A 60,948-nucleotide genomic window follows, 5' to 3' on the forward strand; every position below is an offset into this window, starting at 1 on the left:
CATAGAATTATTAGGCTACTGGATTTAATATAGCATAGACTTTGTTCATCCTATATTAGCCTATATTAAAATGTAATGTGCTGCGGGGAAGCATTGGGGAAGTCAGTTTAAGTTGTCCTGTAACAGTTTGCCTCGTATTATAATCAAGAGTATGCAGCCACTATACGCACATAATAGTCTAGGTTACGGGCGGATGCGAGCAACCCCATGCAAAAGAAGGCCTTAAGTTAACGGACTGAAGGCCTGTTTACATGTCAAACATGCATTCAATCTAAGAAACGAAAACACAAATATCATGTATTGTGTCGTAAACAGTTAATGACTTCGTGGCCACTATGCGCAACTGCATCGCGCAGTGAGCTGAAGGATAGGAGGACCGACACTTATTAACACAAAGCTTTGTAAAGCACTAACAACCACCCCTCAAAGTTCATTGACATTGTCCATAAGTCCAAACAATAAGTATAAAAATCCGACAATCCAAAACGATAACGTGATCTCCCAGAAACGAAAAACAAGTTTGTTGAGTAGCCTAGTCCTTCCAACAATCTCAGCTTTTGCGTTTGTTAGTGTTACGGGTCTGCAGGGCTCCTCCTAGTGGCTTGCTTGTCTCCTGTCTATTGCGTTTCCTTACAGGTGAGCCAAGCACAGGTGTGGCATGGATTGGCGCACGTGAAGTCAGTGATTGAATACTTCCTGGATGGCCTTTAAGATCTGCGTAGACCTGGATGTGGAGGCCGCCGCTTCTCCTCCTCTCCCGCACCTTTTTGGCGTTTACTTTCTTTATGCACGACACCTCATCTAGCACACTGCATACACTTTCTTTTCCCAATCCAACACTTATACTGACTTTACTTAACCTACGTTGTAAATACTTTATCTTAAAAAAATACATGTATTCTTTTGGCAAATTCCGCGTGGTCTTCCCTCTCTGGTTACATAGCCTAGTAGGCCGGTTGTAACAGATTGGGCGCTCGTCCGGGAAATGATCTGACGGTAAATATACTTTTCCCATTTAATGCTAATCCCTAGACATGTAAAACCTATGCGTTGGTAATTGTTAAATGCTTTAAATATAATTGCTTCATTTTGTTTTGCGTCTGATTTTGGAAAGCGCTGTATGCGGATGCTGCTTAGATCCGATACAGTTCATTGAACTAACGCATAGTTTCGAGTAATTGGGAAGACGCATGTGGATTAGTTAAAGTGTATTGGGGTCGGAAAGTTTGTTAGTTTCGTTGTTGGTGCGTGAGACGAGGAGAACATTTTTGTAACTAGTGCCTTGGCTATTTTGAAGTGAGCCAGGTTTAAGAATCAGCGGTGGGAAATTGTTTGGTAAGTGTTGGCCTGCGCTGCGTTGTTAAGATTTGAGTTAATTGATAACATGTTTGATAACATAATTATCGGAGCTTTGATAGTGCCCGTTAAGCGTTAATGGCTTGTTTGTTATTTTGATTTATTGTTTTTGTGCTATCCTGGGCAGAGGGCACCGTCGTGGAAGCCTACTTTAACGGCATTTTGTCGGGGGAGTATAGGCGCCGCTGATATTGTGTAGTAAAGATCTCTGTCCTTGGGCTACGCATGAAGAGGATCGCTGGCTATTTTGCAGGGCAGCTCCTTTTGTCTCGTCTTGATGCGCGGTGTTGTGGCCACACTTGAATTGAAAAATGTGAGTACGTTGTTTCCTTTGTAAGCAAGTGTTATAAATTGCAGAACTCGTTAGATTTGTATGGCTAGTTTGGACGATTTTTTCGTAGCTCCATCTGTGGAGGGTTTGAGCTGTTTAACGAAGGAGCAGCTGTTTCAAGTTTGCGCACATTATAGTTTTGAGTTGGGTTTATCTAAAAAAGCGAAATTGGCCCAGATGAAATCGTCAGTTCAGACGGAATTGGTTATTAGGAATATTCTTCCATCCCCGGCATCTCTACTTATGGAGGATTTAGTGTTGGGAGAATCAACTTCGACACCTGTTTTGAAAGAATTTTCGAAAATGTCTTTGACTTTTGAGCAACAGAAAGTGCTGATAGAAATGCAGCAGAAAGAAAGAGAAACGCAGCGAGAAGCTGAACAGAAAGAGAGAGAAGCTCAACGTGAGGCAGAGCAGAAAGAAAGAGAAGCCGAGCGGAAAGAACGAGAAGCTGAAAGACAAACGCAGCGAGAGGCTGAACAGAAAGAGAGAGAAGCTCAACGTGAGGCAGAGCAGAAAGAAAAAGAAGCCGAGCGGAAAGAACAAGAAGCTGAAAGAGAAGCTGAGCATCAAGTAGAACTGGAAAAAATACGAACTGAACATGAGTTGGCTTTAGAACGGCTAAAACTGATCGCGGAAGGTAAGCTAATTGATGCTGCTCCTAGGCCTGCGCGTCCCCCTGATATTTCAAACATGGTTAAGTTGCTGCCAAAGTTTAACGAGAGAGACCCAGATATTTTCTTTTCTTTATTTGAGAGTGTGGCTGACGACCGTGGCTGGTCTGATTCGGAGAGAACATTGTTACTCCAAAGTGTTCTGGTAGGTAAATCACAAGAAGCGTTTATTGCTTTGCCTGTTGCAGATAGAAAAAGCTATGTGAAAGTCAAAGATGCGGTGCTGAAGGTTTATGAATTAGTTCCTGAAGCTTATCGTTTGCGGTTTCGCAGCTGGAGAAAGAGAGATCAACAGACATACACGGAGGTAGTAAGAGAGCTAAACAGTCACTTTAATCGGTGGTGCTCTGCAGTGGGCGTCGCTACTTTGGAAGAGTTGTCTGATTTGATTGTTTTAGAACAGTTTAAGAACATCCTCCCTGAGCGTATCGCTACTTATATTTCTGAGCGTAAGTTGCGAACCGCAGTGGAAGCTGCAGTCGTAGCTGATGATTTTGCTTTGACACATAAACATAGTTCTAAAGAACAAAATACAGGTAAGGTTTATAGAGAACAGCGTTTTGGACGTTTCAATAGAGAGTTGGGGTCTTCGTCGTCAGGTTCATTTGGGTCAGGTTCATTTGGGTCATCTCGAAATAGAGTGGATTCACATGCTAATCAGCCACCCAAGGGTGCTGTGAGTTTCCGTAGAGATTTTGGATCTTCTGCTTCTACATCTGCTAGTCATGGGAAGAAAGATGCTAATGTTTGTCACTATTGTCTAGACAAGGGTCACTGGAAGAAAGACTGCCCTGTTTTAAAAGGTAAAAATCAGAGAAGTAGTAATGATGTGAGGGGTGTCACACTTGCTGTATCTGAGTCCTTTGTACCTTCTGGAGTTGTGGTGTCTGAGATGGAGGCTCAACCTGTGGGCGTTGTGACTTCATCTCAGCTATCAGGCCTGAGCTCTGCTGGGTCTAGTGAGATCAAGGGTGGTGCTGATTCAGTTGAAGCGGGTGGTAATGGCTACTTTCCTTTTATTACAGATGGCTTAGTTTCATTGGTGGGTAGTTCTGTCCAGATCCCAGTTAAAATACTCAGAGACACAGGGGCGTCTGAGTCTTTTATCTTGGATTCCATATTGCCTTTCTCTACTAACTCCAGCACAGGGAGTAATGTGTTAGTTCGGGGGATTGGGTTGCAAGTGGTCTCTGTTCCATTGCACAGGATTAATTTGCAGTCTGATCTGGTGCAGGGGGAAGTAACAATAGCAGTCCGCCCTTCATTGCCTGTAGGGGGTGTCCATCTCCTTTTGGGCAACAATTTAGCCGGAGAGCGGGTCTGGCGTGATATACCGCCCCCTGTAGTTGTTAATAATTCTCCTTTTATTCCAGCTGACTGTGATGTTAGTAGTCAGAATCTGTCTGTTTTTACAGCTTGTGCAGTAACGCGGGCTATGAGTCATGCCTCTGATGTTTCTCCGAGTGAGGTAAAGTCTGTTGTTTTGCCTAGTTTACCTCCACCTCTCTCTCATAGTGAGTTTGTGGCAGCTCAAAATGAGGATGAGACTTTAAAAGATCTGTTTGTTGGAGCTTTATCACCTGAGGAGTTGCGCAGTGCAGCGAGGGGTTACTTTGTTCAGGAGGGGTTATTAGTTCGGAAGTGGTCTTCTCACACTGATGAAGGGGTTGAGGACCCAGTGTTTCAAGTGGTAGTACCAGTTAAATTTAGGGAATTAGTTTTACAGACAGCTCATGGGGATGTAGCTGGGCACTTGGGGGTAAGAAAGACCTACGACCGTCTTATGAAGTACTTCTATTGGCCTAGGTTGAAGAAGGATGTGGCATGCTTCATCAAGACGTGTCATGTATGCCAGTTAACAGGGAAGCCTAATCAAGTGTTAAAGCCAGCTCCACTTCACCCTATTCCCGCTATAGGTAAACCATTTGAACATTTGTTGATTGATTGTTTGGGACCATTGCCTCCCTCGAAGTCAGGTTGTGTGTACCTTCTGACAGTGATGTGTCAGTCTACTCGATACCCTGCTGCTTATGCGTTGCGCACTATCTCTACTAGAGCTGTGGTAAAGGCACTTTCTCAGTTAATTTCCATCTTTGGTGTGCCTTACACCATACAGAGTGATAGAGGCTCTAACTTTACATCACGCATGTTCAAAGAGGTGCTTGAGCAGTTGCATGTGAAACACCAGCGTAGCAGCGCTTATCACGCCCAGAGCCAAGGTGCTCTGGAGCGTTTTCATCAGACATTAAAGTCGCTTCTCCGGGGTTATTGTGTTGAGCTAAATAGAGATTGGGAGGAAGGACTTCCATGGCTGATGTTGGCTGCACGTGAAGTAACCCAAGAGAGCACAGGTTTTTCGCCTAATGATTTGGTCTTTGGCCATAGAGTGCGGGGGCCTCTTGCAGTTCTGCAGGGGGAACTGAAAAGTCCTGAGTCTCCTGGTAATTTGTTGGACTATGTTGAGGGTTTCCGTCGTAGGTTGTTTCTAGCCTGTGAGATGGCGACTGACAACCTGTCTAGAGCACAACAGAAGATGAAAAAGTTGTATGATCGTCGGGCTGAACCAAGGGTGTTCAGTCCGGGTGATCAGGTGCTGGCATTGTTGCCGATAGCCAATTCCCCTTTCCTAGCAAAATACACAGGTCCCTATTTGGTTATTCGGCAGGTGTCAGACCTGAATTATCTGCTTTCTACACCAGACCGTAGGCGTTCCACTCAGCTGTGTCATATAAATCTTTTGAAGCCTTATTACAGCAGGTCTTCAGTCTCTGGGGCAGCAGAGTCTGATGACCTGGTTATGCCTGTTTCTTTAGCCGCAGCTGTCGAGACTCCTAGTGCCTCTCCCTACATGGTGGCAGCAAGTAGTGAGGTGGATGTCGTAAGGCCTGACGACTGTGTGCTGCAGCCTCGTTTGAGGAACTCTTGAGAAACTGGCAGAGTTGCATACGTTGCTTGGGCATTTGTCAGCTGAGCGGGCGTCAGAAGTAACATCTTTGTTGTCTGCTTTTCCCTCCTTATTTTCAGATACACCCTCGTGCACACATTTGATAGAGCATGACATTGATGTTGGTGATGCGGAGCCGATAAGACAACGCTTCTATCGGGTAGCACCAGACAAAGAGCGACATCTAGAGGCAGAGGTGAAGTACTTGTTAGATAATGGGCTAGCAAAGCCATCTTATTCAAGTTGGGCTTCACCCTGTATTTTGGTCAGTAAACCTGATGGAACATTTAGATTCTGCACGGATTACCGTAAATTGAATAACATCACCAAAGCAGATTCTTTTCCACTTCCGCGGGTTGAGGATTGTGTTGATAGAGTAGGAGCAGCCAAGTTTGTGAGTAAATTTGACTTGCTCAAAGGCTATTACCAAGTCCCTTTATCATCTCGGGCTCAGGAGGTTTCAGCCTTTATAACTCCATCCGGCTTGTACTCCTACTCTGTTATGAGTTTCGGGTTATGCAACGCACCAGCGTCTTTTCAACGGCTCATGAACCGCGTTGTTTCCGGTTTGCAGGGGTGCGCTGTGTACCTGGACGATGTGGTGGTGTACAGTAATGAGTGGTCAGAACATCTGGACCGTATTCAGGCTCTCTTTACTAGGCTTGTGGACGCTCGCCTAACAATAAATCTAGCCAAGTGTGAGTTTGCCCAGGCTACAGTTGTGTATTTGGGGAAGGTTGTAGGGCAGGGCCAAGTGAAGCCTGTCCATGCTAAGGTGGTGGCTGTTGATAATTACCCGGTTCCAGCTACCAAACCCGAGTTGCGACGCTTCTTGGGGATGGTAGGGTATTATCGAAGCTTTTGTCACAACTTTTCCACTGTGGTAGCTCCTTTGACTGACCTATTAAAAGCTAAGGTTAAGTTTGAATGGACAGTGGCCTCCCAGGCTGCTTTTGATAATGTTAGGATGTTGTTGACCTCTGCCCCAGTTCTGATGGCACCCCGTTTAGACCAGCCTTTTCAGATGCAGGTGGATGCTAGCCATGTTGGCGCTGGTGCTGTGCTCCTGCAGAGTGATGCGCAGGGGGTGGATAGGCCGATATGTTTCTTCTCTAAAAAGTTTAATTGTCATCAGTTGAATTATTCAACTATAGAGAAGGAAACATTGGCATTAGTATGGGGTCTGCAACATTTTGAGGTGTATCTAGCTGGGGGCGCTGTTCCCATCACTGTTTATTCGGATCATAATCCGCTTACATTTCTCCACTCGTTAAAGAGTCCTAGTCAGCGTCTTATGCGCTGGGCTTTATTTTTACAGCCATACAATTTGCGCAAACAGCACATTCGGGGCGTGGACAATGTCATGGCTGACGCTTTGTCCCGCGCCCCGGCTGGGTTGGAGTGAGTTTGTTTGTGTTTGTCCTGTCCTGTCCTGTTTTTTGCTCCTCCTGTTGCTCCATTCTCTTTTTCTGCCTGGTCTCCTTAAATGTAGCTATCCAGGTACCGGGATTTGCTGGAGCCTTGGGTATGGGAAGGGCATGTTGGAGCTGCTGGAGGGAAAAGGGGGTTGGGCCTGTGGACAAAGAGTTCTTCCATCCAGCTCATGTATGTGGGCTGTTAACACCATGGACCAAAGTTAAGTGCTCACATAGCTTACAGAAATTCATTTTTAAATTCTAAATTGTTTATTGGGTTATTGTTATTGGGTGTGGGGTTTTGAAGGCTTTACCAGAGTCCTTTTAGAGGCCTCTGTCTTAAGGGGGGAGGTGTTACGGGTCTGCAGGGCTCCTCCTAGTGGCTTGCTTGTCTCCTGTCTATTGCGTTTCCTTACAGGTGAGCCAAGCACAGGTGTGGCATGGATTGGCGCACGTGAAGTCAGTGATTGAATACTTCCTGGATGGCCTTTAAGATCTGCGTAGACCTGGATGTGGAGGCCGCCGCTTCTCCTCCTCTCCCGCACCTTTTTGGCGTTTACTTTCTTTATGCACGACACCTCATCTAGCACACTGCATACACTTTCTTTTCCCAATCCAACACTTATACTGACTTTACTTAACCTACGTTGTAAATACTTTATCTTAAATAAATACATGTATTCTTTTGGCAAATTCCGCGTGGTCTTCCCTCTCTGGTTACATAGCCTAGTAGGCCGGTTGTAACATTAGATAAAAGGCATTCTGTCCTGCTGTATTCCAATGAGAAAAAATCATCCACAAGGTAGGCTAAGGGTCACGGTAATGCAGCATGCAGGAATCTATATACGCACAAAACGAATGAATGGATTATATCGGCCAAAACGAATGAATGGGTTGGGAGAGTCGTCTGGCTGTGTCAGCAGACTGCAGTCGGTCTCGAGGGGTTAAATAGCGCACGTACTTGAATTTTAATCTGAAGAAGACCACACGAAAATCAAATCAAATCAAAAAAGAAGGATTTCAAGTGTGCGAACCTTTTTCCATTTTTTTTATGATTTAGCCTACTCTTGTTCTGCACCTTGACCGGGGATGTGCACAAACTTTTTTACTACACTTGAATTTTAAACCAACTCTTTGCTTTCTTTTTCTGTCGGTCCGCGGTTGCTTGGTCAATTGCGCAGCAAATTATCAGATCACCGGACCTAATTTCACCCCATGTCTCGCGGACCAGCAGCAGTCTCCACGTTTCGCGGCAAATAGTTTGAGAAACGCTGCATTAAAGTGTCATTAGGTTGTAGGCTATATGTTTAGTGATTTCTTTGTGTGTTTTTCATTGTAGTGTGTGTGCATTGAGTAGTTCCTTAAAATACGGAACAAAGAGCGTCCCGTAGCCTATCTGTTCAATACGGAAGAAGACTAACTATTAGGCCTACTTCTTATAACGAAACGCGAAGAAAAAATACGAGGACTGACCATCTCGTTTCTCCGCGTTTCCCCCAATACCATGGCGACAAAGAGAAATAAATATGATTTGACATTTAAGCTGATTGCTGACAAATTTGCCACACAATTCGGGAGAAGCAGCGGACAGGAGCGCCACCACAAGCAAGCACTTCTAGCCCAAATTAACATGGCAACGTTGCCTATGACTAAAGTGTCTAAGTAGGCCTAGGCTAGTCCTAATAATATTACATTTGATTGGTAGCATGTTTGTAGCGCGCCAGTTTACCCATCCCCTACATTAAAACAGCTTAGAATCAACCAAAGAATCAGCTGTGTCGGCGTTAGGCTGTAGGCGATTTTCTATAACCATTTTCATTAATTTCAACAATGGTTCATTGAAACGTCGTTTGAATAATTTCGCCAGTCATCACCTTCATTGTAATGATTAAATGAGATTAAGGAGTCGACTATTGACGGATATGCGGTCTTCATCATTGTGAAATGCGGGATGAAACTTTCTGCCACCTGGTGGTTGTTTGGGTACATTGCCTTAGGCTCGAAAAAAATCGGCTTGACGGCCTGCGGGATCTCTTCGGGAGTCCCGCGGGAGAAGGTGCATTCTCAACCCGTACCCACTGTAGGGCAATATAAACTGGGTTCCTCAACATAGAAGACCATGGTAACATTTCCTATTTACATTATATTCATGAGTTGGAAACCCATAATTGCAAAGGCACTCTCTCTATGAAGAACTATGCAGCTCGCCACCCCACCCCACCTCACTCAGTAAAATGTGAAGGGGACTGTGGCAGCTTTGAGTGGACAGATCCCTGGCCTCTTCCCCTATCTGCTCTGCCCATGTGCCTACTGGTCCTTGATCAATACTTTTCTACACTAACATTTCTACACTAAATTCCAACGTCGGACCTTCTTTGATGCAAAATCGCTTATCAAATCTTGGAAGTCTAACTCTTTGGCTACCTTGCTCTCAATAGAGAGCATGGTAAGATTGCAAAGCCTTTCTTGAGACATGGTAGACCTCAAGTAGTTTTTTATGAGCTTTAGTTCACTGAATGCCCTCTCCCCTCCAGCAACAGTAACAGGCAATGTGCAAAATATACGCAAAACAATGCACACTTCTCCAAAAATGCTTTGCAGCTGGAGCCTACAAATCGTATTCAGGAGTTCAATGGGTGACAAGTTAGGGGGGAAGTTGGAAGCATACACACGATTAAGGTGTCTCACTTGATTTTCAAAATCAGAAGTTAGATCACTAGAATATTTAGTGATCAATGGTTGGCACACAGAAAATATGTTATCCTCACTAATCTCCCCAACTTTCAGAACCGCATAAAACTCATTCACAATATCTGTAATTCTCTGGAACCTATTGCCCAAATCACTGATGATGTTATCCATGGCAGTGTAAAATACAGTGTTCCGAAACACTGTTTCTGAACTATCCTGAGTTGTCTCCTCTTCACATGTCTCATCATGGAATCTCATTCTTTTCTTCTTTCGGCTGCACTCCTTGCTTAACTGAGGTGTAACATCAGCTTCTCTAGCTACCAACCTTGCTTCAGCTAGGAGAGAGTCCCATGCATTTCTCAGAGACTGCATCTCTTCTGTCAAGGATCTGATGTTGGCTGCTTCTACCTCAAGTGAGATTTTCCCTGACTGCAGAATAATATTTCTGTCGTCAATGCTTTGCAGCACTTTCAGCCAGATGGTCAAAAGAAGAATAGCATCAAATGACATGAAGTATTTTCTGAGACCATTAGCATCTGATCTTGCCTCATTGGTGAGATTGCAAGTCAGTAGTATGTTATCAAGTGCATTAATGACAGAAGGTAGGTGCTTTGCCACAGGCTTAACAGCCTCAATCCTTGCACTCCATCTGGTATCAGAGAGCTGATGCAAAGAGCAACCAGTTTTCTGTTTGTAGATTGCCCAGCGCTCTGGGCTGCTACTAACAAAGGTATAAAGCCGATTTATGCAGCCAAAAAATGTGGAAACATCAGGAGTTGACTGTGCAGCATGCACACCAACCAGATTTAGGGTGTGAGAGGCACAAGGTGAGAAGGTGGCCAGCCTGTTTTTTTTCATTATTTCTGCTTGGACCCCTTTAATTTTGCCAGACATGTTGGCCCCATTGTCATACCCCTGCCCTCTACAATCACTTATGTCAATATCATTCTGACAAAGCACACCCTCTATCATATCTGCTATTTCCCTCCCTGTCTTTTTGTAGAAGTTCTTGAATTCAAGAAGCCTCTCTTCAATTTCCCAAATGTCTTCCTCTTTGTCATATTTGACATACCGTAGCAACACAACATTTTGTTCCGTATGTGATATATCAGGTGTGGCATCAGCAATAACAGCATAATATATGGCCTCCTCCCTTTCCTCCAGAATTCTTTGGAGAACTCGCTGGCCGCATATATTAATGAACTCGTTTTGGCTTTCTGGGCTAAGGTAATGTGTTAACCTGGCTCGTTTCCCTTCTTTGTTTTTCTCTTGGTTGTCCCTGATTTTCTTAAAATGCTCTTTTAAAAGAGGATCATAGTGTGACAAAAGTTCTAGTGTGCCTAGAAAATTGCCATTATGAATGCTGTCTAGATCACTTGTGTTGCCTCTGAAAGGCAGGTTTCTTGAGGCCAGGTGTAGGGTTACATCCAAGAGTCGCTCCAGAATAGCCCTATTTTTTCTATTGCTGTTTGGAGCTCCTTATCTAACAGAGAATCTACACCTTTAGCATCTAACACTGCTCTTTGCAGATTTTTCCATTTGAGGTAGCAATCTCTGTGTGCCTCACTCCTCTCATGGGCAGGGAATTTGTTGTACATTTTACGCCACCTCACATCACACATTTTCAATCCATTTTGACTGGCCAGTGCACTATAGGAAGGCCTTTTCTGCACATTGGAGAAAAGCACACATGGTATGCAATACAGTGAGTGATTGCTTTGACTAAAGGTAAGCCAATCCCTCTCAACCTTTTCTCTCTTATTGGCCAACTTTGTGTATTTCAAGTATTCGGGGAATGGTTTTCCTCCTGAATCATAAGGCATGTTACATTTCTTTTCTCCCTTGGCCAATTTTCGCACTATATTCTCCCTATCCTGATCAGTCAAAACTGCTGGCCACAAACCAGGGTCATTCGTTGTGAGAGTTTCTTCCATTTCAAATCCCTGAACATTCTGTCCATCAGCATCTGAATTTTCATCTCCATCTTCACTCTCTGTCACCTGTGTCTCCCTTTCATTACCCTCTTCTACCTCATCCTCCACTTCCTCAGTCCTCCCTGACAAACATGAAGAGGGTCCTGGAACTGACTCTGTAGTGTAAGTGAAATACATAAGAGAGCATTTCCTATAATAAAGGCTAAGAGTTCATTTTTATTTCTTATTTTAAGCTGATTTTATTAAAAATGCAAAAGACAACGTGATTTTCAATAACATTCCCTTAACACTAGAAGCGCCGCGCCGTTCTGACCCACTTATACCTAGAAGCGCCGCGCCCCGGTCATTTGACCGCTTTGACGACCTACTAGAAGCGCCGTGCTGTTGTGAACTACTTAAAGCGCGGCGAGGCGGTCAAATGACCGCTGAGTCCTTAGACTGGGAGGCTTTTACTTACACATAATGATCGCTAGATGGCGCTTCGTGCACGAATGAAATCGTTTGGTCATAAATTCAGTTTGCACTAAGCCATGTGTCATTCGTGTCAGACCGTGTTGTTGATAATCTGTGGTTGTTTGTTTCATTATGACATACAGCACGTTTGAGTTATCTGTTCATGTATTTGTGTTGATTTGTGTTGTTTGAGGTAAAAACGTTGGAAGAGTTCTTGAACAAACCTTAAGCAAACTTGACTTTCAACTAAAATGCTCTAAAAGTGAATGTGGCTAGTTCTAATTCACTCCCCAAATTCACTTCTATTAATTTAATAGGTTCGCGCCGCCGAAAATGATCGGACCTAGTCACCTGGAACAAAGAGCCTAACAGTCTGGTTTCAATTACACAGTAGCCAGGATTTCATGCCGCATTTTACAGGCTACCGTGGCTACTTTCTAAAACAACTTTCATTCATTTAGGGAGAAGCATCTTATAGGGTCTAGGCTAGCTACCTCGGAGGGAGGGAGATAGAGAGAGCTATGCTGAGCAGGCATAGGCGTGAGAAGTAGCATAGGCCTAATTTAAAATAATGAGTGAATGATGGCCGTTTTGCGAATGTGTAGGCTATGTTTGCAATGTCTGCTGAAAAAAAGCTATAGGCCTGTTTCTACAATTTAAGCTAACTTCTATGTGAATTCGAGATTCAGCATTGAGAAACACATTTACATATAATTGATAAGCAAGGTTGTAGCTCAATGGTTAGAGCGTCGGCTTCAGGACTCAAGGGGTGTTGGTTCAATTTCCAACCTATTCATGACGGAAGTCCTTTTGAACAAGGCATCAATAAAGTAGGCTATATTCTATTCTTTTCTATTCACATAACTACACGCACGCTGGCGAATTCGAACATTCTGAAACGCGCATATGCGATGAAACATTGCACATTCTTCCACGAGTTGCCTAAACAGTCAGCCTACAGACTAGTAGGCCTATGCAGGGACAGATAGATGGGGTGGGGGTGGGGAGGCAGTTAATTGTCCTCAATGCCTCGGTGATGTCTGTAGCCTAGCCTAGACGAGTGTATGGGGGAGGGGGGATGATCGGTTTCAAATAGGCTGCAATGGATAGTGTTATGTATAGACCCCGAAGCCATTTGCTTTGAGAACGGCTGGCTGATGAAGTTGTTGGCTGGCTAGCTGGCTCAGCCAAAACCTTAATGCAGCCGCCACAGTTTTCATGACTGATAATGGCTTTAGTTGCCACTTCATGTCTACAGATGTATATATTGTATTAGATATCAACACACAATGTTATTGTATTGTTTTGGACAACGTTCTGCACGTTTCACTTCAATGTAGACTGCATGCGTTCATTGCGTTGTGAACGCGCAGCAATCTCTGGAGAGGAAACGGTGGAAGTCGCAGCAGTAGCCTAATAGCCTATCACGTTCAATGCTGTAAATCCGTCTGTTCCAGAATATTTGGTTCATATCATCAATCTTTGGTTTTGGTGTTTGTGCAACCGGGCCCTGACGATTTAACAAAAGTCTGAGTAACGTAGGAATTAGGAAATTATGTAGGCCTAAGGTGAGATCAAAATCAGGCTACTTTGTTTCCTTCTTTTCCCCATGTCATTTTCATTGGTCGTCAACTCACTTTGAGTCCTGTGTATCGTAGCAACGAGCACTGATGTGGTGTGACCAGTGGGAAAATCTCATGCAGGCCTAGTTTCTAAGCTATCGTTTATTTTTTCGCGTGTCACTATGATATAATTATTTTAGATGCAAAAAGTCTAACTGGCTTAGTCAAAGTTTGTCAGATGGCGGCAGAAAATGATTGGCTGGCGAAATTATTTTTCGTTAATGGTAGGCCTAAACATATTGTGATTCATCCGTTTATTCCAGATAGGTTGTTATTAAAAACCATTAACAAAAAATAATTGTTCATCGACGTTGAAAAACGGTCAGAAGATTAAATCGATATAAGATTCTGTATTTCGCTCCTGCCAAGATGTGAACACGGGTCTCTGGCGTTGCAGACAGGAGTGTTAACGCTGCACCACTTGCCATTGTACAAAGCTTGCGTTAGGATAGGTATTTGACTTGACGTAACTCAGTCAGTCCAGCAAATATGTAAGAAAATGCTTATACATTAGTCTGAGCTTTAAAAGATAGCCTACAAATAAGATAAGATATACAACTATGAATGTACGTAGGCATACGCGCCCTACGTACATAAATAGGCTACGACGAAAATATGTTTTACACCTGTAGGCCTGTCGCAACGTTTTCAAAACAAACTCGCATTTTACCACTGTAAATCGCCTCCATAGACTAGGCCTATGCCATGTAAATGAAAAATAGTTATTAAAATAAAGCACATATATAATAGCCTACATATTGCACATATATAAACAATATGTTTTATGGTAAAATATTATTCTCATGCCCGACTGACAGGAAATCCTTGCGACATCTGCTGTGAGAAAAGAGAATAGCAGCCTGGACAAAAATGGCCGAATGCGAGACAACATAGTGTTGTCACATAAGTGAGCGCAAAATAGCTCTAAACTATCTTGTACCGGTGTGCTTCTGATCATGTAAAAATTCTGGGTGACAAAACACGCGTATTTAGGAAAAGTCGTGAACGTAGGGTCCTGGAATTTAATCGAGTGAAAAGATTTTTTTTTTTTTTTGTAATCGGTGCGGTCAAATGACCGCAGCCCGGCAGTTCTAGGTATATCTAGGTCAAACCCACACGGCGCTTCTAGGAATACGCGTCAGTGGTCAAATGACCGGCGCTTGGCGCTTCTAGTGTTAAGGGTGCTACATGCAACACAATAGGCAAAAACATACACACTAGCTCTTTATACTGTTCCCTAGTGTAACCATCACCTATGCGCACTCTTGGAAAAAGCATAGTGCCTGTATCAGCCATCTCAAGTTCCATCTCAAACCGTTTAGCTACCTTCAGCAGCTCTGCTCTAGTTAAGCTCTCCAAACCATCCTCTGTAGGGGAGGCCACAAATTTATCAACAGCATCCATATTGAACAAACTAAGCCCCGTAGGCTACAATAAATCTACCAAAGTCTGACTACCGTAGACACTGTTGACCACAAGACAAATCCCACAGCGTATTTATCATGCAAAAGTCAAATCACAATTTCAATTTTTCCCAAAACTCAATGCATCAAGTGACTGATCATTTTAAACAACCTAACTATTCATGTGGTGTTGTGCATGAATGGCATTGTTTGCAAAACAAAACAAACGATCAGGAGCACTATTCCACACCGCTACATTAGCATGCAATTTTTTGAGGTCAGTGCTTTAAAGCCAGCGTCCACAATTTCATAAACACAATGATGTTTGCTCCATAGCTCTCTCACTTGCAAATCTGCAAGTGCAAGTAATCACAGGATGTTTTGCCAAAGTCAAGACATGCAGATATGAGGTCGTGGGGACAGAATGGATAGGTTATAATATACTGTAGTCTAATAATGACTTAACTCAATAGAAAGCTCCAGCTTACGCAGCTTCATTCTGGAAGGCAGTACAATGTTCAGTTTGTTTATCCTCCTTTCTGGAAGGCCCCGAGGAATATGAGAGAAGCAGCCACTTAGGTATTTCACATTCTTACTAGTGGATGCTGTTATGCTAGTTAGCAGTTACATCTTGCTGCCAACTAAATTTATGTCACTTTACTGTAGTTTATGTACAGTCTATGGACAAATACAACTTATTTGGAGTGTTTAATGCTCTCACTCATGGTATTTTCACCGGCAAGGGGGGAAGTTCAGACTGCTGTTGCTGGTGCCGGTGGCTGTGAACTTTGAGCACTTTAGGATATCCACTCTGACAGAATGCAAATGCCGTCGGGGAGTACAGCGGGGGAGAGAGCTTGGTCAAGTCCTGATTTGCCTGCAATTGAACCGAGATTACGCTTGAACAGCCCTGACACAGGACTCATGGCAATGCTAACACACAGATACACACACACACACAAACACACACACATACAAATGCGCGTGCACACTCACACACAAACATGCACACTCACACTCATTCAGTCAAAATAAGGTCATTAGGGAAACAGGAAGCATGACTCGCTTTGCAAAAAGGAAAAAAGACAAAAATTGCTCCCCCACGATTAGGGAACGTATTGTTCACCTCGCTCTCCCTCTCGTAAAAACTTTTAAACCATTGTCTGAGCAGGCGAGCATGTCGAAAATTGCAGAGTGTGGACAGAAAGAGAGCAAGAGGGGGGGAACAAAAGAGAGCATAAGAGAAAGAGAGAGAAGCTGCTGGCAGAGTTCTCAGGATTCTGAGTTAATTGCAGGTTCTTTTACTGTAACTACTCCAAAGCTCTTTAGTCTAATGAGAACATTGCTGGGGTTCCGTGTCGGTCAAGGCATCACGATTGGACACACGTACACCGCTCCCCCCCCCCCCCCCCCACCTCCTTCTCAGACTCTATGGCCTTTGACCTTAGTGTGACAGCCAGTGTTGTGCATGAACGAGTTCAAAAGAACGCGTTCATTGAACACGTTCATTTTTCTGTGAACGTTGAACTGAACGCAACACTTTTGTAAATAATGAATTTGAACGTGAATTCCCCATACAGAAAAATCCATGGAAAAAATATATGCACATATATGCAGCTGCATCCAGCATATGTTTAAATAGATGGCTAAAATATATTGAATACATATATAGTACCAATATGTATATATGCAAGTATATGTGGAACCAAGCACTGTAACATATATGTGGATATCTTACATGAAAGTCTATGTGCTGAATATATTCACTGAATAGATGCAAGTATATGCGGAACCCAGCACTAACATATATGTGAATATCTTACATGTAAGTCTATGTGCTGAATATATTCACTGAATAGATTTTTTAAAAGTGCATGCGCACACACAGCAATTCCCATCCCCCACCCCAACTGACTTTTCAACTCCAGCCACAAGTCACACTTCAACTGTCACTTTTCTGTCATGAAGCTTGCTGTATGTAAGCTGAACAAACTCTGCCGTCATCATCATATTCAAGGTAAGAATTACAGTACTTTAGTATGCCAATTGAAAACGGGAATCTATTAGAAATGTATTGTTTTCATAATGAAATCTTAACCAAAGTGATTATGATTTGATAGTGTTAGATTAGAATCATAATTAGTTAGCATATAGCTAGCGAGCTAACATCACTAACGTTAGCGATGTTAGCTGTTAATGTTAACGTTTACAGTAACCAACTTCATTATGAGGAATATCTGGAATGGTAGTTAATATATCTAGCAATAATTCAGTCAGAGATGTCTTTATGAATGTACAGCTTTAGTTTGAATTAAATATCAGGCGCAAGTAGCTTAGCCAACAGTACATTTAAAGTGGCTATTACCATGCAGGCTGAAGTATGAAAGTTGTTAATGTTACTTAATAGAGTTACGTTGCAAACTTCCATGGGACATGGGTAGTTAACATTATTTAAAGGTAATACATGTAGTGTTGATGCATAATATACATAGTGTTGCTATACGTTATCTCACCCCCTGATTTCAGGAACTATAGATCTCTGTGTTTGCAACTTATTAATTTTAGCCTCCTTCTGTTCCTTCTGTTTGCAGGCGGTGTGTTGTGTGGAGGACTGCTGCCCTGAGACCGCTGGGTTTATTCTGGAATATTGTCACTTCCAAAGCCCATTACAAGCCTGCAAGTGAGTTCACTCACCAGGTAGACACACACACACACACACACACATAATTGCATATAGCATTGGTATGTGTGCATATATTTGTGTTTGTAAATGTTTAGTTTAACCCTTCCTTTCATGTGTCTGTTTGTTATGACTTTGTAGTGGGCTCTATGAACTGTCCAGAGCAAAATCAGTCTGTCCTGATGGCACTACCTGCTACTATGGCTGCTGCTCTCAACCTGGTGTAAGTGTTTGTGTTTTTATCCTTTACAACATTAGGAAGATCAGACCTTATCTGACACAAGATTCCACACAGCTTATTGTACAGATTATGGTTATTTCCAAGCTGGACTATTGTACACTGTTACCTGGCCTGCTTGTGCATTAAGATTGTTACAGTTGATTCAGAACGATACTGAATGCTTTATCTGTGTAATTCTCTATGTCTCTCCTGTGTATGAGTTAGTTGTGTTGTCTCATTTAAAAATGTTAGGCTATCTGTGTGGACTGCTTCACATTTTCACCTCACCATCATAGATCTTTTCAGTAGTAAACTATTTGAGGATCTAATTGATTGTGCAATTTTTTCAGGGGGCAAGTCTTAAGAGTTGCAGACGGGGGAGCAAAAGGAGTTCCTGGACCCTTAAAGGGTTAAGGCCATAATGGGTGAGTTTGTTGTATATCTTTCTCTCCAACTCACTTTGTATTTCTATGCAATATTTTTTTGAAGTGAGATAACCTTAAGTGAATATACAGTTATGAACATTATTCATATTCATATCGGCTACAGTCATATGCATAAGTTTGGACCCCCATGCTGAAGTTGAAATCATCTTTTGGAAATTGATCTCAATGCCTTAATTTAGGAAAAGTCCAACCTTTAAAGACACCCCTATGTTAAATTCCCATAGAGACAGGCAGATTTTCCTCATGATTTTGCCTTATTGACTTGCAGTTATGTCATGGATCCTGGATACTGCTCATGGCAAATATCGATTTAATGTTGATTTCCTCTTGACCAATATGTTTGTTCTGACTGAACATGACACTGCCACATGCCATTTATCATCAAAATGTAAAAAAAGTTCCATGTTTCTAGCACATGGTCTTACAACCTTTTGGCATGTGGCAATGTCATTTTCAGTCAGAACAAACATTGGTTAAGGGAAAATCAACATTAAATAAATAATTCCAGGGGTATGAATCATTTTGTTCCCAATTGCGTGTTTATTTGATCTATTATGTGCATATATCAATACATCTTTAGACATTTTTGCACTTGATGTACACTTATTTGACCTTGTTATAAGTGAAAATCTACTTCTATTGGCGAATCCTGCAAATAAAAGTTTCTTGTTTTGTGGAAATACCACTTTTGTAAGATAAACTAAATTATCTTGCAAGATTTGTCAATAGAGCTGATTTTCACTTATAACAAAGTCAAACTAAACTTAAATGTAAAAAGGTATTGCTGTAAGTAAATAATAGAAAAAAGACTATAATGGATGAATTTATTTTATTTTACATAACGTATGTCTTTCTCTCCAACTGGCTTTGTATTTCTCTCCAATTATTGTGATTCTGTACTTTAGCATCTGTGGTTGTCACTAATATTTTGCATGTTCTATTTGTATATGTTCTGTCTTTTCCATAGGCCACCTAGAAGAGATTCAGGCACTCCCTCAAGATTGCTGGGCCATGCAATTAATGCCAAACTTGCAGAACTGTGATGTCAGTACAAAAACAAAAATGGCCATTTTTAAATAAATTCAACAAAAGAAAACAGAAGAGTTGTGTGTTTCTTCCTCTTTATAATGATACTATGGTTAATTTTAAGTAAATACTATAGTGAAAACAATTGTAAATGCAGAAAACATGAAACCATAGTAGAATATGCCCTATATTTGAACAATATATCAGAATATATGTGAGAAATATAAGTCTGAAATATATAGGTCATGTGATCACAACTTTCATCAAGGGTCATGTGATCATTCTTCTTAGTGCAATATATTTAAATATATTTAATTATATGCAGAAAATATAAGAAAGTGGCCAATTTCAAACATGTACTTATATGTTGACATATATTGATACATATATGTAAATATATGTATTTAACATATATGTAAATATATGTATTTAACATAGATGTAAATATATGTATTTAACATAGATGCCCTTATACTGGAATATATTCAAGCTGCATATATGTCAATATGTTATTTTTCTGTATGGGTAGTAGATGATCCTAAATATGTGCCTATATGATTTAAGTAATCCAGAGGAACAATGTTGTTCAATATCAATGGAAATGTACCAACACTCAGGATCACTGGCCAGTAATATTGCTCAAAAAGTTGTGTTTTTACTTTTGGTACTATTTCAGTTTAAGATAAATATTTGGAACATAAAGACATGAAGCAATTGAACAAAACTAACTTTACCAGTGTCAGGGTACATGTGATGGTGGTAAAGTTAATTGCTTAGCATTATCAGGTAGGTTTTATGTTCATGACAGGTCAATGGTTCAATGTTTACAGGATATGTACTGTATGTGAACAAAGCGTATGCAGAATTGCCCCGTCATCCTCCTCCTTGTACTCAACTTCACCCCGTGACTTTTGTTCCTCCAGGTAATCCAGGAACACTTTCACTTCATCTAGAGGATATTTGAAAAGAGTTCAAGTATCTCTGTGGTTTCACTTTCTGATTGACAAACAATATTTAATGCAAAGTGAAACTGTACAAATGTTCCAATATGTTGACTGGTGTGATACTGCTTATCTGCACAAGTGTATTTAAGCAATAAGCCCTGAGAGTCCGTCGGCACTGATTCTAGAACAGCTTTGGTGTTGTTAGGCATGACGCACAAGCGGAGTGCCTAAACCCCCCTTATCTGTTCTAAAATCAGTGCAAACAACAGATTAGAGTGGGTTATTGCTTTTCTCAAAATGTTACTAGGTCTATTCGGCAAGATTTCATGAAACAAAGGCACAGCAATGAAAAATGTAACAATGTATTCGAATAGATCATTCTTCCACCAATAATACATTTCCTCTATCTGAATGGTTGCCATGCAACATCGAGACGCGGCTATGAAATGTGGTCAAGATTTTTTACACCGGCATCTAACGTGATTCAGCCAATCATAATCAAGGACCGGAACTATTCTTTTTAGAACCTTCATCATGTCAGTAGGCCTACATCTTGTGCGTAAAGATAGGTTTGTAAAACTTGTTTAAGATTTATAAAAATGAAGACTTGAAACAGAAGTGAAGCAATTGAACAAAATTAACTTTACTAGTGTCAGTGTACATACACCCAGATCTGTTCATTGGGCCCCACGGATGTCTATCAAATGCGTCTTGCTTTCTCCCCTGTTCTGTGATTGGTCGCCAACATCTGGCGAAAATGTGGGTGTTAGTTTCCAGACTGCCTTAGCAGCGTGAAAGAAATCACCGCGCAAGGCAGTATGGGAACACCCAGGCTAAGCTACAGCAGCAACATTTCCGGAAAGGTACTGGCTCGATGAAATTCATTCTGGACTCTCTATCCGACCACATGAAGACCTGGGGCCTCATTTATAAACGATGCTTACGTACAAAAGAATGCGTACGCCTCGTTCTACGCAAGCTTTGGTATTTATAAAAAGTGAACTTGACGGTAAAATGTGCGCACCTCCACGCAAGCTCTGGGCATTTTTTCAAATACGAAAAATTAACATTTGGTTGCCAGACCACATCCCATTGACACTTTTAGCGGTTTTGGTCATTTATGCTTTTAGATGTTTGTCACATTCGTCATTCACTTTCTTTATAAAAAAATACCCCTCTTTTAGCAGGCAGGTTTCAGGTGATGAAAAAAAAAAGAGTATGCAACAACCGCACACAATCAACTAAATACCCATGTCTAAGGAAGAGGTCACTGCAGGATGATAATTTTCCTGATACTGATGACCTCAGATATTTTTAGCCTGTCTGACGCGACCACATCTCAATGAGACGTGGTCTGGCAACCAAACGTTCATTTTCTCGTATTTTAAAAAATGCCCAGATTCATTTATTGGGCGCCAGGGATGTTTATCAAATGTGTCTGTGCATAGCTCATCATCATCTTGCTTTCCCCCCTGTTCTGTGATTGGTCTCCTATCTCAGGCAAAAATTAGGGCTGTAATTTCCAGGCTGCCTTTGCAGTGTGAATGAAATCATCAGGGTAGATATTTTTATTATCTATTATAATCTTTATTTATTATTGGTTATTATTATAGAGCAAAAAAAAAAAAAAAAGCCAATGGCAAGCAGAGTTTCAAATAGGAATTTAGTCAGATGCTCAAGATCCTCAAATACTCAAGTCCAAATGATCAGTAACAAGCAAGGACACCGTTATTCACACAACAGTTTCATATAGAAGACAGGATCAATACAAGTGAGCAGAACAGACTTAAACAATATGATATGATTGCTAGTGAGGCTGTACCCAAGTATCGCCTCAGTGTATCAAACACACAGAGATAGCAGAAGAGCAAAGAGCCTAAGTACTGTAGGGTTGTCAGAAAACAAAGGAAAGTTCTCCGCGCTTCTGCAGTTGTGTGACAATCTGGTGCAACCGGGCCAGGAAAGAAGTATATGAAAAGAATACGAATGCCGGTGCAACGCAGATGTCTTCTTTTGTATTTATTTAAAAGGTGCAAAACATTGACACAATGTAGTCAATGTTTTGCACCTTTTAAATAAATACAAAAAAAGACATATGCGTTGCACCGGCATTCTTCTTCTTTTCATATACTGTAGGGTTGTGTGAGGATGGAATGCCCTAGTACTTTTTTAAACCACCTGTTGCATAAATCATCATACATACAACGACTCTAAGAAGAGCACACTGTAGAACAAAAGTCCCCTGTCTCTGTTTCTCTCTCTCCTCTGCCAAAGTGGCCTGTAGACGCTGAACTCTGTTTCAGTGTGCGCATCTCTTTTTCCTTCCACTCTTTCTTTTATTTTCCTCTTTCTCTCTATTCTACTCTGCCTCCATCTTTTTCTGTTGTTCAGCCAGGATGACCATAGCGATTTATTTTTGTGGAGAGAATGTGCAGAGTACATCTCTGTACTTACATCAAAGTACATCTAATTACTTTCATTATTGACTGAGCCTGAAAAAAGCAACACTTACTCCAATAATCAAATGACAGAACAAAAATCCTAAGGATAGCCTGCAGAGGAGTTGCTGCTTAAATCTTGTGACCATGCGTCTTCAGCTTTACATGCACCTTTCACTATAGACCAGGTTTTTGTAGGTCAGTGGTGTAAGGATTTTTAGAGGGTGTAAGATAGCATTTTTTAGATCAAGCCCAGATAAGAATACGATTTGCATTGTGCTTTGCACAACCTTACACCGGGTGCACCGTGTGGCCCTTCAAATGAGAACATTTTACTATTTTGTTTGACCAGTGTTTATCAGGCATTTGTGGACCACAAAGCACATTTTGAGGGGTGGAGAGATTTGAAAGAGGACTAGAGTGTCCAGAGAGAAGATTGAGAGATCAGAGTATAAAAAAGAGGAATTCCACCTAATTCCTCAGACAGCAATCATTCATTAGAAAGAAGTGTCATTAGAATTAATGGCATTTTAGTTCCTCATTTCATTACCTCAGTGTTAACACAAACTTGTTCCCCTTCACGCAATTCATTCAACAGACAGTAGATGGCAGTGCAGTAGCTGATTTTCTACAACAGCAGTAGTAATCACTGACTGCAGCACTTACAAACGTCCCTCTGCTCTCATGGCCTACAGCTATCACTAAAATGTAAGCACAAATGTAAGTCAGTTATTTACAGTTCTGCAGAAAATACTATGCTGTTATATAATATATCATATATACTACTGGTGTGTATGCATCTACATTTGTTGGCATACATTTGTGTAGCTAAGGTTAAATGAGAGTGTATTATTAAATGCAATTTAAGTATAGGCTTTAGGGGACATAACATTGCAGAGCTCATTATAATACCCAGCAAGTCACTGGTGCTATCTCAGAAAAATGTTGTTTACTAGTAGTGCATTACCGTTTTTTACGATTGTTTACACACTAAAATATTTTTTTTCACACAATTAGCAAAATTTTACTCCAAGGAGCAAAACACCTCCACAGATTTGCAGAACATTATACACACAATGTCTGCTTCACCCTTTTTGCAAAACATTACACACAGTGATTTGTAAAACTCTACACACATTTCCACACCTTAGACACGGATAAGGATTGTGAGGTTACTTCCTTGTCATTACAAAGCCCCGGATTGCCAATGACTACACTAATGAACGAATTGGATAATCACATCCACCAGGTGTGTAAGCACACATGTGCAAAATTGAAAACGCAGCACTCAGGTGTGCTATACAGTCTTGTTGCTTTTGCAGTTGTTGCTCTTCAGAGTCAAAGTGTATGTACTTTATGCAGTAGTTTTTGTTTGTCTACAGATTTTATTTGTTCAATTGATTTCATTGTTGGTTAATTACTGTAACTGATTATGGTTAGAAATACTGTAAGTATTGAAAGTAATACTTGAAATATTCAGTCTACAGCAGTCTTCAGTGTTGTACAGTGCAAGTGCAAGTTTATAGACCTATTTATGTACACTTTCCCTATGTCGAACTAATCATGAAGAATGTTGTGGGTTTGTCACTATTTTTTGGACATCTAAATGATCCCTGACATAACAATGTCTGGGCACAAATCTAGCACATGCTATTTCTTCATTTTTCTTTTTACAAATGCGTTTTGCATTTATCACTGCAGTGTGAAACTGGCTGCAATAGTGTCTGATCATTGAGGACTGTGTTTGTTAAATGACAACTAATAGCAATTTTACAAATATGTGTATATGTTTTGACGGAGTGTGTATGTTTTGACTGAAGTGTGTTTGTTTTGACTGAAGTGTTTCATTTTGCAAAGAATCTAGGAATTATGCAACCTGAGTGTGGCGCTTGGATACCTGTGCTTAAATTTTGTTAAAAAGAACTCGGTTTGAAAAATTGTGTGTAAGCAATTGAAAAAAACTGTAATAACCATGGTTTTGTTACATTCAGGGTTTGTAGGTAAACTTGTATACATTGTGTATTTATTTTTGAGTTATTACACCATATGGAACCCTTCAATAGAGTATAATTGCTACAGTATATGCAGTATACCAATCTAAGATCTCATTAACTATAGTCAGGTAGAACTTTGTGGAATTTGGGCATAAGTGTGACATAAGGTACCAATGCAATTTTTTTTGCATAAATTGATAGTTTAGGGGGTGTCCTTTCAGAATCTGATGGGTGCCGCTCCGGCACCCTTGAGCATTTTCTTTAAAATGACATCATCTGGCCCCAGTCGTGGCGACCCGGGTTCGATTCCCGCCCCGAGGTCCTTTCCGGATCCCACCCCAACTCTCTCTCCCACTCGCTTCCTGTCTCTCTACACTGTCCTGTCCCATTAAAGGCATAAAAGCCCAAAAAAATATACTTCAAAAAAAAAAATGACATCATCTGCCACACCCCTTTTTTATCATAGAAAGTCGTCTGAATATACATTAACATATAAACCCATCATGTATGGTATCAAATTAGATCTCTTCTCATGCAGGAATCAGCTTTGACCATCAAAAAGATGAAAAAAAAAATAGTTCAGGTACCTTCAGAGAACAAAACACCATTTGCAAAGTGACCTTTAAGGTCAGATTACGTTCCTTTTTGCCGCATAATAGCTAACTCTAAATCATGTCATATTTTGGTATTAAATTGAATAAATGATGGAACTGCCATTTAGCCTAATACAGTTATTCTTAACCACAGGGCCGCGGCCCAGACTTACGGTGATTCTTAACCAGAGGGCCGCAAGACATGTTCAGTGTTGCACCTGTTGGCCGCAAGGGCCGCGGTACTGGGTAGATTATCAAATGAAGACATCAGAGATATGTAATGCAAGAGACTTAATTCCATTCATCAGAGGTGGAAAAGTCCAGCTTCAGAAAGTAAAAGTCCTACCACATATCTGTGCCAACCACTCACTCAAACCAGCTGATTCTATTTAACACAACTCTTCAGCCAGGTCAAACAGCTAATTGATGAGATCACCTGTTAAGTGCACAGGTAGAACCAATACATGATTGGACTTTTACTTTCTGAAGCTGGAGTTTTCCACCTCTGCCATTCACCTTGTGGGTATATCCGTATCGAGGATATGTACTGCAAATGCTGCTAGCTACGTTAGCACATTGTCGTTATACCTATGCACTCACAAGAATCCTTACAAAACTGCTGGGATTCTGACACTACACATTTCACTAAAGGGGAGACTTGCCCAACGTGTTAGAATGAATGGATGGCCAGGAAGTTGGATGGATGAATGGATGGAAGTTCATCGCCAGAAAGCTACCATTAAGTGAATACAGCCATGTCTAAAAACAAATACCGTTAACGTAACGTAATGAAATTGCACTTGTGAAATGTCTACCAATAAATACAAAAACGTGCGCTTTTTGGATGTGAATGATGAATATTAAATGGGCCCCGGGCCACTTTCTACTATAACAAATTGGGCCTCAAGGTTGAAAAGGTTAAGAACCCCTGGCCTAATACATACAGGAATACAATCATTCAATAGTAATTCATTTTATTGTGAATATTATAGCAAGTCTGATGTACCCTTGTTAGTTAGCATGCTAGTTATAATTTCCCTTGAATCTGTCACTGAATTTGACAGCAATGTTGTGAGGTACTTCCCAGGTAGTTAAGCACATTAATTATGACTGTCCTTGGATCCCCCCCCAGAATTACAGAAAACAATATTTTTCATCCTATCATTTTTTTTAATGCTTTAAGAATAGACACCAAACGGGGTAAAGACATTTGTCTTCTCTCTATCCTGGTCACCCATAGCCACTTGAAAGTAACCCATGTCAGGTCCAAAGTGGGGAACAGCTGTGCCTTGCCCAGTGCATGAAGCGCCTCCTCTATCCGTGGAAGTGGGTATGCATCTTTGCACACGACCATGTTCAGCTTTCTGTAGTCACAGCAAAAGCGCACACTCCCGTCTTTTTTTCGCACAATGACCACTGGCGATGCCCAGGGGCTGCTACTCTCTTTGCCCCACTATGTCCTGTACATGTCGCTTGAACTTTTGATCGGGTGGGTGTCACCAGTTTATATGTTATGTCATGTGTCACTGTACTGTAGTTGTGTAGCCATAGTCATTGTCGTGGCTTGAGAAGACATCCCCATAGCTTTTCAACAGTGCACTAAGCTTTACATGCTGTGCCGAGTTAAGCTCTCCTGCAGCTACCTGTACTGGAAGAGGCATACATTGGTGTCCATCTTCGGTAGCCTGAACACTGTTCAACATGCAATACCCCATCCATTTCATCAAACCCCACCACCTCTTTTGGACAGATCCTCTGTGACTTGGACACCAGAGCTACCCTGGCCCTGGATATTAGTTTTATGGCCTTCTCACAGGTATTCATAACCCCGACAGGGACTTTTCCACCTGCTGCCTTTCCGAGTATGTTGGCAACCAGAAGCCCCTTCTGGATGCTGATCTTTGGAGTGGCTTCCACCAGGAATGGCATTCCACTGTTGGAGGCACCAGCCTTCAATCACCTTCTTACTGTGTGGTGGGATGGTGATCACTTCTCTGCCAGCCACCTTGACAAACCCAATTTTGCCATCTGAATCCAAGAATTCCACATCATTCTTGACCCTAGCCAACACACGACGGACACTTGCCTCTGGTGGAGCAGCCTTTTCATCCTCATTGCATCCACACCCAGCAGAGAGGTCACTAGATCTTTGATGATGTTCATCCCCATAATGCCAGGGAGCCCATTTTTACATCCTTACAACATCCAGATGGGTGTCTCTCAGTATGAAGATGCACCGCCACTAAAGAGTGGTTCCAAAACACTCAACATCTGCTTCAAGACAACCAAGGACCGGCATGTTCAGTCCATAGGCTCCACCCAATGGGTGGACTTTAGCTGTTCCTCCCCAAAGTGTTCTCTAAAGTGAGACTCTTTGATGGTGGTGACCTCAAACCCAGTGTCCCAAAGGCAGCTTGTCTTCACTCCAGAGATCATCAGGTCAACCGTCCAGCAGTGACCAAATGCATTTTGTTTCAGGAACTGGTCGACTTCAGTGTCAACACAGTCTGCCAGCCCACTCCTGATCATTGATTAACCAGGGGGCCTTGGTTCGCTCTCTGGTGGAGTATTCTGTGCACTGTCTGCCTCTCCTGGAGCATGTCTTTGCCGGGTGACTTGGCCATGACTGTTGACTGGTGTGACCGGACTCTCCACATGTGTAGCAGATGTACTGCCCTTCCTGGTCTCTTAATGGCTCTCTCTTTGGGTCACGAGGTGGTCGTCTGCTTCAGGGATCCATTGCAAAGGTGATGAGCAGTGTGCAAATAAAAATTCGACTTTCAGTGGAGGATACTGATGACAGCGAGGGAGAAATGTCTGATTGAATGAATGTTCTTTGGAGGAGACATTTGATGTTTGTGATGTGTACAAGGCCAGCCTGGCAACATGTTCTTGATATAGTTGCTTTCAGAAATCTGTGATAAAGTACTACTTTGTTGTCTATTTGATTAATTGTTGATCGTTGCTCAGCCTACCATTTCAGAGGTGTGACCGTACCAGATTTTACAGTTATTATGTTCTCTGGAGGGATAATTTTTAGCATTTTTTAAATTGACATCATTGATTTGTGTTTGAGAAGAGCTTTCATTTGATACCATACATGATGGGTTTTATACAGTAATGTGAGTCTAGTTCTTTTTTTATGGTCAACAAAAGGGGGCGTGGCAGATTATGTCATTACATTTTTTTTTTTCATCTTTTTGATGGTCAAAGATGATTCCTGCATGAGAAGAGCTTTAATTTGATACCATACATGATGGGTTTATATGTTAATGTATATTTAGACGACTTTCTATGATCAAAAAGGGGTGTGGCAGATGATGTCATTTTAAGGAAAATGCTCAAGGATGCCGGAGCGGCACCCGTCAGACTCTAAGTCTACACCCCCTAAACTATCAGATTATGCAAAAAATTGCATTAGTACCTAATGTCACTGTCATGTATTTACCTTAGTTCACATTAATAACGAGGAGACAGGCAAGGTGTGATTCTGGTTCGTTTACTTAATTAACTGAACTGGGCAAGATACAGGAAGTCAGCCCCGAGGGCATTATGGGGGTACGGTAACCACATAAGCACAAACATAATAAAAGGCAAACCCGGTTTAATACCTAACATTTCCTCCCCCCATATTCTGTAAGATTAGCCCCCCAAAGACAAAGATAAGTTAACCTATAACGTATAACACAACCCATACGTTTTTAACAAAAAAGGATATGACATTCCGTCAGCGAGGAAGCAGCTACAAGTCCAGACGGTCAGGAGGCCGTCGCTCGCGCGTGGGGTACCGGTGAGAATGGTGGTTCACCAGAGACGGCGACGGCGGCGGCGGCGCTGCTTCCGCTGTCTGTGGGGGCTCGGGGACCTGATCCGTAGCGTTGTCCTCCTGAAGTGTAGCCGGCAGGGTGTCCGAGGCAGCCAGGCCCTCCGCAGGGTCTGTCTGGCCGATGATGTCGGGTGCAGGAGAGCCCATTGGCTCCGAAGCGGGGCCCTTGCGGGCCAACAGTTGGTCAGTGTGACGACGCCACACAGCATCATTGTTTGTGCGTACTTGGTATGACAGCGGACCAGTAATGGCCACTATCACTGCTGGCACCCACCTGGGCCCCCTTAGGTAATTGCGAGCTAGGACAGGGTCTCCTATGTGAAAAGACCGTGGTGTGCCTGACCTACGTCGGCTCTGCTCTTGTTGACTGCTCTGAACAATTTGGCCCCTGGACGGAGGGCGTATGCAGTCCAGTTGGGTGCGCAGCGCTCTTTTTAGGAGGAGCTCAGCAGGAGACGCTTTAGTGGTGCTGTGTGGTGTGTTCCTGTAAGTCAGTAGGAAACTGTGCAGTCGCTGATGAAGGGAGCCTTGGGACACGGATGCCTTGAGGCTGTGCTTTAAGGTTTGCACAAATCTCTCAGCCAGTCCATTTGTGGACGGGTGGTAGGGTGCTGACTTAATATGTTGAATTCCATTCATTTTGAGGAAAGCCTCCATCTCTTCGGAGACAAGCTGGGGCCCGTTGTCACTCACCAGCTGTTCTGGTATTCCGTACCGACTGAACATTTCCTCCAGTCGCTCTATGGTTTTCCCGGTGGTTGTAGACCTCATGATGGCCACATCTGGCCATTTGCTGTGCGCGTCCACCACCACCAAAAACATTCTGTCCTCGAATGGCCCAGCAAAGTCAATGTGTATACGCTGCCACGGCTCCGCCGGCCATTCCCATGGGTGGACTGGCGCTGGTTGTGGTGCGTTTCGCCCGGGCTGGCAGGTGGTGCAACGGCCCGCATTGTCCTCAATCTGCTTGTCTAGCCCCGGCCACCAGAAATAGCTGCGAGCCAGCTCCTTCATGCGCACTATGCCACAGTGTCCGACGTGGAGTTGTTTCAGCAGGGGGCTCTGCAGAGAGGGGGGTATGACGACCCTTCTGCCCCACAGCAGACAACCAGACTGTACAGAAAGTTCTTGTTGCCTGGTCAAGTATGGTTTGCTGTCAGCTGTGTTTGAGATTCTCCTGCCTTTCGTGATGGCCTCCATTACTGCCGATAACACCGGGTCGTTCCGTGTGGCATGTCTCACTTGTTTTGCGGTGACAGGGGTGTCGCTCACCTGCTGGAAGTAGAATATGTCATTTTGTCGTGTCATTGGCCTCGCCACAGGGAGCGGTAGGCGGGAGAGGCCATCCGCATTACCGTGTAGTTCCGATCGCCGGTACTTTATGTCGTAGTCGTGGCCTGAGAGCAGCAGGGCCCATCTCTGCATTCTGCTTGCGGCCAACGGTGGAATGCCCGCATGTGGTCCCAGCAAGGCTGTTAGCGGTTTGTGGTCGGTCAGCAGCGTAAATCTCCTTCCGAAAAGGTACTGATGGAATTTTCTAATCCCGAACACGATGCCGAGAGCCTCCCGCTCGATCTGCGCATAGTTACATTCAGCCTTGTTGAGGGTCTTAGAGGCGAAAGCAATGGGTTTGTCTGTGCCATCCGGCATGATGTGTGAGACAACTGCGCCAACCCCATAGGGGGACGCGTCACATGCTAACTGTAGTGGCAGTGCTGGGTCGAAGTGGGTCAGCACCTCTGAGTTTAGCAGGGCTTTCTTTGAGCTGGCGAAAGCTAATTGGCAAGTCTCTGACCACTCCCATTTCTTACCTTGCCTCAGCAGCTCGTGGAGGGGCTTCAATAAGGTGGAGAGATTGGGAATGAACCGGCCATAATAGTTCAGGAGCCCCAGGTAAGAGCGTAGCTGGTTGACATTTTGTGGTGCTGGGGCTTCCAAAATGGCTTTGGTCTTGGAGGGGGCCTTGTGTAGACCCTTGCCGTCAATCACATGACCTAGATATTCAATGGAGGACTGGAAAAACTCACATTCTTCCTTTCGAACTTTCAGTCCATATTCCCTCAGCCTCTGTAGCGTCATGTCCAGGTTGTGGAGGTGGTCGGCGTTGTCCCTTCCCGTTATGAGGATATCGTCCAAGTAGCACTGCACCCCCGGAAGCCCCGCCAGAATCTGATCCATCGCCTTTTGGAAAAGTGCAGGGGCCGATGTGATCCCAAAGGCTAAACGGCGGTACCGAAAAAGGCCCTTGAGCGTGCTGACTGTCAGTAGCTCTCTGGACTCGGGGTCTACAGGCATCTGTAGGTAAGCCTGGTTCAGGTCAATTTTACTGAACTGTTTGCCATTTGCTAGACCCGCGAACAGGTCTTCGATGAGGGGCAGCGGGTAGTGTTCATTTTGCAAGGCTGGGTTAACAGTCACTTTGAAATCGCCGCATATTCGTAGGCTACCATTTTTCTTAAGGACGGGCACGATTGGGGTAGCCCAGTCACTGATAGCCACAGGCTCGAGCACCCCGCTATTCACCAGATTGTCCAGCTCTTTTTCAACTTTTGGACGCAGTGCGTACGGGACTGGCCTTGCCTTAATGAATCGGGGAGTGCTGCCTGGTTTTATGGTCAGCTTTGCAGTGATACCTTTCATGTGCCCGAGTCCATCCGTGAAGAGTTCGCCGTGTCTCTTTAAGACAGCTTCCAGAGCTGTTTCCCCTTGACTCAGCATGCGGACGGTAGGCCAGTCAATCCGCACTTTATCCATCCATGCACGGCCTAGCAGGGACGGGTAATTGCCTCGAACAACATATAAGGGAAGCTTTACACATTGTCCATTTAGCTCCACCTTGACCTTGACCAGGCCTTTGACCGCCACTGTCTCCCCAGTGTAGGTCTTCAGCACCACTCGAGCTCGTTGGATTGGTAAGTGGTGTAAGTGTTCTTTATACACTGTCTCTGAAACCAGTGATACTGCTGCCCCAGTGTCAATTTCCATCCGCACCGGATTACCCTCCAGCAAGGGTGTTGTCCAGTAGCTGTCAGACCCTCCAGGCAGCGAAAGAATGTGGAGGGGCAATTCATCGTCAGTGGATTCGCTGGCACTATTTTCCTTTTCCATCACATGTACTTTTTTCTTATGTGTAGCAGCTCTCTTGTATTTGTAAGTGTTTTTCTGTGTAGACGGAGTCCCCTTTTTCTTGCCACGACAGGCCTTTTCAACGTGACCTTTTTTTCCACAGGCATGGCAGTCCAAGTCTTTACACCAGCACTCTGCTGCCGAATGCCCCGGTTGGCCACAGCGATAGCATGGCCTCGTTGGCGAGCTGTCCTCTCCACCAGCAATCTTCAGCACTTTAGCCGTGGATGCACTCAGCTGCTGTGCCTCTTTGGCAGCCAATTCCATCGACACGCTGACTTCAATTGCTTTGGTCAGAGTTAATTTGTCCACAGTCAGCAGTTTTCTCTGTGCAGCTTCGCTGCGCAGTCCACAGACCAGCCGGTCGCGAATTGCATCTTTAAGCGTGTCCTCGGTGAATTCACAGTGCTCTGCTAATTTCCTGAGCGCAGCTACAAACATAGTCACTGTCTCACCCTCCTCCTGATTACGTTTATAAAATCTGAAACGTTCAGCGATCATCAACGGCTTGGGCGAGAAATGTTCACCTAGTGTTTGAACAATATTGTCATATGTAAACTCTCCTGGCTTCTTGGGCTGTATCAGAGCGCGGAAAACATTAAAAGTCTTTGCGCCCATTACTGTAAGGAAAGTAGCTACCTTTTTCTCCGCGCTAATTCCATTTGCCAAGACGAAGAACTCAAAACGCTCTGTGTAGGCGCTCCATTGCTCCACCGTGTCATCAAACGGCCCAATGTTGCCCACAACACCAGCCATTGTAGAAGGACTTGCCTCGCGTTGTCCTTCCACCACTTGTCTGTGCACGGTCGGCACGGATGAACTTTCCTGTGTCGTATTGACGGTATTGTTCTCCGGTGGCACTAGCCGTGCCAAGCTTTCGGTGCTCCCCGCGCTTTCGTCGGCTGAGGTGCTGCTCATTCGGTAATAAAACAACCAACTACGCGAATAACTTGAAAAACAAAACGGCTATTTATAAGTACGAACACTACACGTGAGTTCAGACGCATCCTCGTCGCCAATTGTCATGTATTTACCTTAGTTCACATTAATAACGAGGAGACAGGCAAGGTGTGATTCTGGTTCGTTTACTTAATTAACTGAACTGGGCAAGATACAGGAAGTCAGCCCCGAGGGCATTATGGGGGTACGGTAACCACATAAGCACAAACATAATAAAAGGCAAACCCGGTTTAATACCTAACAGTCACACCTATCCTGGGGTTCTACCTGACTACTAGACAACATTGTGTTTAATGTTCTTATCTTCACCATTTGACACACTCAAAATTCAACTTGTATTTATACAATTTTATACATTGAAATAATACATACATATACGTATCAATAAGACTTTAACTTATTATTTATCATTTTCAGTTATCATTTTCTGTTGCGTCAAAATAGCAATTTGTGATCAAGCGCCTGACCACACTTTGTTTTTCACACGTCTGTGGTGCGCAAGTACATTTGCTATTCAGACAATGTGCGCACCTTGTCCAATAATCATAACTGCACTGCCACTGGCACAACCAAGCAAAGATATGCCCGCAGTCAGATAGTGTACACGGTCTCTCTTTTCAGACTTGTACAGAGATCATCCTTTCCTTGTCCCAAGGCTAATTATTTCCTCCCTCAAATTCTCCTGCCTGGTCTAATGACTTGGTGGCGGTTCTGCTCTCATTTGAACTGTTTTGATCAGTTCTGGGTTCCGAGTAGATGTTTAGTTTTCTGTCTGTTGTGACTCATAATATCACCTCTCACAAAACAGCAAGCAGCATTCTGGCTTCTAACACTGAGCCAATGCATCAATAGCCTACCAAAGATGACCATGTATTAGGAAGAGGTCACCGATGGAACTTCGTCATCAATTATACTGAATCAAAATATAAATGCAAAATACGACTACTGACAGTTAGATAATTTGTTGAGTATTTAGCTGAATATTTGATAGAATGATGGATAAGGAAATAACAGAATGTTTAGTTTCAGTTCATCTCATGTTGTCCTGGATTAAGCCTAACCCAAGACTGAACATTTGTAAAAAATACCCATGTTGAATAGAGTATTTTCTTCTCGGTATAGTCATGATCCACCATCAATGAATTCCAGCTTTCATCCAGCGTTTACTGTGCAGCTCTCCATTTTACTGCACACATATTTAGAGTGAGAGGGTCAAATGTAGTTCTTCTCAAATATTTCTCTTTCACAAATTAATTTACAACAGAATACTAGCCTGGCTAACGCCACCACATCTCAATGAGATGTGGTCTGGGAACCAAACGTTCATTTTCTCATATTTGAATGAATGCCCAGATCCATTTATTGGGCGCCACGGATGTCTATAAAATGCGTCTGTGCGTAACTCATAGGCTAGCCAGTGATAGGTGTGTAGATTTGAACAAAAGCTGGTTTGGTTCTCACTAAAATACAAGCTTCGGTCTGTAGCTTAGACGTCGTCATCGTCTTGCTGTCCCCCTTGCTATCTGAGGCGAAAATTAGGGCTGTGGTTTCCAGGCCGCCTTAGCGTGAATGAAATCGCATGCAAAGCAGCATGGGAATACCTAGGCTAACATAATACAGCATAGACAATAAAAGTCTGAACAGACAGACACGAATATCCTCCAGCATTGCTAATGAATTGATCATCTACCTAAATTTTGAATACTGTATGCCATCATCATTCCCGCAGCTATGAGAAGAGGATACTGAATTAGATTCTGCTTCTGTTTCTCTCTCTCCTCTGCCAAAGCGTCCTGTAGACGCTGAATTCTCTGTTCCATTGTTCCCGTCTCTTTTTCCTTCCACTCTGTCCTTCTTTTATTTTCCTCTTTCTGCCTATTCAACTCTGCCTCCATCTTTCTCTGTTGTTCAGCCAGGATGACCTTTATGAGGTTTCTCTCTGATTCAGCCCTGGCCTTGTTCTCATAGCTCTCTCTCATCTCCCACATCTCTTCTCTATGTCTCTCTTCCATCTCTTTCCTCTCCCTATCTCTCTCCTCTCGTATCCTTTCTAAATTTCTCTCCATCTCTCGTTTCTTTTGCTCATCTCTCTCGGCATTCATCTTCATCTCCAGTTCTTGTACTTTCTCTTGCAATTTTGATATTTCATTTTGCTTGATCTCTTCCTCCATCTTTTTCAGGAATTGCTGACCACTTATGTCAAGCAGAGCTCTTGACATCTCCTCCTCTCTACGTCTCTCTGCCTCCTGGTAGGTCTCACTGCTGTAGAATCTCTCTCTGTTTCTTGACATCTCCTCTATCATAACTAGCAGTTGTGTAATGTTCATGTAATCAGGCCTGTCTATAACATTGAGAAGGTGATATCTGTTCCCACATTTCTCTGCCAGCTGCTGGAGCTCCGGACTACCTTTCTGGAGCAACTCCTCCACACCTGTCTCTCTCAACCCTTTAATATTAGTAAAGAGGAGCAATGTGTGACTCCAACAGCCCTTCCCAAAAATACCCTCCATTTTCTCTAGCATTTCCCTCGCTGCACTTTCAGACAGCTCCATCGGGATCACCAGGAGGAAAGCATGAGGTCCCGGAGCAGACAGTCGAACACAAAGCCTCACATCCTGTCTCATGTCCTTCTCAGAGAGTCCACTGCAGAACCAGTCTGTAGTTTCCACCAGGGTCACCCATCTCCCTGCCACCTTCCCCTGCTTGCTCTCACTGTGCTGAGCCTCTGTGTGTGTGGATGTGCCCAGGATGGTGTTTGCTGCTTCCTTCTTCTCAGCCGCACTCCCCCCGATCAACACCAGCCTCAGCTCAGGCACAGCAGGAGACTGTGGAGGCTCTTGTCCAGCAAGATTGTCTTCTGCCACTGCAAACAAATACAGTCACATACAGACACACAAAATTGCTTTTTAATAATCACACTGCACTATATGCGTTGAATTATGGCAATCAACTCACTGAAAGAAAACTGAGTTAAAGGCTGTAATTTCCTGGTGAACTGACTTGGAACTGATTATTCATGGATTCCTAACATCATAAAAAAAAAAGATTACAAGAAGTTTTTGTCCAATCAAAACAGTGATGGTTGGAGAACATTCAATTTTCCTAAAGGAATGCATGCCTTCGACAAAAAAAAAAAAAAAAAAAAGGTTAGATTAATAGGCTAATAATGCAAATGAACGACAAACTCAGAAATTACATGTAATTATTATTGAGACGGCGAGGGTGTACAAACCGATTGTAGGTTAGAGCAGCTAGCTGCCTTTTAGGTTCAGTATAATGTTGTGGCCAGCCACTGAGCGTCTTCTGTGTGCACCACTAGTAATGTCAGTAAACCAGTGTATACAGTAGCTAGGGTAACACATGGGGTATCTGACTGCAATTATTAATTGAATATTGATTGAATATTAATTTATAGTGCAGCAAGGCTTGCCACCACCTCTTCAAATTTTCATGACTTCTAATTCATGGTGGAACAATGCACCTGAGCAATGACCTGAGCTGAGAGCACTGTTGACTTACTGGTAGGAGGGTGCAATTCAGAGCTGTGTCTTTTCTTTCCCACGAGAGGAGGATCAGGATCTGAGAGCCCAACACAAACAAAATGTCTGGATTAGAAACGTATGTTTACATTTAACATTAATTTAATTACAGCAAAAAGTGTATTGAACTAACCTAACCTAAAATAACTAAAGCACCACATCTCATTTCTGAGATCACCATTTTTAGTTATACTATCTGTGGGTATGCACAATTACAATGTAAGCCTTATCTGATCCCCACCTTCTCCATGCCTTTCCTGCTGTTTTTCTCTCTCCAGCTGTTTGATTTTCTCCTCCAGCTGCCTCTCCTTTTCCTGCAGTAGTCCCTCTCTCTCCGTCTCTCGTTCGGTCAATTTTATTAGTTCTGTCTCTTTTTGCTGGAGGAGTTTATTTCCCTCCTCTAGTTTCTGGGTCGTCTTCTCCATCTCTTTTTTATTATCTTCTAGTTGTTCTGTTTTCTTCTCTACTTCTTTGTTCTTCTCCTGTAGCTGTTGTTTCATCTTCTCCACCTCGTTCTCCATCCCCTCTAGTTGCTGTTTTGTCTGATCCATCTCTTTGTTCTTTAGTTCTATGTGTTGCTTCGTCCTCTCTGTCTCTTTGTTCTTGTCCTTCAGCATCTTCTCCATCTCCTGTATTTTGTTGTCCCTTTCCTGCAATTCCTTTCCCAGTGACTCAAGTTGTCTTTTATAAGTCTCCACCTCACTAGTCATCTTCTCCAGTAGTCCCTCTCTTTCCGTCTGTCGTTTAGTCATGTTCATTAGTTCTGTCTCTTTTTGCTGAAGGAGTTTACTTCCATCCTCTAGTTTTTGAGTCGTCTTCTTTTCCTCCTCCAGTTGTTCTGTTTTCTTATCTATTTCTTTGTTCTTCTCCTTTAGTAGTTGTTCCATCTTCTCCACCTCTTTTTTCATCTTCTCCAGCTCCTGTGTTGTCTTTTTCATCTCTTTGTTCTTCTCCTCCAGCATCTTCTCCAGCTCCTGTGCTGTCTTTTCCATCTCTGTGTTCTTGTCCTCCAGAATCTTCTCCAGCTCCTGTGTTGTCTTTTTCATCTCTTTGTTCTTCTCCTCCAGAATCTTCTCCAGCTCCTGTATTGTCTTTTCCATCTCTTTATTCTTGTCCTCCAGCATCTTCTCCAGGTCCTGTATTGTCTTCTCCATCTCTTTATTCTTGTCCTCCAGCTTCTCCATCTCTCCATCTTTACTCAGCATCTCCTTTGCCTTCTTGCTCTTCTCTGGTTGTGTGGGTTCCTTCATGAATTCAGTCTGCAATGCAGGGGAAACTGGGAGGCGACATATTGTAATATTTAGTTTTGTACTGTTGACTATTTTAGGAGAAGACCATTTCATTATCTGTTAGAAATACAGTGTAATGTACATTTGCAATAAGTGCAATAATAGTGTTTTATATGTTTGTCTTTTTTTAGATTAAGGGTTATTCAGTGTGTCACTATAAATATAAGTTTATGCAATAAAACACTAAAAAAAAGTCATCTAAGCTCATAAACCTGACATTGACAGTATATTAGTTTAATCAATCTTCTCCACTCCTCACTTGAATGGACCAATCTATCCTCTATCTTCTCATTCAGCATTCATCCAACCCCATCGATCAACTCTCACCCAGAGACTGGAATGATTCCTCCATTTTCCTTCTGTCTTCAGCAGTTATCTCAGGTACACCTGTGATATCAGAGGGTGATGAGCATTTTTGAAGCAGGTAAGCAGTCATGAACACATCTGAAGCACAATTCACAAGTATCCATAATATCACTCTCACTCGAGTACTTACCAAATTCCAGGCCTAAATGAACAAGAAGCAAAGATTTAGGATTAGGATATTTCAGGAATTTCAAGGTTAGAAACTATTCAAAGAATAAAAAAAAATATTTCCAAACCAATTTCACTTGTTCCAGAGCCAATTTTAGATAAACGGTTAATAATGGTTGTGATGGAGAACCATCACTACAGTTGAGTATAGCCTGGCTCTTTCACATTGCGGTCAAGTTGCAGGGTTAGTACCCCGGACACCCAGGTTAAAGGGGTCACCGCTCTGCCCATTCGCTACAATGGCCAATTCGTTTGTCTTTAAATTCTATTCAAAGGGCCACTACTGGAAACATCTTGATTCTAGGATGTGTAATTTCATCTTTCCAAAAAGACACTCTTTCTTTATCAGTCAACTGCATGCTACTTAAACACAGAGGCTTGATGATGACCCCCAATCAAAAACTCCTTTCTGGTACTTACTTTGCCGACCTAAAGAAATCAGAAGCAGAGAAGAGGTCAGTAATGGGGCCCAATAGAGACAAAGTCGCACAAAAATGATCATCAATCATGCCATGAATTAATTAATAAGTTTATTAATGAATATATCTTAATATCTGTGTAAGATAGGGTCCTCTCTCTCTCTCTCTTTGTGTGTATGTGTGTGTGTGTGTGTGTGTGTGTGGAGAAACCCAAACAAATTACGTCCACTCTAGTACTTACTTAATCGGCGATCTAAAAAAAGCAGAGACAAGATTATTAGTCAGATTAGCATGGTTTTCACCTACATGTTATAATAATAGCTGGCATATATCTGCTTCCAAACATTAGCAAGACAATTGTGCATACACATATGATTTCCCCATGTGTAAATAAATACGTTTTAGAACATGATGTGAGGGATAATGTGGTGTTGCTAGTCATGGGCGCCGCTAGCAGGAGGGTGGTGGTGGTCAGAACGATTAGTCATAAGTCACTGACAGGGGGCCCAGAGCACCATGGTGGAGGGGGGGATTATTGTCTGTCATAGGGCCCACATTTTTCCCACATCAACAAATAGTTCCCCACACAAATAGAACTTGCGTAGCTGTAGCAACATGTAACCTGCTGACTTTCACTTATAATGAAATCCCATTGGAATATGACGATATAAGACACTAATCAAAAGTATAAAACCTGTTGACAGCAGTCATTATATACTTTGCTGCGGTCATTATATAGTTTAACAGACCTCTGAATGTTGGTTAGGCCTATTAATGTAAACGGTACTTTCTGTTGCACTCCGAAAAGCCGTGTAATGATACGTTCCGCTTTGCGTTGGGGTCTGGTTCGCCCTGTCGGTCCTTATTTTCCCGATAATGACCAGCGTACTATACATTATCCCTTAGATGATATCAAATTTCTTCCTCTCCACTTTCTATAATTCATATGTCTGTGCACAATGTGTTTCATGTATGTATGCATAAAATATTTCTGCTGGTCCAAAATGTCTTGGCACATGCACTAATAGATTATTTTACACAGCTGCAAAACGTTATGTGAACATCTCAAAATGTAAATAGCTCTGTAATTTCTACATTCATATGCGTGATGACAAAAATGGTTCTATGGTTCAGCCAATCAGAATCCAACAAATGTCAGACTTCACATTCATCAACACAAGGAAACTTCCCTTATCTTTGGTCTGTATCATGGACTCTTTTATCATTATAGTTAGAGTTATTGTTCCTGGTGTGAATGTGCCTGAAGTGTGTTGTGAATTGTCAGCTGGGCTGATATCAGAGAGACAGGAGACTTGCCTTTAATCCACAGCCCGACTCTTGTTTCTTCTGTCCGTGCACCGACGACTTGGCATGTGTACACCTCTTCGTCCGCTTTTCGGCTCTCTCTCAGCCTCAGAGACACGTCTCCCCCCTGCAGCTTCTGGGTGTCTACACTCACTCTGCCCTTATAACCTTCCAGTACTGTTACGTCTCCATTCTTAAACAGGTAAATACACTCTGTTTTCTTAAACCACCTGATCTCCATGGCAACAGCACTGGTTGGAGGAGAGAGGTAACAGCAAAGAGTGACATCTTCGCCGGGAGAAAACTCCTCAATATCATGACGCTTGTCCAGTTTAAATTCTGTGGACAAACAGAGTTATGTTAATGACTTTCTCAAACATATCTCTCTCTCTCTTTCTCTCTCTCACACATACACACTCACACACACACACCATGATGAGATATACAGAAGTATCTCTTACCTTTATCTGTGCCTCCAGCTGCCATTTTGTGCTCCTGAAATAGGCAGATCACTGTGTTAAGCTCTAAAAACATCAATCTCCAAGTCCTCAATTCTATCGTTGTTTTCTGTCGTACATTGGCACAGTAACTTTGACCTCCATATTAGATCTGAATATAATCATTAACCCAACATCTTTAAGCGACTGTACCTTCCCCTCCCCCGTCTGTCTATCTTTCCTTTCCTTTCTTGCCCCTATTTCTTTCTCACATTGCCTGTTATTTTTTACTCTATACAGAACATTGAGTGTTTTAACAAGGCCGTAAATGATATATACTGTATATACTGACAATACCATAACTTCAATTTTATAATGAATAATCGCCTTGTCAAAAGGTAGGTCTTACCTGACAGTCTAGTGCTTCAGCGAAGTTGTGTTTCTTCTGTTTCTTCTGTTTTTTCTGAATCTCAACAAGGCAGACCCATGGCAAACAGGTGCTGCATCTGGCCCACTAAACACTCTTGCTGTAGACAGCTAGGTTTGATACAAACTGTTACTGAGTGTTTTCCCGCAAACTGGAGAACTCTTCTTCAGGGAGAGACAGAGACCATTTTCTTTCTCCCGGAAAGAGTCTCGTTTAGAATCGTGATCGACTGACTTCGCTTCCTCTCTCTGTAGTGCAGTTGTGAGTCTCTGGATCATTCATTTCCTCTTAGTCGTTACCAGTCGTTTCCAATATTACTACAGTAGTTTAGCTCAGGTTGATCAACCAAAAAAGCACAAATTCTTCACATACAAATCCAACAGAACCACACCTTGAAGTCCATGGCAAGCAGACTCTGACCATAGAGGAAGGTTCAGATCAGGTTTACTGTATGGTCTTTCAATGATTAATCTCACACCTGAAGAATGGGTGTCAGTAGTATCAATCACAGTCTTTTTTGTCGTAGACCAGATTAAGATTTAGCAAAGAATGGGAGTATCTGTCAATACTATTTGCATATGTTACATTTTTCAGAGCAGAGCCTCACAACACACACTGTTATCCAAAATGTTGTCCAAGTGGCGTCCCATACCAATATCATCTGCGTCACTATTCAACTGCCTCTCCAGGACACAGAAGTGCTGCTAGAAAGTTTGGGCCCTATGACAGACAATCATTTTGGGTCCCACCGATAATATATAGTATTATCAGGGGGGCTCTCTGTGCAGGCCCTCAGAATCATCCTAACCCCCAACATTCCCTGCGTGTTTGATCAAATCAGGTTGGTTTGATCGCCCTGCCACCAGCGGTAGCGTCCCTCCCTCAATCACCCCATGGAGGGGCATGGAGGCGTGTCACGCTTTGCCCCATGTGAACTGGTTGGATGGGTTAGAAAGGATAGGTTAGGATGGATTAGGAAGGAGGATCATTAACAACCTGGATCAAGAACTAAGGGGGTATTCACACCTGCCTTGTTTAGTTCGATTAAAACGAACTCAAGTTCGTTTCTTGCTTGGTTCGGACCTTTTTGACTGGTGTGAATACAATCACTCGAACTCTAGTGCGGACCAAACAAGCGGACCGAGACCCAGCTGAGGAGGTGGTCTCGGAGCGGTTCCTATCGAACCCTGGTGCGGTTCGTTTATGGTGTGAAAGCAGACCGACCTCGATCCGACCCAGTTACAGAAATCTACCTTTTTTGGATTTGACGAGCTCCCGTAGTTTTTGCGCATTGTGGGAAATGTAGGATAGCTCTGTGACGCACAACAGCTGTAAGCAGCAGTGGGCTAACGTTTTTTTGCCAACAATAATTTGATTTTGCATCTCCTACCCGTTCCGTCTTCCGTAGGCCTGCTGTTAGCATGTTGGACACACATGAGAGCTCTTCTCAGCTGTTTTGTTGCACGTCTTCGTCATTGCAAAATTACGAGCATGATATTGTTAAACTTGCATCAAACGGTCTTGACGCTCAAGCACTTCTGCAAAGCTGTAACTGTATACTATATTGCTAGGATAATAACGAGTACAGTACGCAAACATAGTATTTACGTGGGCCAACTTTGACTTTGGCTTCCTATTCTTCACCCCACCTACACGTTTACCAGCCAATGGTTGAACGACCTTAGCACATGTGCTTTTGTTTATAAATTCTGGTCCGGTTGCAATTAATCACGGTGTGAAAGCGAGCCGCACTAAAAAAGAAAAAAAGAAAAAAAAAATGGTCCGGACCAAATAAGTGAACTAACGGACCTTCCTGGTGTGAATACGCCCTTAATCTTCTTTGGGATCCACTCAGGTGTCCTGTCTGTTATCTTCCTCTCCATTGCCTTTTCCAACTTCATCCAGGCACCCCATGGCAACTCTGCTGCTGGCTTGCTTTTCCTCCTCTTGTGGTTAAGAATGCCCATGTCGATAATTGCAAACTTTGACAATGTCCCTAAAATGTTGGCATGGACTTGTTTTTCTTTGAAATTGAGAAAACTGCATTTAAAACCTTCATTTACAAGATTGCTGTACTTCTGAAATGATTTGGTATAGTGCACCATTTTCATTTCACTGCTAGTTACGGCCTTGCTGGAAGTGATAAGGCAATGGAACTTTTCAGACCCACTCTCAATTGCAATTGAGAAGACCTGTGTGGTAACCAGGCTAGACTTAATGCCTTTATGCGATCATATTAATAACAGTTGTCACAGGATTGTCAGACTGACCTTTTGACCGTCTTATTCCAAATGATCCAGATGACCAGAGTATGCCACCACCAAATTCTCTTTATCTCATTCAGACATTAGAATATGAAATAACACATTCAATTTCAATTTATTTTTTTATAGAGCGCCAAAACATTACACATGTCTCATGGTGCTTTACAGAGTGTTAAACCTTCAAAGAGAGCCCATGAGCAACAGGGGCAAGGAAAAACTCCCTAGAATTGGAGATACATATGAAGAAACCTCAGACAGATCCACGACTCAAGGGCCCAACCCATCTGCCTAGGGTCAGTTGAGTAGAGTAAAGTCATTTGTAGTATCAGAAGGTTCAAGCAGTCCAGTGTAGGGAATAAATAGTCCGTGACAGTGTGATTTATATGTTGATTGTGTGTTTTTCTTTTTTTAATTGTATGTCAAGATTAAAGTGCTGGAGCTACATGTCTCTTACTTGACCTGTTTCAGCAAGTTGTGCTTTGTGTGTTTGGCTGCAGATGCTGTTGCTGGTATTCCATGCAAATTTACAGAAAACCACAACAGAAATTGAAAGCGTGTGTAGCTGAGTATTTCCCCCTCATGTCATCAAAGTAATGCCTTTGTAAAGTGCCATCTATGTCACGTTTGATGTGAGCCAGCTACACGACTGAGGAAGTCCATGTCGAACAAATGCTGAAAATGTGTGTCTATACACGTGTGGTTTTGATGGGGTAGACCAAATGTGCAAGCTTGACCCAAGGTTTTTTTTTTATGCCAAAAGAGACAAAATTGCTTGTTAAGCAAGAAAATAATGAAAAAACTATCACCTATACAAAGTTTCGCTTCATGTGGACATTCCCCAAGCATGAGACTAATCACAGATCTGATGTAATTTAAAGGATACTGTATATAGAGAGAGTCAGCTTCTTGTGGTTAATCTGATATCTGATCAAGGTGGGAAGCCACTGATAAGACCAACATGCCGTATCCAGGACCATCCGGCCTGTCTTCTCCTCTACTGAAAAAAATAACTGCAAATGGAACTGCTCCGGTTGTGCTACTCTTTGTCACTGTTAGTCAGTACATCTTGAAACTGGATTTTGACTGTCCTTGTGCAAAATCTGAAACTCTAGCTATCTGTACACTGTACATGGTGTTACCATTTTAACCATCTTCATCATCATCCTCCTAAGTGACAAGCAAATCAAAAGAATCTTTAGAAGATGCTACCGAAGCTGTTGCTGTGACCATCAGTTCTCCTGTGCAGAAAAGAATAGGAGGAACTATTTCTATACATTAGGCAGACGAGTCAAAAAAGGGCTGATCGTTGCATCAATGTGGATCATTCAACACTTTTTGATGGAGACTGGTATGTGTGTGTGTCTACTTTCAACAGATCGGATCAAAACATCTCCTGCACAGCTAACTCCGATCCAGAGCCAAAGATTAAGCTAAATGCTATACGAAGTCAATCAAAGGTAAGTAATGTTATTATTTTCCTGCCTGTACTACATTGAGCAATGTGCAAGGGTTTAGGCACATTTGAAACAATGCTGTAAAGTCATGTTTTGGAAATTACATTGTCAAGTAACATCAAACAAGGCACAACAAAACTAATAATCAGAGTTGATTACTACAGGATATGATACATTAAAAAAAAATTCAGTCAATGGTTGGAGCAAATATGTGGCAGGACTTTTACTTTCTGAAGGTTAACTTTTATGTCTGCTAATAATAGAAATTAAAACCCTAAGGCTGCAAGGAAGTATTGTGCATTGTGTAGTGGTATCCATCTTTCTGTATTATATTTATATTATATCTCAAAGTGCAATCTCAGCAAAGCTGAGAAAATGTGTGCATGGAACTGCCACTCTGTTCTCCTTTTTGAATAACCACATATCATGTGCAAGTCAATGATCACATGTCTTTGACAATTTCATTTTCAGGTCTGGGGCTTTGGCTGTCTTTTTGTATTGGCACTTCTGTGGATGATATGTTCACCTATTTCCTGTCTGCCGTCTGCGTAAATCTTTTTACAAAGTCAAGTATGCAAAGTATACCCGGATGCAGACACATGCATTTCTTAAAGAGCGATTGAGGGAAAACGCAAAAAAGCAAGCACACAAAATATGTGAAGGTCCATTACAAGACGTTCTTCAACATGGACCAAGTGATGAATGTGGATTGAAGTCTCAAAACCAACATTTCACCTCAATTGTCTCCGAACTACATCAAATACACAGACTGTCCCAACACTGACATGCATGTATAGGTTCTTGACAGCTGTGTGACTGCTGTTGATTTAACCAAAAAAAATCAAAATGAGAATCTTTCAGCTCTTACATGATTGTTGCTGAGTTTGTGCCAAATAATAGCATCTGTACCACTATGAAATATGTTTGAAATGTGAAATATCTCAGCAATTTAAGTGGACTGTATTAAGCTGTTCTGTGGCCCTGGGCTATGTCTCAAGAGGAGGCCCTACCATACAGAGTGCACACAAAACCCACACATGCATGCATGATCCCAAGGTAGGGTGACCAGACGTCCTCTTTTGCCCGGACATGTCCTCTTTTTGAAACCTAAAAATGTGTCTGGGCGGAATTTCAGAATCGTCCGGGATTCTGTTATTCTATCCTCAAACGTGTTTTCACCGAATTTACATTGCTCTCTCTTTCATTCACATAGTAGCCTAATCATGCCCTCCCCCTACAGCTAGCTTTGCATTGAGTTGAAGTGTAGGTGTAGAGCCTGACCTTAGAGCTACCGTCATTGGTTGATATTCTCGGCCTAAACATTTAATTGGTTATTCACCTCATTAGCGCACACTTCCTTGTTTACCACTGGCAACGCGCATGGCTATCTGGCATCTTCAGCCATGCCGAAATTTCTTTTAGGTCTATGGCCGAAACTCAAGCGCAAGTTCACTGACGAATTGAAACGTACATTTCCATGTTTTTGTCTCGGTTGAGATCAATACGAAGCTGAGTGCCTGACCTGCAAAGCAGTCTAGGAGGAGGACTGAAAAGTATCAGCCATTGGACAACTTTTCAACTTTAAAAATGTCTTATTTTGTGCAATTAAGTTTTATTTTTTATTATTTTTGTTTTACCATTGTTGTGACTATACTTTACATTGTATAGCCTAATGTAAAGTTTGTTTGCACATTTAAATCTTTCAAGTTTTCAAAATAGCCTTTTGAGGCAGTGTTTCTCTGTTAGTGTTGGGCCGGCCAATAAAGCTCATTATTACATAGTCACCATGTTCATAGCCACCATGTTCATAAGCCATGTCATGCTGCCAACCAAAGCTGCTCGGGAGCTGGTTAGTTATAGCTCAAACCCTGTAAATCTACCGTATAGCCTACTGACCAAACAATTATCTTGAAAAACAAAGTTATCATGTGTAAGATTCTGTCATATCTTACAAGAGCTTTGCCTCTCCAAACATTTTGGGCGTGCAAATAGCCTACGTGAATACCATAGCTTACAATATCTGGTGACCATCGCTTTTTTTTATGTGACACTAGAGACACTAAAAATTACCACCCTTATGCTCATAAATGCGGAAGTAATCGTTTTTTAATAAGTAGCCTAATCGGTCTTGTACAGTAGCCTACATCTCCACTTCAGGATTGACCAATCACCCCAATAATGTACACAGATCTGAGCTGAAAGCCTAGTTTTACAATCACATAACTGCTATCGTAGTACCACATAATTTAATAGCCTAGTGTTATAAATAGTGCCAAGTTACGGCTTTGTGCAGCCTTGATATGTCTAGATAGCCTACACTGTAATTAATGGGCTTGCTATTGGGGGGGGGGGGGGCGGGGATTTGGGGATTTGGGTCTGCTATGCACCTATGAACACGTGCATTCATACAATTGTGTCAACATACATGGTGATGTATGATAATGAGCTTTATTGGCCGGCCCAACAGAAAAATACTGCCTCAAAAGGCTATTTTGTAGTTGAAAGTTTTAAATGTGCAAAAACAAACTATACATTTGTAGGCTATACAATGTAAAGTATAGTCACAACAATGGTAAAACAAAAATAATAAAAAATAAAACCTAATTGCACAAAATGAGACATTTTTAAAGTTGAAAAGTTGTCCAATGGCTGATACTTTTCAGTCCTCCTAAACTGCCTGCTTTGCATTGATCTCGACCGAGCCGAAAACATGGAAATTACGTTTCAATTCGTCAGTGAACTTGCACTTGCGTTTCGGCATGGCTGAAGATGCCGGCAGAGAATGTCTAATAAGGGGAGAAGGACCACTAGCGAAATACTTCCGCATGGTACTGCAACTAGAGGGCGATCGCGAGCAAGTGATGAATGAATGGGTGGCAATGGAGCTGAACCCCCCAATACCACATTTGTCTTTATATAGTTTTTTCTCCTGAAATTGCATTAATGCATGCGATGCAGGATAACTTGACTTGACAATCAGCTGACCAATGCAATTTTCAATATTTGTTGTTATTCCTAAAAACCCTTTCAAAGTTTTCATGTCACGTGACACAAGCGAACCACTTTACGGCCATAGACCTAAAGAAGGTTCAGCTTCACGACGGTCGTAATCGGTCGCGATTGTCGCGAGCATCCATGAGCTAAATGCTAGCATGTTACAGGGAAAACGGCCCATCCTATGAAAAGCAGAAAGGACATGAGTGACTTTTTATTTCATTTCCAGTGGAAAACCTATACTCAGGTAGCTACTACGACAATGTACATTAAGAAATGAAGTTGTCAACTGTGAAAAAAACGAGTTCTAGCCGCTTAGCCCCATAGACCACAATTCATTTATCACTTGCTCGGCAACGCCCCTAGCGGAATTTCAACAGATTGCAGGAACAATCCGGTACAATGGAGTTAATAGGAAGTGGACTGGCTCTCCCTAAAGGGGCTCTGCTTCAACTCAATGCAAAGCGAACTGTGATTCGCGTGATTCGCCTACTAGTGAATGAAAGAGAGAGCAATGCAAATTCGGTGAAAACACGTTAGGCTAGAATAACAAAATCCCGGACGATTCTGAAATTCCGCCCGGACACATTTTTAGGTTTCAAAAAGAGGACATGTCCGGGCAAAAGAGGACGTCTGGTCACCCTATGTTCACCCACTTTTTTTAAGACGCCCCTTCTCCTAGAACGTTTGAGCTATCGACGCGGTTCCAACACTAAAAAATCAGGCCCGATCCGATGTAGCTTGCTTGTTAATGTCGGAAGGCTGCCGGTTGTTGTTTTTCCAGTATTCCCGTCAGTGTTTCCCACACATAGACAAATTTGTGGCGGTGCGCCACAGATTCAGCACCGGCCGCCACATATTGCGTCTCGTTATTCTTTTATTTATTTATTTATTTATTCTTATTTTGAAACGCTATTGAAAAACACGCAGCATTCGTAAAGCTTAATTTCCTCTCCCTGCACTCCCTCTCTGTCACTCGCGCGTCTGTCTCTCATACACACAAACACGCACAGCCCCTATGCCCTCCGTGCACAGCACGGCTGTCTGTCTCCATGCTCGGGTAGAAGCATAAAGTTCTCCCGCAACTTTTGTAGTCTATGCGTGCAATTTAATTACCAAACAGTAGAAGTAAACTCATTCTCCTTGGCCCGCTCTCGTGCGCGCTCAATGGACAGCCGCCCTCCACATGCACATTTAATCCAAATAAAACATTCACAATCGTGGACGCATTGACGCATAGAAGACGACTAGCTAAATTACTGTTATATTCGGTTAGCATCATTAGTAGGCTATGCTACAGACATTTGATTAAAACTCTTGCATTCGAGTTGACTGACCACCAATGTTTTTCAACTCCAAGACTTAAAAGGGCCTGTCCCAAGGAGAAAAAGTATTAGCTTACCTTGAAACTTAAACACATGTGGGGAAAATGAACAGTCCAACCAGTAGAGTATGATAAGCTTAGCCTGCTATGTTTACAATATTTTCAGGCTTCAACCAGACAGCTGAATTTAAGAAGTGGAGTTGTAATTCAATTCTTTATTTATCACAGACACTAGTACAATGTCCATAGCAGAGTATAAAAAACAGACAGAATAAATAATTTTAAAAACAAGAAGACAAAGAGACAAAAACAAAAACAAAACAAAAAACAACAACAATAAAACAAGACAAACAACACCATTAAGACAACAATACAACCAGCCATCAAGACAACAAGACAAAACAAAACCACCCATCAAACATATAGGCTTTCTCTCCAATGCCTCCTAAGCTTAGAGGAGTACCTCAAGGAGCTCTTAGCTGGGTTCACTAGAGCTTCAATAATGCTATTATGTGAGAGATCCAGGCGGCACATGAATTTGTACATTAAATTTCTAAGGACTGCCTCACAGGTTGGCACATTGGAGTGGACAAACAAGTAGCTGGCACTAAACCATCTAGGTAGCTGCATCAGCAATCTCATAGTGTCATTATAGGCAACTTTAAGCTTCTGCAGACTGCTTTTCTTATATCTACACCATAGATGAGAAGTATACATAGGTGTACAAAAGGCTTTAAACAAAGAGCATTTGACATTAGAAGAGCACATACTGAACTTGCGTAGTAACATGTTAGCCTGGGCATATAATTTGCGGCGTTGACGATATATGTCTTGATCATCACTAAGATCATCTGAGATTATATGACCCAGATACTTTACATCCTTACACACCACAAGTGGGCTATTACACAGATAGAAAACAGGGAAAGTCAATTTTTTATCCTCTCTGCTTCTAACTATCATGACATTGCTCTTTTTCGCATTAAATTTAATGTCATACTCAAGGCCATATTGTGTGCATACTTTAAGTAGTTGCTGCAAGCCAGCACTGCATGGACTAACAATGGCCAAATCGTCTGCATACACAAGATGGTTAATGAGAGAGCTACCAATGAGGCAGCCAGTAGTACACCGACTCAGTTGGATTGACAGATCATTCATATATACATTAAATAGAGCCGGGGACAATAAACCCCCTTGACGAACACCATTTGATACATAGAATGGGGAGGATATTCCACAGCCCCATTTGACCCTCATTGTCTGGTGACTGTACCAGTATACTAGCATCCTGATAATGACCTTTGGTACCCCTCTCTGCAGTAATTTAATAAATAATTTTCCATGGTTGACCCTATCAAACGCCTTAGAGGCATCTAAAAAACACATAAATACGGTCGAATTCTGATCCACATATTTTGCAACCATTTCCTTTAAAGCAAATATACACATATCTGTGCCATGCTTCCTTTTAAAGCCAAACTGATTATGTGATGTTAGTAGAAAAGTATCAAGCCTGGTAATGAGGACGCGTTCCAAAACTTTGGATGGAATACTAGAAAGCGCAATTGGTCTGTAGTTGTCAATGCTATTCAGTTTCCCGGCTTTATCTTTTAGGACTGGAACGAGCAATATGGAGAGAAGTGAATCAGGTAGCACTCCATGGATAAGGAGCCCAGTAAAGCACATTGATAATAAAGGACAGAGTTTCTGACTCCCATACTTCAAGTGTTCTGCATATATATGGTCCATGCCACACGCCTTGTTATCATCTAGCATTGAGATTGCATCTAAAATTTCATCAGGTCTAATTACAAAATTCTCATTTGGTTCAATGTCATTTAAAACAAAGGGTTCATTCTTAATACAGTTAAACAGTTCTTGATAATGTTCTCGCCATTTCTCAGCTATATTCTCAGTACCAGACACTCCCTCTATATCAGAGGGGAGGGAGGTTTTACAGTTATTTAACACTTTGACCTCCTTCCAGAAGTCATAGCAGTTATTACTCTGCAGCTTTTTAGCGAGTGCATCAGCTCTCATAGTGTTTTCCTTCTTTTTGATAAAGCGAAGAGCATATTTAAATTTGGCATTAGTGGACTTTTTATTCACAAACAGTGGACCTTGTCTAGGCCTGCCTGATTCCGACCAAAGTTTAAACGCTTCTCTGGCTGCAGTATGTAACATACCCACATGGTCATTCCAGCCAGGTTTTGCATTACTATGTATTTTATTATTCTGTGTAGTAAGACAAGCACTTGATGTAATAAGGCTGTTGACAATGCTTTCATACAAGGAACATAATTCAAGACCATGGTTAGGGTTCTTACAGTTCATGTCCTGGCACAGCAATGCATTTTTAGGTAATTCAATCAACCCCAACAGCTTGTCAGTTGATGAAAAATATTTGCGCTTTACCTCCTCAGAGAGTTTTACCCAATTTGGTTTACTAACATTGTTTGCATCATTGCTAGGAGCCAACACAGGGATATTATCAACATTCAATGACATAGATATGGGTATATGATCAGAAATAGCCATGTCATACTTTATCACCATATCTACAATAGAGGAATGAGCATCTGCAGTACACATTAAATGGTCGAGCCAGGAAGTAGTCTGCCAGGCATCACTGACATATGTAAAACTGCTGTTAGGCAACAACAGCTGACTGGTTAAAAACAATTTGTTTTCTTTACAGAACTCAATCAGATCTCTAGCAAATAGTGAATTATTGTCTGATAGATCAGCATTAAAATCCCCAATAATATACACACATGTAGAATCATAGTCCTCAATAAATGAGCGCAAGAAGGCTAATCTACTTAAAAATTCATCCTCTGACTGGTTGGATTCGTAGGGCATATAAATGTTTATGATAACCATCCTCTTATCATCGAAGTTAATTTCAAGGCCAATAGCCCAGTCCACATTCATTCTCGTCACAGTCACTATAGGGTCATATTTCTTATTCCATAGTATTGCAACACCCCCTGGTATTCTTCCTCGCACAATCTTTGTGCTGAGGTCTGTGGTGGACTCACCGGCACCGTGGAAGTCTTTATTCAGGACGTTTAGCTTATCCAGATCCTGCTTGGGAAGCCAAGTCTCTTGAAGACAGAGAATGTCACACTCGTCTAACAACGAGTTAACATTGGTATTCCTTGCCTTATCCGCATCGCTATGTCCAATCCGCAGTCCTCGCGAATTATAAGAAGCGATCCTCATGAATGTTTTGGCGATAATTCCGTTACGGCCTGCTCCTTCGCCAACGACTCACTGAACGCAGAGCATTTGGTGACGGTGGGTAGGCCTACCGACTTTGGCACCGAAGCACCAAGCCCTCTCGATTGACGTGCCTCGTAATAGCGCCGGACAAACGAACCCGTGGGCCAGAGTTGGGGGTCATACATTTCTGCCACCTCCTTACATTCCGCAGTGACCTGGAAAGAACTGAATCTCCCTTGTGCGGCCTCTATCTTCCGACACTCAACTTCTCGCCCAAGTTTGCCTTTAAGATAGTTACTGAGTGTACCTGCTTCGAGGCTCGGATCAAACCTCGTTGCGAAGACACTCACCATCTTCGTTTGGACTGCCTGTATACTGGCTGTGCCGGTGCCGATAATGCCAGTTCTCTTGCGTTGAGGTTTCTGGTGGTGTATGAACTCAGTAGAGGGTTTTCGGCTGCCTGAAGCCGGGTTATTCCGACGCCTCCCCTCTCTCACGACACGGTTCCACGGGGGAGACGGTGCTTGATCTTCAGGCACCACAAGAGCAGTGACAGTGGGGTTCTCCCTTGAAGCGTTAATCTCAGCCATCTCGGTATCCAACCGTCCTTCGGGGTGATCCACTTTCACGCTAGCAGCTGCGCAGACACTCCTGCTAGGCATCCGTCGTAGGTTCTCCGTATTGCAATCAGGAGCACAAGTCTCCCCGGCAGTCACCTGCCCAGGGAGGCCGCCGGGCCTCTCCACCGCGACCAGCCTATTATCTAGGGCTTCGGTCACCGAGCGTAAACTCCCGCAGGCGACTACTTGCGCTTCCATAACTTTCTTCATGCCAGCAATGTCGTTGTTGATTTGCAGCATTTTCCCCATCAGCACCGACACATCAATGCTATTAAACGAGACAGGAGGCAGTTCATCCAGAAAGTGTGAGACGAATTTAGGAATATCGCCTCCACATTCATTGAGTACTTTCAAGCACAACTTTACGTTGTTAATGTCCTTTTGTGCTCCTTTATGCGAGACCAACCGCTGTGTCGTCTTGGTACAGACCTCAAACAAAACTTTCTTGGAGGATTCAATTCGCTCAGAGGTGAAATGGTTTGTCACAAGTGTGACGATTTCGTCTTGACTAAGAGTCCTCATTTTCACTACAATAAAGTTAAGTAGTTCATCTTCCACGATCACCTTGCCATCTAGAGTCTTATATATTTCGGGTGAGGTGCGGGAAAACGCACTAAACGCCGGAGCAGCACGCTGTGCTGCTTCAGCCGCCATTGCAATTACAGCTTTGATGTTTTTCTTGTTTTTTGCTTGTGTGTGAAAGTGTGGAATATGAATAGTAGGCTATAATCTGCATAAAGTTTGCTGTTATGAATATCAGAAATGTCAGTATAGGCCTATATAATGTAAATAATTACATAATATGTGTGTGTGTTTCAAATAAAGACAAGCTTCACATCTTGGTAAAAAAAAAAAAAAAAAACATTGTAAGGAGAGCGATAAAAAGGCGATGCAACTTAAACACATGTGGGGAAAGCGCTAAAAAGGGCGATAAAAAGGCGATGCAATTAAACCCAATTAAACCAATTAACCCATTGGCCAAATGGCCCTGAAGAGCACTAGAATCTGTCTCTTTCTTTGTCACGCTCCTACATGATAAAGCTATTTCAGTTTCACATGAACAATAAAAGCTACATGCCGCTCTTTCTTGACATGGTGTGGTTTCTTCTTAAAATCATTAGGTGGCGCACATGACCAAACTGGTCACCAAAGTAAGTGTCAAAGAGTGTAAATCCTCAAGGTGAAATCCATTAGCTCATGACTTTCCACTAATATAGACAAAAAAAAAAAAAATTGATTATATATTCTATACCTTCTTGTTATTAAGTCAGTAATAGTGTTGCATTGCACTACATTTGTGTGTTACTACATCAGGTGGGTGTGTGTGGCTGTGTGTAAGTATTATTTTTTTATTTGCACTTTATACATCCTCTTCACATTAGGGCTATTTCTAGGCGATTTTTCCCGACCTTGCACTGTGCCTACTTCAGAGGAGTTTATATTGAGAACAAACACATTTATGTCCATATACTGTATAATAGCCTGGCTCCGCCTTCCTACGTACTTCCGTTCAGTTTTCATTTCACTTCATACGTAGTCTGGGTGTACCATGGAGGTATTATACACTAATCCAGCGTGAACTTTATGGGCGCTGCCATCTTGAATATCGCCATTACTGCGTGCCTGCGAGTGTGACGAGTGACACTTGCCTGTGCTTTTCAATGAAAGCATCCTGTCAGAGAATGTCTAACAAGAGATCCCGCTCATGAAAGAAAATGTCAGGTGAAAGGGAACATTGGATCAATGATGTCAGACTGTACCAAAACTTACCAATGAAGGTAATTTATTAACAACATAAGGTATTAAGACGTGTATTAATGACAGCTAACCTCTGCAACAGCCGCCTATGGAACCAACGGGCTAATTTCTTAGCAGCCAGCCACGCAGTAATGGCGGCGTTGTGTTACTTCCGTGTTTCGCTGGATTAGTGTATAAGAACTGGAGAAAGTGAACAAGTTCCACCCTCATTGATTTCAATGGGAATGCTAGGCTAGTGAAAAGTGCCAAAATTGAACGATTTTTTCAGGCTTCAACATGCCGTTTAGAGGGGCTTGTTTCCGGTGCCGTTTTACTTAGCCAATTAAGTGCCAGGTTACTGATTGACGTAAGGTACAGAAGGAGAGCTCGTGCCCACACTAAGCTCGTGCATGAGCTGAGAGTGGAACAGTCACCAGAGCCCGTCTACGGAGAGCCTTGCCACTCGCTATTGTAACGACTTTTGGTTGCAGTTCCACCAGAATTCCACTGGGGGCGGTCGCCTGAGTGCAGAATGAATGGGAGTATGGAGCTAGACGGCTAAATTTGGCTCTTTCACCCAATTGTCGTTGAGAGATCTCAGATTTGATTGTAGTTTTTGCAAGTTCAACATGGGTTATAGGTCAAAAGTTGAATGAACGAGTCCTTCCGACTTCTTACAGGTTGAGTTGTTGTTGCCCATACCACATTTTGCTAAGCTTGAGTGTATGACGTCGTTTACATTTTAAAATACGTTTTAAAGCAAATAAGTGACTCTAAAAAATCAAACACCACGCAATACGTAATTTCTTTGCATCCCCTTTCGAAAACAACATTCAAATTAATTGACAAAAATGTATATTTTGAGAAAAGTGGATTTTGAGGGGTATTGCTCCATAGACCTCCATGCATAGAGCTCTGAAGTTCGCCTACAAAAAAGCCACCATCTTTGCCCAAATAAGGAGATCCGGTATCTTGAGATTTTTTCTATGGGAAAATAACATGGGGTTTTTCAATTATCGCACCTGTTAAACTCTCGCGGGGATGATGACATTGGAAATGCAGACGTTTTTTCGCTACACAGTTTTGTCCACTGCCGTCTAGTGGATACTGTGATCTTCGGTAGGTGAAGACGGCACACTTTGATCTTTGCTACCCCAGAGCTAACTTACAATGCAACTTGCCATAGGCAGTTAGCTTCAATTAACTCCCGGATCTCCTTATATGGGCAAAGATGGCAGCTTTGGATCCTTTTTGTAGGCGAACTTCAGAGGTCTATGCTGCACTCCAAATGTGAGCGCCTCTAATGGAACCAGCGTGGAACTGCAACCATTTCAAAACCGGAAATATAACGACAGTGGCAGTTCTCCCCTTATTAGACATTCTCTGCAGCCACCAATCAGCATGAGGAGAAATCGGGAGAAATGGCACGGGACATGACGTATTTCTAGAAAACGGCGACAAGGAAGTGCCTTGCTAATCGGCGAAGCTAATCAGTCAAATCCTGGTATATTCATGGGTTTTCTCAAGACAAAAATGTGCAGGTCCAATCAGCGAACAGAGGGAGAAGCTGAGAACGATGACATTGAGGTTATGTGCTAGTTTGAGCATGTCACGTTACGACCAAACGTTAGCAATTGGTTATGGCAGATTTGGCTCTTGGCAGATCCAATAGTTTTAAACGTCAACAGAATATCCACATTCAAGAAAGTTCACGCTTGGCAATGGAAAGTGGCCAGACTCTCTGTACATTATGAATATGAGTAGCCTATGGTGGGACCAGGCTAACTGTATAAGCCCTGCGTAGGCAAGGGTGTAACTTTGGGTCTACCATTGGGGGGGTTAAACTTGCGGTATATTTATCAATTTATTTATTTATTGAATAATTTTCTTGTGCAAAAGGTAACTTGCTATTTTGCCGTTCCTGTATTATGCATCATGATCATTTTACTGATTTAGGCTACTTAACGTAAATGCAGCTGTTCACTTGACATTATTTGTGCCATAATAACACAGTAGTTAAATTCAGTGTTTAATAAGCACTAGCCAGCAGTAGCAGATTCCATTTAATTGATTGTGTGTGTGTGTGTTCACTATCTCAATTGCTGTAGCCTACCTCCTCTGTCACCACCTCTCTCTCTCCTTCTTCTCTGTCGCCTCCTTCTTCCTCTGGTCACCTCTCTCTTGTCACCTCCTTGGCCATATCCCTCTCTTTCCCTCTTCTTCTGATATATACAAATCTCAGTTAATGTTCAAATGGTTTGAGAGAGGTGGTATATCCCCGTACACCCGTATCTTAGCGCTCCTTCTTTGCCATTCCTTCTTTGAAGCCTTAATTCCTAAATCCTTAATGTAGCAGGATGAAGTGGTGCAGCGCCCACTTTTCATCTGAGCAGGTGGCTGCGTTGTGAGTGGCCCATATCTGGCTACCAAGAGCCAATGCTTTATTCATTTATTTCTGCTTTTGTTAATTTATCAACTTTGGGATAGTGGAATATGTTAACTTCTCAGATTATTATTTAACATTATTTGTTGAACCATGGTAGGCTATTGAAAAGAAAAAAATACAGGACAGTAAGAGCTGAACTGTTGCTTAATTGATCCAATTTCCACTACCATGGAAAAAGTGGGCAGGTATTGGGCCTGAAATTCCCGGGCTGAAAAGAGGCCCCACTCCGGCCCTGATTCTCACTTGCAAATGGTACATTGTTTACGAATGTCAAAAGGGGTCAAAAAGTGTTATGTGATATGAAAATCTAACATTAATCTTTAACATTAGTTGTCCATTGCTGATTGAAGCATGCACACTAACAGATGCAACATATTATGTAACTATATGTAAAATATAATGTGTTAAAATTATCACTTGATGTAAAACAGTCTTCAGGGCTCTATCTGAGCACTTCATCTCGACCGATAGGGCCCTAGACTGCTACGACAAACTGTTTCCATTAACTCATGTGATGATGACGTGGAGGTATTTGGTGAAGACTACGGTGATTGGTTGCCAGTATCATCTGACTGAGTTCAAGTTCATTTTCGCCGGATGGATGGCTACTTTCGATTTCATCGAAACTCGTTAAGCTGTTTTTCCAAGTAGGCTGAGGTAGGTCCATTTAATCAAAAACCTTTGAATTGAGAATTGATTAATATGTAAACTTGGTTAAAATGATCAGCTTGGATGGATGGAGTTTAGCGTGAATATTTATGAATGGAGATTACGCACGGGATAGGCACTTATAGGCCTACTAAAGCGTGATTCAAATGGAACTGAAAATGTTAAATGTTATGTTTTCGTAAAGTGTCAAATAATTAACAAAGCGGACATAGACAATTAACAATCTTTGTTAACTGTCAGTGGCCTCGTCCAGGGGCGGAGTGGTAATCGGGAGATTCGGGACATTTCCCGCCAGGCCGGCCGGCCTATTGTTGCATTCGAACTGGCCCAAGACGTACCTGAGCGGCCGCTAGGACATTTGTTATCATAAGATCATTTACAAGGGCTTTTATTCCCTGAAGTCGCTCATCGTCACTTGCTATCATTTTGAAACCAACCATTATTTAAACCATTTAGTTGCGATATATACCTTAGTCATGGTTACCCTACATATTAATTACAGGCCTATTCATCTCAGTTCTCTCCAATCAGTGCATTTGTGGGTTGCCTTGGGTGTCTTCATTTAATTCTTCATATTATTAAAAGTGTTATTTAACTCTTTTGGTCACAAATAAATTAAAAATAGAACAGCAAAGCCTCCTGGGAATGGCAAATACGTTTGCTAGGTCAAGTCTATTCTAGAAATGTAGGGGGATAGATGAGCGGCCCCTCCTCTAATGGCATGGCCCCTTAGCCAAAGTAGCGTTTTGATAGGCCTAGTGAACGGATTAGCAGGTGTTTGCTTGATTAATATCCAAGGCAAGAAGAGGAAAGAGAAAGAGGGGGCTGAAAAGGCAGAATTAAGAAGAAGCGACTGCTGGAGGAGCATGCATCTAAATGCTCAAAACAGATTTAGGCTATCCGTAGCCTAGTCCACGGCCATTACGAGTGCAGGTAAATTTGACAGAATGAAAAACATTGACGCAAAGCTCAACTAGCCTACAGGCTACTTGCTAGACGGAAAATATCACAAGCTAGTTAACTCATGTAGCCTACATTTCAAACGAATCAGTGGCTTACAGTTTTTTTCAGTGACTAACATAGCGTTTGTCCAAACAGTTGTCACGTTTTCAAAACTCTAAACACATTGTGGCCATACCATTCACACATTTCATGTCGTTTTCGCACAAGATGCAGGCAGTGAACACATTTCCACAATGCTTACATTTTCTTAACAAACAAGTTATAGGCCTACCTCTCAACAAAATGATGGATCGTTTTTCTATTATTTTACATATGTTAACACATGACATCCCACAATAGTTAAAACAATTCCAAACCTTAGTAACTGCTTCTGCAATGGTATCAGTTCAAAAACAATATAGCCTATCTCGGCTGATAATAAACAAACAATTGAATAACTGGCACACAGATGATGTTGGGTAAATTGGGCCAACCACAGCTGATTCCAGTTTGTCTTAGACTCAGTGGCAGGGGTTACCTTTTACATTTACATTAGGCTACACTTACACAGTAAAAGGAGGAGGTGATGTTTTTGGAAACAGAAACATAAAAAGAAAAATACTGTAATGTCTGGATGAGGAAGAGTAAGAACAATGGGCCCAGGGAGAAGAGCAGTGAAAGGTGCAGTAGGTGCAGGAGCAGTGAAGCAGTGAGAGGTGCAAGAGCAGTGAGAGGAGCAGGCCCAAGGAGAGGGCAAGGTAGAGATGTAAAATGCTTTTGAATGTGAGCATTACAGTATGTGGACATACAGTTCCCAACCAAGAAATTTAGTGTAAAAATGGTGTATTGCATGTTTTGCATGCAAATGCCCGTAAAACTGAAACATGAAAGTCTGGACCTGGACCTTCATAGATTGACTGTATTACATTTAGCCAACATTTTTGTTTGTGTTTATAATATACAGAAGGTGGTCGTGCTCAAGGCATGGGTGGGTTGGGCCGGCAGTGGGCTGGCGGCGGGTAGGGGGCCGGTGTGGTCAGAATATTCCCGGTGGATTTTAGTGTCCCACTCCGCCCCTGATTGTAGCCCCTCAGATTGCAGACTATGTAAATCTCAGTGTGTATTTTTTCCCCCGGTAATCTAATGGTGGCGGTATTGTAGTAAAATGATGCAAGGTAATAGGCGGCAGTTGACTGATTGGCATGGGCACCTCCAGTTGCTCCCATTGACCCCACCCAAATACCCCAGTGATTCAGAATAGTCAGTTTAGGCCTACAGCAGTTAACTCCAAACAGATGTTTAACCAAGGCCCCTCGAGCAAGTTGTCTAAGGTATTTCTTTCCTTGTTTGTTGATGTGATTTCAAAGTCTCATGACTTTTCAACTCCTAGCAACACCCGTGCTGTGTACCATGCACTAGGTTTACCTGATAACCCCTCAGAAATGTTAATTGCATTCCCAGTCAAAACTGGATACTGATGCTGTTCTGTTCAGTCAGCAGCTGTTTCATCTGATGGCAGCACCATTGTACAAACCTTTGTACAAACTGTGATTGTACAGTATGTGTTCCTGCTGTGTAGCAAATGCAATCGTATCAACATCATGGCTCTAACACAGTGCCAGTTCATAAGTCTTTCAACTCTTTTGCACATACTACACACAGAGATTTGTCAGGTCTGATGGCAAGATGGCTATATGCCTACGTGCAAAAGACACACTAATATAAAATGCAAATTAGTTACAAACCGTGCCTGCCTGAGGGTGGAATCCAGAATACACACCTTGTTTCCATGCCCTACCTGTTGGGTGAGATGATGAAGCGATAAAGCAACATTTCATAGAAGGGCTGATAGGGGTCATGCTCAGAAGAAGAAATGAAACTGATGCCCCAACAAGCACTAGGAATTGGTATGCTCTGTATGCAATTACAGCTCAATCACATAAAAGGTCATGCAATTATATATGGTACAATAGGCTATGCATTGAAATGCTTAGTCTACTGACTCTAATGGCACACATTTGAAAAAAAAAAATCACCAGGAGAAACCTCGAGCCCCTCATATTTATTGTGCAACTGCAACATACAGTCAACATGAAGGCAACAAACGAAAAACAAACGAACAAACAACAAATCTGTTGTAAAGCCTTAACTTTCCGGGTTAGTTGACAGAATGCAATACAATCTATCCAGTGTTTCTGCACATTCCTGTAATATATTGACGGTAAAAATAGTTTAATGAACAAA

General features: G+C 42.3%; 2 protein-coding genes and 1 long non-coding RNA gene across 3 annotated transcripts; 1 reads left to right on the forward strand and 2 right to left on the reverse strand.

Annotated features, from left to right (window-relative positions):
* The first annotated feature begins 16,438 nt into the window (after window positions 1–16,438).
* Window positions 16,439–19,454, forward strand: LOC134077833 (uncharacterized). The gene is made up of 5 exons (XR_009938764.1): window positions 16,439–16,840; window positions 17,415–17,503; window positions 17,645–17,726; window positions 18,074–18,148; window positions 19,137–19,454. It is a non-coding gene; the product is annotated as an uncharacterized LOC134077833 (long non-coding RNA).
* A 9,452-nt stretch (window positions 19,455–28,906) lies between these two features.
* Window positions 28,907–31,633, reverse strand: LOC134078909 (uncharacterized protein K02A2.6-like). Its single transcript, XM_062535075.1, has one exon. The coding sequence runs from the start codon at window positions 31,628–31,630 to the stop codon at window positions 28,907–28,909; it is 2,724 nt and encodes a 907-aa protein (XP_062391059.1). The 5' UTR covers window positions 31,631–31,633.
* Window positions 31,634–34,793: 3,160 nt separating this feature from the next.
* Window positions 34,794–53,564, reverse strand: LOC134078910 (centrosome-associated protein CEP250-like). Its single transcript, XM_062535076.1, has 9 exons — window positions 52,598–53,564; window positions 52,107–52,172; window positions 40,175–40,501; window positions 38,859–38,867; window positions 38,232–38,348; window positions 36,857–37,891; window positions 36,596–36,655; window positions 35,200–35,939; window positions 34,794–34,805 (listed from the first exon to the last, which is right to left on the reverse strand). Exons 1-9 carry the CDS (start codon window positions 53,562–53,564, stop codon window positions 34,794–34,796), a joined length of 3,333 nt encoding a protein of 1,110 aa, XP_062391060.1.
* Between the last annotated feature and the right edge of the window lie 7,384 nt (window positions 53,565–60,948).

This window comes from Sardina pilchardus, chromosome 4, assembly GCF_963854185.1.
Source record: "Sardina pilchardus chromosome 4, fSarPil1.1, whole genome shotgun sequence".
NCBI classification, from domain to species: Eukaryota; Metazoa; Chordata; class Actinopteri; order Clupeiformes; family Clupeidae; genus Sardina; species Sardina pilchardus.

What these genes read in the sequence shown, in the direction of transcription:
- LOC134078909 (XM_062535075.1), bottom strand. Translation starts at nt 31,630, where the DNA reads ATGAAAGGTATCACTGCAAAGCTGACCATAAAACCAGGCAGCACTCCC.
- LOC134078910 (XM_062535076.1), bottom strand. Translation starts at nt 53,564, where the DNA reads ATGGCGGCTGAAGCAGCACAGCGTGCTGCTCCGGCGTTTAGTGCGTTT. An exon ending in GGAATCATTCCAGTCTCTGG is followed by an intron (nt 37,892 to 38,231) that starts GTGAGAGTTGAT and finishes GTCGCCTCCCAG; the next exon opens with TTTCCCCTGCATTGCAGACT. An exon ending in TGAATTGCACCCTCCTACCA is followed by an intron (nt 35,940 to 36,595) that starts GTAAGTCAACAG and finishes ATTTGTTTGCAG; the next exon opens with TGGCAGAAGACAATCTTGCT.